We start from the raw sequence: 63,149 nt of genomic DNA, 5'->3' as shown, positions 1-63,149 counted from the left end.
GGTGATATAAGAGTACAGTGTCATCTTTAGAAGCTTCAGCTTTTCCTAGGCTTGACTAGATGGCATAAGCTACTTTCATTCTCAAAGCCATAAAGTTGAAAATGATGAGAATTTTGCAGGGCTTCAGAGTCAGAGCTGGCACAAATCTTGCTAATTGCTTTCTGGCAATTGTGGAGACTAAGCAGAGCTGAAGCTAGAGTGACCTGGTACTGCAGACGTGCAACCACTGCCCTATTTAGGCCCCATGTGCCCAACTCTCCCTTCACCCCCCACCACGACCTCCAGATCTAGTGTTTTTTCAGAATTTCATTCTTCTGATACTTGCAGACCATTGAAAGCTGTTTGTACCTATGGGATTGAGTGAGCCCAGAGCTGCTCTGTTTCACGGACGAAATATAAATGGAACCCAGGGCCTTACTATTTGTGATTAAATGAAAACGAAAGCTGCAACATCCATTTTTCCAAAAACAACCCCCCAACAAAAACCACCCTAGTAACACTCTTTGGGAGCATGAGAGTGATGAATCATGCAGCGGATGGGAAATACAAGTAGCACTGATAAGGAAATGCACCTTCCTCATAGGATGCATTTCTCTTTGGATAAAAGACTTTTTGTACTTTTAATATAAACTAAGCCATATGCGTTTCATGCTGTGGGAAGGGAATGAAAGGGATCACTTTAAGAGATTATATTGATATGTATTGTCACTTCTGCTGGGAAATGTCTATTGCTGCCAATGCTTTGGTGAATCTTTTTTAAAGAAAAAAACCATTAAATTTGAGGGGGAAGAAGAAAAGGGGAGGGGAGGGAGGGGGCTAGTTCCTGACTATATTTACTAGTTTTGTAGTAATGTTTTGCTGGCCCGTTTGTCTCTTCCTCTCCTTTTTCTACTCTGATAGTCTAATTTATGTCTTTCCTTCTACTGTCTCTGAAAATATTAGCTTGTCTGCTCAGTAGGGGTCGGTGTATGTGTGTCTTCCTTTTTACAGAAACGCACTACTGTGTTAAGTATTTGGCTGGGAAATGGGATGCTGCAGCTTTAAGAGCATTTTTTCAATTCATAACAGTATTTCCCATCCTCTTTTGCCTGCAGGCAGGGAAAGTGTATGTACAGTATTTATTTTGTTTCGATTTTACGTTAAATTTGTAAGTTTCTATAAGTAGCTCACATTGATTATTCTAGGGGAGGATAAGTGGCTTTGTTTAAATTTGTATTTGATATTCATAGTTTCCACTTTCTGTACTTTAAAATACTGAAATTAAAAACTTGTATTGCTTATGTTTTGATTTTAGCACTCGAAAGCGTTTAATTTCTTCAGACTTCTGCTCATTTGCTCCAGTGTAAATACAGAAAACAAAACAGAAAATGCTTTTCTAGGTCCAGTCTCTGTGCCCTTTACTCATTGCGTTTTTTAAGAAGATATTTTCTGCAGAAATTTGAGATGGAGTATTCTCATACTGTTCTTTTATTTTTCGAAGTGCAAACCTCATTTTGATCGAAGTATGTTATATGGCAACCAAATGCATTTTGTGAAGATGTGTATATTTCTTTTGGATCTTAATATAAAAGGGAGGTGGAAGTGTTCTGTGATCTGTCATACTAGCAAATCTAGAGACGTAGATGTGAACTGTAAGCAGGGTGTCAAAAGAAATGCTATTTTCCTGGTCTCCTTGCTCTTGTTTTTTGTTAAGTTTTGCCTCGTGCTGCTGATGATTCGTTTCTGAACTTCTTTTTCCTTTAAGTGGTATGGTGTTTCTGGAAGAGATTTCTCTTGCCCGCGTCCACGTAGTTTGTCGTACTGTTGTCCTGGATTGCTTCTCCGCTCACTTCTCCCTCCACATCATTTTGTGCTTCACAGTTGTTAGCGCTCCCTGTCTCTGCTCCATACAGCAGTACAGTGTTGGCATGTGGGTACTCTACCTGGGGGCTATGGAAGCATTACCATGCTGCACTCAGTGTAATGCATTTTCTTCCCCCTTCTCATAGTGCTCTGTGCTGCTGAACACCTGGAGTGCTGGGCATGGTCTGATGCCTAGGTTCCAGTCATGGTCATTTCATGAGACCCTTAGACAGGTGATGCAGCAATGGGCTTGGAAAGATCAGATGGCAAAAGGTGTTTGGTTTGAGCATCCTCTGCAGCTACCCAAGTGTACTTCTTAGGATGGCTTTTGGTTTGCAGAGGATTTATGATTGACTGTGATGTCTAGGAGATCTCTTCACAGGCCGGGACTGTTGCACCACGTGCTTTGCAGGCAAAGAGCAAGAACGCTGTTCTCAAAAACAGTGTCCTGCTCAAGCGTAAGGTGGAAAGAGTTTTAATACATAACACACGTCTGTGTTCTGTGGCCTGAAGTGTAAAACACTGTAGTCGTGTACATTTTGGGCACTTCCATCGGACACTCGTCTGGATTTGTGGCATACAACTCAATGCTCATACCAACGTTTTGGTCTTAAAGTGGTAGACTTGGTAGACTGGTACCTACCCAGTTAGTTTTGAGTATGCTTTGTGAAGGTCAGTTATTTCCCTAGAGGGCTTTACATCCCCCGTTCCAAGTTATGAAGCTGTTGTGTTAGTCGGTTAGAGAACATTACCAGTCCAACCCCTTCTTGGTTTTTTTCCACCTTGGGTTGTTAATGGAAATATGGGCAGTAGAATGGATATGTTGGAGTCAGTCATGCTGAGTGTTTTTTCCTTTTTGTAGACATGTTTCTTCTGGGAGCCTACAACATTATGCTTTTACTGCTGGTAAGTAGCATCAACCGTCTCAAGCCAGAAATTAATGAAGACTGAAACTGGAAAAACAGAACGTTATTACTCATTCTGATACGACCCAGTTTCAAATGTCTTTGTTTCTACAGTGACTAAAATGTTCACCTGCAGAAGAAGTACCTGGTGATGGAGGTGGTGAATAGCTTCTCATTGCCAGAGCTCGTGGTATTCCACCTAATAGGCAGGTTCATAGGTCAGCCTGCTTTGTGTACACTAAGGTCTGTTCTCCTTGGAGCCAGTTAACGCTTTGGAATAAGTACTGCAGACATCTGAAGAATTGTTTGGCCCAATAGATCTACTTATCTGTGCTGATCCTGCTGTATTCGGTCTTGGAAAAGTGTTATTTGAAACATATAAGTCAACTAAAAGAACAGTATACACAGAGCCTGCTTCTTTGTGGTGCTTTGCTTGAAAGTTTTTCTCATGAGAAATGTTTCGTTCGCTGCAATGAGTGTGAGTCAAGTTCCCACTCGTTCTCAGATAATGTTCTGCTTATCTGGAAGAAACATTTGCTCTTGAACCATATGCTTTGGTGGTAAGTCAGGAAGACCTAAGTCAGCTTTTTGTTCTGGAAGATGTAGAAGCCAACAAAACTCTAGTTGAGTGCTACATGAGTATCCTGAAATAGGACCCGTGCTGTGGAAGCGTGGTTTCACTAGGTTGCCTTTTCCATACTAGCATTCATTTGAAAATGATGCTGAATCATGTGCTTCGTTCTCAGGTTGTTGATTTCTTCTAGAGAGTTGTTGCAGTTTTACAGAGGATTTTTGGATATATAGTGTTGCAGTAAGGCTTCTTTGGTAAGGATTGCCTTGTGCTCAGCCTGCACTGTAGAAATTGTTTCACGTTCAGCTGGGTGGCAGTTGCTGGGCAGAGCCCTGTGTGGATGGTTAATGTGTTTCACCCCAAGAGACAGCTGACTGCCTCTGGGCTCTTACAGACCCATGCCTACTGGAGAAGGAAGGCATTCCAAGGGTGTATTCACCAAGTGAACTGCTGAAAGCGATGTGAGGAAGAACTAAGTGATGTGGAGGAGGTTAATGTTGAACTTTTCCCTCTTGGCTTCAGAGTCCATCCATATTCAGCCCAGATCCTCTGTGAGGAGGGAGAAAAAAATCTGTGAGCTGTGCAGTGGGGTACTGCAGGATGATTGGTTGTACTCCAAAGGCTGGTGGGCAGCTGTGGCTGTTGTCACGCTGAGTGACACATGGATGCTGAATTGGAAGGTTTAGGAGGGAGACCAAGCGTTAAATAGGACATGGCATGTAGGTGGTCACTGTCTCTGAGCTCCTGGAGAAGCTTGGGGTGAAGAGGTGTCCATGAAATGCTCTGGGTAAATGCAAAAACATATTATGTACTTCTGTGGCTAACTAAAAGCTTAGCCATTGGTTCTGTGAGACCATTTTCTAGAGCACTGAATGAATTTCGCTTAAAGGGAGAGTTGAATTCTTCCCAGTGCGGTGCCGGAGCAGTGGCACAGCTGCACAGAGAGGTGGTGGAGTCTCCTTCTCTGGAGACGTTCCAGACCCGCCTGGACGCCTACCTGTGCAACCTGGGCTAGGGAGCTGCTGTGGCAGGGGGTTGGACTCAAGGATCTCTGGAGGTCCCTTCCAACCCCTACAGTTCTGTGACTGTGTGAATTTGTACAGAAGGCAGAAAGATTTCATGCTTTATCACACAGATACCATATGAGTGAACTTTGTAGGGGAGGTGATCTTTATCCATCCAGCTGCCATACTGGGAGGGTGGGAAATACACATAGTCCAGTGCATGTTGTTCCAACGTAGGACCTTTCCTCACGAACGTTCCTGTGCACGTGTCCTCGCCCTGGGGCCTCTCTTCTGAAGCAGTAACTTACAGACTGAGTTCAGCAGCTTTCTTATTTTAAGCTACATTTTATATGGCTCTTAGTGTAGTAGAAGAGGAGGAAAATGATGTAGCTTAGATTCAACATATGATGTCTGAAATGCCCACAAAAAGATGTAGAAACAAGACAGAATTTTCTGTGGCTTATTTGGTAAATTAAAACCCAAAACAATTACAGAAAAGCCAAACTTCAGGGGGAGAACTATTCACGAGATTACAAAACTAAGGAAGTCGGGAATGTTTCAGCAAGCCACAGAATCCAGATGTGTATTTCATACTCTTCTCAAACTGTGCTCCATGTACAGTGTGTGAGTTCTCTCTTTCTGTCCCGTGTTTTCTCTTGCGTCCAGTTCCACAGGATTTTAAACAGTACACAGTATCAGTTACCAAACTCCAGTCGTAGTAGCATTTATACTGTAACTGTGAGGGAAGGATTGTCCCCACAGCTCCTTCCATCACATATTACATATTTAATGGAGAGCAAAACAGTTCTGTCAGTAGTCTTAAAATTCTTGATCATTTCCAGTTGGTTGGGACAGTTGGATTTCTAAAATAATGATTTTTTTTCCTGTATCTTTCAGTTTAATTTCTAATTTTTTTTTTCTAATGGTTGCAAGTAATAAGACACAAATAGGGTTGACTTGCTGCTAGAAGCACTAGGGTTTTATTTTAGGGAAGAATCTGCTTAGATTCGCACCACGATTTCTCACCAGTTCAGCTGCTGAACTGTGATTGATGTGCTGATTTGATGGGGTCTGAATTGATGCTGATGTGGTGATGCGTCCTTAACCATGTTGCACTGTGAGTGTTCTTTGGATGGTGCTGCAGATTGCTCCTTTCAGTGCCCTGCCGAAGACTTCTGATAACTCAGATGTGCCCGTAGTTGTCTCAGCTGCTGCCCAGCCCTGCTGCCTGGGAGCTGCCATCTCTTATGCAGGAATTCATTTAAGGGGAAGGCCTTTGTTTTGTTGATGTGATTGAGGGCCTCTGGGGTGTCATGGCTGGGGGGGAGGATGCCAGCTTCAGAGCAAATGGCCAGGCTGCAGAGGGGAGCATGCCTTTTGCTGGGAGGCCGGAGGAGCAGCCTGCACCACTGCTGAGCCCTGCAGAAGGGACATCTTTGTCCCAGCTGGTTGGCATGCTGGCCTTTCTCACTGTACTTGGCTTACAGGAAGGCTCCCATCCCCACCCAATGCCCACTGGGGGCTGCTTCCAGCAGAGGGAGGGCTCCCCTGAGCCCCTGTGGGGCAGCACAAGAATTAATAGAGAGCTATTCAAGCAGCTAGCTGGAGTGCTGCAGCCTTCCTGAGGTCAGCTTGAGTTGGGGCATTTTGAAGTAGGATTTCAGTGTTCTCCAGAATCAGTCTTTTACTTACACCACTGGCATAACGTGAAACAAACACCTCCAGTTTGCAGTTCTAGAAAAGGAGTGCTCACTTTGCTATATTTCATTCCTGCATTGTAACTTTCAGTAAACTCCTTCTCTTGCCTACGTGGTCTCACTGAGGTAATTACTGAGGATCTGTGGATCCCTTAGCAGTGTTAGGTATAATTTAGCTTCCTGTAGGGATTTTTGTCTGTTCATTTTGGGTAGAGAACAGAATTTTCTGTTCTGCCTCAATCTCAAAAAGTGGCGTGGATAACTTTCCTCTCTCCTTCCCACTCCTGCCCTGCAGACCCTGCACAGTCTTCAGCACATGAGAACAGGTAGGAAGGATTGGTCACAGGGTCACAGAGTGGCTTGGGCTCTAAGGGACCTCGAAGCCCACCCAGTCCCACCTTCCTGCCATGGGCACGGCTGCCACCACCAGCCCAGGCTGCCCAGGGCCCCATCCAACCTGGCCCTGAGCACTTCCAGGGATGGGGCACCCGCAAGATAAATACAGAAGAGTTTTCTGTTCTTCCTTTGAAACCTCAATCGAAATTATTTCTTCTGCCAATAGGAAAATGTGCAGCAGGCATGCTACGTTCTGCTGATTTTTATTGGAAAATCAAAGCGAAGGAAAAAGGATGTGCAGCTCCTTAACCACATCTGCAACCGGCAAGGAATGAAAACCTTTCCTTCACTCGCAGAATATATGCTTTGTTTTCTGTTTCCGTTTTAAAATGTGCTTCTCCGGGCCGGGAAGAAAGGAGCAGAAACGCTCCGAGAAGCGGTGCTTTCCATGCAGTCTCGGGGCTGCCCGGCAGCAGTGACCGCCAGGCGGAGCTCACGGCACGGCCGCCGGCGCGCAGCTCCGGGCCCGCAGCCGGGAGATGGTTTTAATGACCTTCATCACAACTGTGGGGTGAATTGAGAAGGACCCCCCCCTTTCTCAACCCCCCCCCCCCCCTTCGTCTGTCACTGCTCTGCGGCCGTTTCTGTGCTGGAGGTCACCGTGGGCTGCAGTCTAACCGGTTCCCGTTTCGTCAAGGAGAGAGACTGTAACATCTGTAACGCAGTGACTGTGGGCACCTTTCTTCTTCTTCCTCAAATAAATGAATACTGAACAGACAGAGTCCTTTTATCACAGCTGTGCTCTTATCAGACCATCTCCTCTTATATTCCTTCCTTCCCCCAGCCATTGTGGAAGCAGACATCCTGCCCAAGGCATCAAAACCCACAATCTGCCGCTTCTTCTGCGGAGCTTCTGGACTTTGGCCAGCAGCCCCTCGAGAGGGTCCCAGATGTGACTGCTTTCTCTGTGCTGCCCTGAAAATATCCGGTGGAAACAAAGGGCCGCACTCAGCACGGTTACCGCTTCGGAGGCCAGCACTTCCTCCGCTGTCAGGGCTGTACGGTGGGAGACGGTGGTGCTGAGGTACCCCAGTGTGAGCAGGCTGAAGTAGGGGGGTCGCAGTCAAAGGGATGCCCCTACAATGGGAAGAAGCTGATCCTTTGAGTGCGCCTCTACAGCTGCTCCGTGGGTTCACCGGCAATTCCCACGAAGCCTGGAGGTGCGTGTGGGATGCCGATGCCTCACACCCATGTCCTGTGTGAAAAGAGATTGGGTTTTGATGCTTCTTCCTGTTAGAGGGGAAAAAAACATAAATCCAAGCAGTTATTCTACTTCTCTATCAGTGTAACTTGGGGCATTGCTTCTCCTGCTCTTCATAAAACTGAAATGTTTTGACTAATACTTCTGGGAGAAGCTTTGGGGAGAGAGAAGGGGAGTGTGAGGATAGCAATTCATCCCAGATTTGTGGCTTAGGTTTGTGATGGTTTCGTGCTACTTGGGAAGGTTTGGGAATTTTTGGTTGTAAGATCAGAAACACAGCATCACAGGCTGTTACAGTATGCAGTTGGAGATGCCTGTGGGGAACCATGGGAGTGATGCGAGTGTGCATTGCTGCTGGCTTTCCCTGTGCCTCCATCTTGTAGTGCTCTCCTTGTAGCTTAGGTCTTCAGTGTCGCTTCCCTACCTTGACACACGCTGCCTAGCTGCCACACTTCCTGTAGCCTGTGTGCACTTTTCTGTCTTCTCAAGCATTTCTGTGCACCATAAAACATTCAGAAGGGTCATTACCCGTATATCAGTTTTTAGGAATCGAGAATTCAATGTGATTTCGTCTGTGAAGCTGTGTTTTGTTGGTTAAAATCTTTACTTCGGTGTCTCTCCACCGGGATCCGTCTTGCCATCTGTCTTACGCTAAAATGAAGAGACTGGAGAAGAGTGAAAGGAGAAGAAAAAAGATGGATCGCAATAAAACACAGATTGTGCTGCATCTGAAAAGAGAAGCACGTGAACCAGGTTGAGGGAGGTGATTCTGCTCCTCTACTCTGCTCTCGTGGCACCTCACCTGGAGTACTGCGTCCAGGCCTGGAGCCCCCAGCACAAGAAGGACATGGAGCTGTTGGAGCAGGTCCAGAGGAGGGCAATGAGGGTGCTCAGAGGGCTGGAGCACCTCTCCTACAAAGACAGACTGAGAGAGCTGGGGCTGTTTGGCCTGGAGAAGGGGAGGCATTGAGAAGACCTTATAGAGGCCTTCCAGTGCCTGAAAGGGGCCTACAGGAAAACTGGAGATGGATTTTCGTAAGAGCGGGGAGCAACAGGACAAGGGGAAATGGCTGTAAACTGAAAGTGGGTAGATTTAGACTAGATATCAGGAAGAAATATTTACTGTGAGGGTGATGATACACTGGCACATGTTGCTCAGTGCGGTTGTGTATGCCCCCACCTTTGAGGCATTGAAGGTCAGGCTGGATGGGGCTTGGAGCAACCTGGTCTAGAGGGAGGTGTCCCTGCCCATAGCAGAGGGGTTGGAACTAGATGATCTTAAAGGACCCTTCAAACCCAAACCATTCTATGATTCCATGCTTCTATGATCCAGGCTAGAAAACTGCTTGCTGTTGAGTTGTGCTGATCAGTTGTTACCCTTGAAGGCATTCTGTCGCTATGTTAAATTAGAAAGAAATGCTCACAAGTATTTGCCAGGCAATTCCATGTCCTGTGCACACCTTAAACTTTTTTTGATTTAGGTGACTTGAGACAGAAGTGGCTTTTGAAACAACCCTTCACACGAAGCAGGCACATTGCTTTAACAAAGCACGAGGGCTGAAACGTCATCCTTTGCATGCAAAACTGATGGAGCTGAGTGCCTTGGTCACTGGAGTCACGGGGTGTGTTGTAAATGACATTTGCTTTTTGGTTATTGCTTTCAGAAATACCCTGCCTTTGCAGATTGACTGGCAAGTTTTCCACAACAAAGCATGCTGTGTCAGCAGCAACCAGAAACTTATCTCCCTCTCTAAGCAAGTGTCCTAAAATAAAGGGCCAGAGGAGCTTCAGTCCAGATGGAGAAGGAAGAACATGACAGAAGAAGAAAATATGACAATAGGGGGGTTCTTGACAAACTGATGATAACACTTAAATAGCTGCTCCATCAAGAAGGGTGTAAGTATATTCTAGGCTTTTGCAAACACCGCGGTGCAAAGATGTAGTCCATAATAAATCCACGTGGCAGGGGCTGGACCCTTATCTTGTCAGAAAGATTCAGAAACACTCACTTGGTGTTCTGAGCAATGCTAAAATGCCACGAGGTGACCTGTTCCTACTGTGTGAGCCCATGACACGTCTCCTAAGGTGTTTTCTTGATCGGGAGCCCTGTGCTGGGGGTGTCCCGTGGCTGTTAGCTCTTGCTGGTACGGTGCTGCTGTGAGCTCTTCAATCAGTGAGCCTGGACCTGTGTAGCTCTGCGTGAGCCTGGGCGCTTACTAATGTGAGTCCTTGAGACACATAAAGGAAGCTGGAGCTGGCTGCAGAGATTTTTCTATGCACAATAAGAAAAAAATCATGCTGATATTTTGTGCAAGTTTGAGTAAATAGACTGTGAGAGGAAACACAATAGAGATATTTGGCAGTTGACTGCTTTTGCAGAAACTTTATCTTTCCAAGAGTGGGGAGAACATTTCTAGGAATGGCTGTGCTTGTACACAGCAGTTTACTGCAGCATCGTGTGTCTGAGGGTGTATCTTGCAGAAAGGAGCTGGAGCACCTTGCCCTTGGGTTTCTGCCTGCAGAACCTGGCCTGCCGTGTTGGTGCTGTGTGCAGCATTCCTGGAGCAAAAGCAGCGGGCAGTCCCTGGGCTTGGTTTATCATTTGTATCGTGGTAAGGAAGCACTGTGAGGGCAGCTTTGTCTCTGTGCTTGTCGGCAGGTGGGAGCTGCCTCCAGTGAGATCTGTGGGTGAGGGGTGTCTTCACAGGTCTGAGCTCTCACCCCATCCATACTACACTTTTATCCCCCAAACCACTGCCCAGAAGAGACTGTAGCTGTTGCTTTCTGCCACAAATAGTGCCGTGCTGCAGGCAACGAAAGGAGCTGACTGCACCCCCAGATCTCCTGCTTGGTAGCCTGGCTGCTGGCTCTGGCTGTTGCAGTTCTAGGAAAGATGCCGCAGCTATCGACCCTGAGCTGTTATTTGCCTATTGAAATGCAGGGAACTGGGGGCTGGGTGTGGGGAGCCGCAGCTTGCTGCCTTTGCCCTTCTCCATCCTGGAAGAGTTTTGCCCACTCCTGCAGTGATTTCTGAGTAGCACAGGCTCTTTTTTTTCCTGTCAGAAAACCCACCGAGATGCTGGGCAGATCGCAAGGGAAGCGCTGGCCGCCTCATTATGGAGCTGCAATCTGTTTCTTCTCCACCCCTCCCCTGCTTATATTCCTCCCCAGGGAGTTGCCGTTCCTTTTCAATAGGATCGTTTAATCTCTCACTGCTCTGTCTGTGCCCTCTTCATTTCCCTTTCCAGAGCTGCTGCTCTCGCTTTCTGCTCTTCTTGCCGCCAGAATGAGGCACTTCCATGGCACTGTGCTCAGAGATGTATTTGCCCATTGCTGCCAGAGGAACGGCCTACCAACGCATGGCAGATGTTGCCACAAGGCTGCACACCTCCTTCCCTAACACAGTGCTCTGTGAAGCTGCAGCCCGTGCCTTGGACAGGTACGCTCTGCTGGGTTCAGAACTGGCTGGAGGGCCGAGCCCAGAGGGTGGTGGTGGTGAATGGGGTAAAATCTGGCACCCGGTCATAAGTGGTGCTCCCCAGGGGTCAGTACCAGGGCCTGTTGCCTTCAGTCTCTTTACTGACTACATGCACAAGGGCACTGAGTGCCCCCTCAGTAAGTTTGCAGATGACACCAAGCTGGGAGGATGTATCAATCTGCCTGGGGGTAGGAAGGCCCTGCAGAGGGATCTGGACAGGCTGAATAGCTGGGCTGAGGTCAGTGGGATGACGCTATACAAGACCAAGTACCAGATTCTTGGCTTTGGCCACAGCAACCCCAAGCAATGCTACAGGTTTGGAGCAGAGTGGCCAGCAAACCACTGGAGGAAAATGACCTGGGCATAGCTAGCTGAACATGAGCCAGCAGTGTGCCCAGGTGTCCAAGAAGGCCACTGGCATCCTGGCTGGTGTAAGAAATAGTGCTGCCAGCAGGAGCGAGGAGGTGATTGTTCTCCTATGCTCACCTCTGGTGGGGCTGCAGCTCGCGTACTGTGTTCAGTTTTTTGGGTCCCTCATGACAAGAAAGACATGGAGGCCCTGAAGCGTGTTCAGAGAAGAGCAACAGAGCTGTGAGGGGTCTGGGGCACAGGTCTGATGGGGACTGGCTGAGGGAACTGGGGTTGTTCAGTCTGGAGAAGAGGAACTCAGGTGAGACCTTGTTCTCTCTACAACGACCTGGAAGGAGGTTGTGGTGAAGCAGGGGTCAGCCTCCTCTCCCTGATAACACTAATATGTAATATTAGTAATAAGACTAGAGGTAATGGCTTCAAGTTGCAGCTGGGGAAGTTCAGTTTGGATATTAGGAAACATTTCTTCTCACTGGCACAGGCTACCCAGGGAGGTGGTGGAGTCACCGGTGTTCCAGAACCGTGTGGATGAAGCATTGATGGATATGGACAGTGGGCACGGTGGGGGTGGGCTGATGGTTGGACTGGGTGATCTCAGTGGTCTTTTCCAACCTTAACGATTCCATTATTACAAAACTCAACACAGCACAAGCTCTCCTTGTGGGAAGATAAATGCACTAAGCCTGGCTCTGGGCTTTTAGGAGACAACAGAGCTTGGAGACCACCATATCAGTGCCTGCCCCAGGGCCTGTGCAAGACAGCATTTCACAGCTAAGCAGAGGAATGCTTTAACCCAGAGCCTTGCTAAGTGCAGAGTCCCAGTCTGTGGCTGGAGGCCTCACAACCCTGATGCCCATCTGTTCAAGGCCAGGTGGCCTACAGGGTTCACCAACACTGTGACAGGGAGTGAGGGCTTGGCCTTGGCTGCACAGCTACTCACTCTGGAAGCGTTTTTCTGTCTCTAGAAGCAGCACTCTGCTGGTGCAGATCGTGCCGGTCCCAGTGACATGTGGAGACTGTTGTGTGCTTACATCAAGCACAGCATGCTAGTTTATTTTCTTTGTTCTGAGCTGTTTTGCAATTCAATTGCTAATATTTTTCACAATTACATTTGTGCAGCTACATCAGTATGGATTTCATACAGAGGCCTGGAGTTTTGCAATGCTCTCCCTCACACAGGACACCTCTGGGAAACCACCCACACTGCAGGGAGGATGCTGCCGGCACCACTGGCAATGCCAGGGCATCTGCTGCAGGTGACCACCCTGCTCTGCCACTCCTCCTGGGTGAGCGCTGCTCTCCGTATCCTCTCTGTCCTCTGAGAATGGCTGGGGATATATTTATGTCAGTACAGTTTCTAGGCTTCCAGGGCCTCAGTTCTTCCACGTTCAGAATGGTGAATGTTGGTGGTGGCCATAGGGGCCCCAGATCACAGTGCCACTTGTGGCTATAGCCCTGTCTTGCAATGGAGGGTCCTTTCCTATCTCCATGTGTAAGCTGTACTTGTGCTGGATCACAGTGGCATTCCTTCCTTTGGGCAGCAGGCACTCAGAGCTTTGCTGGGCTGTCCCGACCCAGTGCTCAATGCTATGCACAAGGGAGGCGTCCTCCTGAGGCTCCCTGCCATACACGGTTCTGCTCCTGATGCAGGAGATGTAGTGATCTCAACTTCAACGAGGATAATTACAAATGTAGTTCCTGCCTCTTCAGTGATGCAGGTCTTTATTCAACCTGACTGGGGTCCGTAACCTCTGCTGGCTGCAAGTGCTCTCAGCCACCAGGTCTGTGTGCTGTGTGAAGTGCTATTTGTTTTTCCTTCTATTCTTGCTGATGTTACCTGCTGTGGATGATGCAACCCTGCTGACAACCTGCTGTGGATGATGCAATCAGGCTGGCAACCTGCTGGGGATGATGATGCAATCAGGCTCACGAGCAGAGATCACAAAGAGGTTCTAAGTCCAGGTGGGAAAAAGGAGGGAAAACCTAAAACAACAACAAAACCAAATACTGTACCCTAAAAACAGTTTCTGCGGCAGAAGCTTGGTTGTAGGTGAGCTCGGGAGATACGGGCAAGGCAGCACCAAGATGGGCTACCCATGCTGGTGCCTCCATGCTGGGGAGCACACACTTGGCATCTTTCTCTAGGCTGTAACCCTCTGTGTTTCAACCATTGCTTAGTCCACAGTTCTGCTGAGTCCAAGGACTTCAGGGAAATGTGAAGGAGCGAGTCGTGGGTTGGTTTGACAAGGGGTGGCACAATGCAATACCCAAGACAAGTACAAGTGTAGTTCCTGTGCAGGAAGACATGAAGCTGAGCTGCTGTAGGTGCCCATAGGGGCAGATGATGTGGCTGTGGTTGATGGGTGGATTGGAGGGTTCAGGGTGGACAATGCGAGAGGCTTCTTCCAGGAAGGTGGTGCAGCAGTGCACCTGGAACAGTCAGGGACTCTCCATCCTTGTTGTTTTTTTTTTTTTTTATCCAGCTAGCAAAATCCACAGTTGATCTGAGGTAGAGCTGGCAACAGCCCTGCTTCTCATGGGGCACAGGACCAGCGGTGTCCAGAGATCTGTTCAGCTGATGCTTCTGTGACTGTACTTACATTAAAACTGAATAAACATGGTCTGATGTTGACTTAACCTTCCCAGTAGGCATGTGAATCTATTTTTATTGACGTGCTTCTTCCTAGAATCTGATTCTCATTAAAGATGAGTGAAAATGGGAGGTTACCTACATGTTACCTGGAAAGGCACAGGAGTTGGGTTTTTGGTTCCGTCCCTCAGGCTGTTGGAAAGCTGGCCCGGGCAGCACATTCATTCCAATGATGACACAGTGCAAAATACCACCCCTTACCAAGCTCTGTAGGTGCAATTACTGGGATAAGGTTTTCCAGGGAACGACGTTTCCTTGTAGTCATGATCTGAATGGCCCTTCAGCGTGTGCTTCTGGTGTGCCTTTGCACTTCAACATCTGCTTTAGCAGGCTATGGTTAGTGAATGCTCAGGGAAGTGTGGTGCCAGATGTTCATTCCCTAAACTGTGAGATGTAATAACACATTTCTGCTTCACTGCAGGCACAGAGCAGGACCTCTGTGTGCACAGCATGGGGGACTCCTTCCAGACCTGGGGTTAAAGCTCTGCTTGAGCTGCTTCACGCTGTTCTCCTGTCCCTTCTGGTAACCACTGCCTTTAACAAATCCTCTCCCACCCCTTGATCCCTGTTACCTGGAATGGACCGTCAGGAACAAAAGATGTACATTCCTGTATTATTTCACAGGGGACGAGGAAGTCTTTCTTGTCAGAGAAACCCTTCTCATGCTCCTTCCCTCCATCAGAGGCACAGGGAATGGTGAGCAATTAATCTGAAACTCTGTGCAGTAAAACACAGATCAGATCTCCATAGCTCGAGAAATTCTGGATGAAAGCCAGAAAAGTTTAACAAGGAAATGTGTTCCCTCCAGCATAATTGTGTGCTTGGCTTCTATTTTAATAAATGAGCAACAGCTGAACAGAGGCCAAAAGGAGAGTCCCCCCATCCTGAGGTATGTTCGATGAGGAGTCTGGGCCATGCGTGTTTCAAGTACTGCAGTGGAACAGTTAGCACAAAATACTGAGAATTAACCATCAGTTAGACAGCTACATCAAAGGTGAATAGTAATTGTGAGTGAGTGGATAATGCTAGCGTGAAGGGTTTTCTTTCTTTCTTTCTTTTTTTAATGTTTAAATTTTCTTTTGAATTCCCTCAAGACAGGAAGTGAAAGAAGAAAGCCAGGCACCGTGATAGAGCCTTTGGGGAGCTGGAGGCCTGGGGTGATAAATCAGCAGCGATTCAGTGAGATTAAGGGGGAACATAGCATAATATATGAGGCAATATGGAAAGAGGCATTTTATTGCAGTCAGTCCTGGAAGGATTCAGTTCCAGATGGCTGAAGTGGGGTTAGGTCAGAAACCTCCATCAGATGGGGCTCGCCATCCAACAACATGCAGCATAGCAGGAGCAGGGGAAGATTTTCTCTGCACCAACAAAACATCTTGACTGGGGAGAGCTGTCTTCGTGGCTGGATAAAATAGCTTGCATTAATAGGGGATGTCCTCTTTGTGAGTACAGATGGTGATGAGTGGGGCCACTTTGACATTTCATAAGATGTGTCCTGTTTTTGTAGAACATTTCTAAGAAGATTTTGAGGTTGGTTTGTCATCCAAAAGGAGCTGCACTGGATGACAGGACTGTTGTCCCAGCACTAACAGGGATGTTGGCCTCGATCAACTGCCCCCGTAGCAGCTCCACAGACCGAAATCCTGGGCTGAGTGGAAGTCATAAAACAGAATCATAAAGGTTAGAGGAGACCACTAAGATCATCTAGGCCAACCGCCATGCCCACCAAACCACCTCCTTCAGTGTCAGTCAGCACCTCTAAACCTGATGGGGATCTGTTTCCCCAGGGAACAGCCTGCAGCTTGTTTCTGGCAAATCACCGAGCAGCAGTAGGAAGCAAGAGCATTTACAGCTCCCAGCTATGGCAAGAGGTAAAACAGAGACTTGGTTAATGGAGGAATTTCTCCTGCAAGAGCTAAGGCTAGCTCCACGTCGAGGGCAGAACAGAACTCAGACCAGAGCACTGATGAAGCACAGCAAATGGTTGGGAAGAGCAGGAATGTTGCTTTATTTATTTTATTTTGAACGGTTAAAAGGAATTCTCATTTTGGGAAAAATTGGCTGTACTTTGCTACAGCATCAGACTTTACTGTTGGATCTCTTCTACTAGATAGAAAAGTTTAGATTTATTTTTGTTTGTGTTCTGTCTTACGCAGCTAAGAAAATAATTTCAAATAGGACAAATTGTCTTGTTCCAGGGAGGAGGTCTGATCTGGAGAGTAAAAACAGCTTGCTACTTGGAGTGCAGTCTGCAAAAGAACAAAGCTCTAAGGACCGTTCCCTACACTGTGCCCCACAAGAGAGGTTACTGAGCCAAGATGCTGGCCTCACAAAGCACCCTGCTATGCTAGGCAGTTTCCATGTGAAATACGTTTTTTTCTGTGCCCCAGAGCCTGGTTTTCTAGGTGCTGGTCCTTTGAGAAGGATGGGCAGGGAGGCAAGCATCTGGGGTATTTTCTTCTCCTATTTGCAAGAGGGAATGTGTTTGTTCTTTTCACAGGGATGCTGGTGCATCCTTCTGATAGGCTTTAATAGCTGCTGCCATGAAGAAGAGTAGAGTCTGTTTTAATCAGCAGGTGCATGTCAGTCGCATATTTATGTTTTGCATATGTCACAGGTGACATGAAAGGAAGAAATCTTCACAAGCCAATGTTCCTGCGTGACTTTCATGGAAAATGAGTTCTGGCTGCACAGAAGCGTGTTTTTTGTGGCAGCTGAATGAAAAGTTACACTCAGCTGCTCAGAAAAGTGGGATGACATCATGTAATCTGTACATCTTGTGAAGATAAATCAACGCCGCTATTTATTAAAATATATGCACTTGCAATGGCTTCGTTGGCAGACTGATTGTAATAAATAATTTTAAGCTAAGTGCAGGTCGAAAATTCTGGTAGGAAGGAGCTCCAAGGCAACACGAATGTTGCTGCTTCAAAACCAGGCTCAGGTGGACCGATTTCTAGCAAAAGAGTGGAAGCCTGGGTTCAGCATTTTTAGGTTCTCAATTAAAAGATGATCATCACATCAGCAACATGTCAGACTCATTGTTTTTTTTTTTCCAGACAGTGTCACTCCTGTCCATAGGATGGCAGGGAGCCCCTAAATAACATAACAAATGCTGTAACTGTGACCCAGGATGAGAAGCATTGTCCTGTTGAAGCTTAAAATATTTTCATCGAGAAAGAAGCTTGAGGACATTGCAGTCTTCTCATAGGTATCTCTCAAGACTAGATCTGTGAAACTCTATAGAAAGAGGAGGCACGGGAAATTATCCTTATGCTTACACCTATAGCAATCACCCTGGATTTATTACTACAGCTCAGGCTGCAAGAATGAGCTGATTTATTAACTACCGTCCCTTTGGATTTCTTATTCAGGGTGGTAATACAGCTGTAGAAAGCTGCAGAGAAGTGGAGGCACACATCTTGTCTTTTCAGCCAGTTTCTTGTGTTCATTATGGTCTATAAACAAACATCTCTCAGGTCTCCTAAATAGATTTTCTGATCGTGTTCCCAGAACAGACCACCACCAGCCTCATTAAAGCTTAGTTATGCTACTTTCATGCATGAATTAAAAAACCTCCCATTCACTGCTGATTTTATTTAGTTAGATCCTGTGCCTTGTGGCAGACATTGAATTGGAGTGACATTTATTGGCTCCAAAAAAATAAAAAAAACAACCAACAGTGGGACCGCAGCGAGCAGTTTGACACCTCCATCGTTGGCGATGTGAAAAGGAAGGGGTTAACCTGTTCTTGGCTGTATTGTATTGATTGAGGCCCACGCAAAGAAAATACAGCTGTAAACAGTTAGGAGTATTCCCTGGTAGGGGCGTTTTTTTTTTTGGTAAGTCATTGAACTGGGACTTTGGAGGTATGAACTGTTGTTTCCCAGGGATGCCACCCGCTTCCTGCATGATAGGAGAGGAGGGAGGTCACTGCTTGCTCTAGGTCCCAGCTGGGGATGGTGCTTTCTCTCTCTGACTTTTCTAACTTGCTTGCCTGTGTGGATGGCTTTCCAGCAGAGTGACATCTCTGTGTGCTCATGGTGATGGGTCCTTCTTCCAGCTGGGGCCTCTAGGCACCGCTGCAGATTGCAAACACGGCTTCCCCTTTATGTTGGTCTCCTTCATCTCCACCCATGCTGCAATGTCTGCAAGGTAAGATTAATGGCTTGGAAAGAGAAAAATCGATAAAAAAGAAGAACAATGGAGTAGACGTGCAGCAGGTGGGAAGATGTGAGGTGGGTCTGCTTTCCTCCGGTCCCGCTGGCCGCTGATCTCCAGCAAAGGCGTTTTTGCACGAGAAGGAGGTGAGCCTGTAGTTTAAGTCAAAGGGTGAACAAAAAGCAGCTTTGTGTGCTTACTTTGGGCTAAGCACATTGTGAATATTCTTAAGCATCGCAACCAGGATTAACATCTCTGCATGTTAATGTGCCTGGAGTTCAGCGTGGAGCAGAGTAGGAGTGTGGGCTCCCTGGGCACACTGCTGGGTGTTTCTCTGAACCGCTGATAAATAGCTTTCTATTACTCTTGCTTGCTTTCCCCCCCACCTTTCCTTTCTTTCTTTTTCTTTCCTTCTACAGCTTCTGGAAGAAATCCTGATAGATCTCACCTTTCTGAAACTGACTGTGTTGTTTTATCTCCAAATACACCTGCATGGCAATAGTATATATATAAAGAAAAACGCCATGTGGACAGAAGTATGGAGTTTGTTATTTACAGTGGATCATTAACCTGGTGTGCAAATTTGACTTGATCTCTTTTTTTTTATCCTCCCCCCCCCCCCTCTGGTATTTCAGAGCCCGTGAGGAGCTGCTGCCTTTTGCCGCCCTGGGATCCCAGCAAGGAATGGGAATCTGACGGACTGCAAATGCACCCGCTTGTTTTAACCCCCAGCCAACCAGATAAGTGTCCTTTTAATTTTCTCACTGCTGTGCTTCAGCCATATCCGTGCACAAAACACCTCTCTTCACACTGATTTCAATTCGCCCTTAACAAATGAACGCTCTGCACTTCTCTCTGCTGCTCAGACATCCCAGTAGCCGACAGCGGTGTTTGGTGCGTGCTATTAATTGCTAGGAGCTGCTGCAGCCCGGGGCTCAGGGAGCTGAGGGTCGGTGCCAGCCCCATGATATCGTGGGCAGTGGTTCCATGCTGCTGCGACCCAACAGCCCATGCAGTCCTCTGGGGCTCATTAGGGGCTTAATAACCAGACTTGGCTGGCTTGATAGGGAAGATGCTCGTGCAGGCTTGGAGCGATCTCAGAGAAAGCAGATAACGCTGCTGGAAGGCTTTGTGTATTTGCTGTTCATCTGTGTGATATGGGAAAAGCGATAGCCCCTGCTTGTTCCAGCAGGGAGATGAGCAAGGATGTGGGGCAGAAGCCCTCAGTTACACTGGGTTCATATGGGACATGCAGAGCAGTGTCGTGGGTGAGGGACAGCAGGAAATGTCCCCTCAGAACTGTGGGGATAGAGAACGTGGTCTGTGAGGAAAGTAACTTCGGGCTTGACGTGTGCCTGCTCACAAGCACACCGATAGAATTATTAAGTAAGTTAAGAAATGGAGAAGATGTTGTCCTGTCTCTCTTTGCAATAGCACACAATCATGAGGCTGGGACAAATGTTGGCCATATCTGTGACTGACAGCATTAGAATGAAAAAACACAGAGGCAGTGCGTGTGAGTGGGGAAGGGGTGTGTGGCAGACAGGAGAATGGGATCCAAATCACTCTATGTCTGTCTTTTCTGCTCTAGCAGGGTTGATTAGCACCATAAAATGCCCACCTTGCTGTTAGGGTAACTACAAACGTGTTTGCTACAGCAAATTAGGCTGTGCTGTCTGACCTGAATTTGCCTTACCTACCTAAGTGGAGTTTCCTGGTGAAGGCACCAGCCCAGAACTGAAGGAAAGTGAAGAACAATTCCCCACCACAAACAGACCCTGAGCACAGGCTGTGGCCTCTGTTTCTTGTCATTAACTGCCTGGAAGTGAGGCTCGTTGACATTGCTGTCCTGGCAGCCAAAGGCCACTGAGTTGTGGAGGGACAGGGGCTGGAGTGATGGAGTGGGAGTTCACTGCAGCATAAGAGCTTGATTGATGTCAGCCGACTTGATCCCTGGAGTGTCTGAAGTTCTCTCATTTCTTGGAAAAGCTCCTTGTTTGTGCTGTTGTAACTCAGAGAGGTTTTCATATTAATAGTACAAAAACCATCTCTGGTATCAGTGACTGTCTGTCCTCTATCTTATAACTGACAGCAGTAGTTATCCTTGGCTCTTCAGTGATCTGATAATATAAGGTCTCGACATTATATTAAGAAATGCTGATGAAACAAAGCCTTTGTGATAAAGCTGCAGTCAGGGTTCTTTCATTCATCGAGGTTGGATAGGAAATTGAAACAACTTAAATCTTTTGTGTACCTCAATTAACAGGGCTGTTTGCTCCTCTGAAAAAGAAATAATAGTATAAAAAATAGCATAAGTGGTTTCCAAGGTCTTGATTACTAAGTTTGTGACTTGAAATGTCCTTTCTGCCACTGTGCCAATATGGATGCCCACCCAGATTAGGCCTCATTAAATGAACCAGTGGTTTGCTTGCTGGGTGAATCTCAAGGCAGGGGAGGACTCCACAGATCTTGATAGGTTGCTGCAAAAAATCTTGTCCTGAACAGAAGACCCCCAGATCCCTCACTCTTTCCTTGTCTTACAGGTGAACCTTGAAGACAGCTGAGGCGCCCTGTGTCTCCTAAATGCATACCTTCCTCTGGGGTTAGAAGAGGAGCCATGGGGAAAGACAGGAAAAAAGAGGAGGCTGTCTTTCTGAGGAAAAAGATAACTCTGCTGAGGGCTTTCTCGCTTCTCATTGGCAGCATGATTGGCAGTGGCATCTTCATCTCCCCTAAAGGAGTGCTGATAAACTCCGGCACCGTGGGGTTCTCCCTGGTGGTGTGGTTTTCCTGTGGGCTTCTCTCCATGTTTGGTGAGTGGGAAGTTGGGTCAGCCTTTGCTTGAGCACCCGGCAGGTGAGGGGAGCCAACAAAATTGAAAGTGTAAAATGCTGGGAGGGGAACAGAGCAAAATTTTCCCCGTTCTGAATACCATGAAAGTAAAGGATTGCTAAGGCTGGGGGTCACCAGCATCTTTGCTGGGTTAGGTGGATATCTGTCTGTCCTAAATGTTCTGGGTGAGACTGGTGCTACCCCAGAGCCAGGAGATGGAGCAGATATCAGCACTGTCTGTTTGCTCTGATGCTGGCTTTTAATGCTGGTCCTGTCTCACAGAGGACCACTTTTTGTCTCGCTTTTTGGAGACATGTTAATTTCAGTTCCTCTGAAATAATGTAACTCTTACAGTTACCATGCAAAAAAAAAGCTACAGCTTTTAGTTTTCTTCATTAACTGTATGCAAGCACCTCCTCAGCAATCCTCCAAAGGTGCCGCTGGGAGAAGTGCAGGATCTCACAGCTCTGGGGAGAAAGCTGATATTTATTTCAGTGGGTAACTTTAAAGTTCTTCCTCTTTCACCACTTGGAAAAACAAAAACAAAAGAGGAAAGAAGAAATTCTCCATGTGGACAAAACACCTTGGAATCAGACATTTCTAAATGTGGCATTTAGAAATTGAGATGTTCAATTATTTATCTGGGAGAGATTCTGCTATGCCTACCAGTATTTCAAGTTGTATGTGCTGCTGAGCATAGTCTGCCTTTACTGCACATGTGGGATACAGCTTGTGCGTGGTTGACTGGGGAAAGATCTATTTTTGCCTGAAGAAAAATCACAGATTCTCTTTTAACCGAGCAGAACAAAAAGTGATCAGGTGTGTGCTGGTCATGGAGCCCAACCCCTGCACAGGGAGGCATCCTTTGGTCTCCTTTTCTGGCCTGGCTGCCTCTTTGTCAAGTTGTTGTGTTTCGTAGCTAAATTTGTTCTGTTCTTCTAGCCAAACTTCAGCAAAGCACTTAAAACACAAGCTTGAAGCACAGGGAACCCACTGGGTTAAATGTGAGGGATCTGTCTACGCTTGAGACTTTGGACATGGATTTGGTACAGATTCACAGAGAGGCAAGAAAAACCAGGATCTTTGCCATTGGCACGACCATGAGTGATCCCTGTGCAAGAGGGAGGGCACAGCTGTACCACTCCAGGGTTCCTACAGGGCTGCCTGGGCTGGGACAAGCAGATGGGGTGATCTCACCCTGTGGGTCATACCCCCACAGCACTCAGCCCCTTCGCATGGGCATCCTGCTCAAAGACCTGAAGCATTTGTGATCTCTTGTAAAACATCTCCTGTCCACCACATAGTGTGGGAGAGAGGTGATAACTCAAACCTGTGGGACGTCTGTCAAAAGGGATCTTTCTCACACCTTTCCACATGACTTCCCTGGACAAGTTGTATCATTAACCAAAACAGTAGAAATTTTCCTTCCTTCTGCCAGAAGAGTGAACTGACTTCTAAACACCATAACACACAAAAATTTGGAATGGAATGATTCTGCTAAAAACTTCTTCTTCCTCTGCTTTACTACTTATTTTAAGCAGACTCCTTCAGGCTCTGAAAGTCATAAAGAGGAAATCCAAAGGATGATTTACTCAGCTCATTTATACTCTAACTTTGCCAGGTGCCTTGTGTTATGCAGAGCTTGGAACAAGGATCACCAAGTCTGGAGGACATTACATCTATATTTTGGAGACCCTGGGGCCTCTGCCAAGTTTCTTGTTTCTGTGGGCAGAGTTTTTTGCTATCAGGTAGGAGATTTTGTTTATTTGACTTTTTCTGGGTGCTCTGCAGTTTGCTGGCTGTGGCTTGGTGGGTTTTTTTGTTATTTAGTTATGGTGCCAGGTAACAGAATGAAGTAGTGTGTAAAGGAAATGGGCGAAAAAAACCAAAGCACATGGATAACTTTCAAAGACTGTCAGTGATAAAAGGAAGAAGACAGAGCGAGCAAATAGCTGCATGTGTTCATTGTGATGTGTGCCTGAGGAATCTCCGTCTTCTACCTTGACAGCTGGTATCCTTCAAGAGCTGTGGTATTTTTTGGCAACTGAAAGCAAATGACAAGTTAGTTTCTGATTTTTCTTCCATTGTGAAGCTTCTCACATTCTTTTGCGGAAAAAAAGACTTTCTGGCTTAGTCCCAAATTAAACAATAAGTTAGAAATTTGTAAAGTACTTTTTTTTTTTCCACCTGAAAAAGCAAACCCTTCCCTCCCAATGGCCTGTCCTCCATGTTCTGAGATGAAGCAGGACACACGAACCACACAGCAGTGCCGTGTGTGATTCATCTCAACTTTTGTTTTTGAGTTAAGAATTAATCTTCTTGAATCACGTGCCTCTTAACCCATTTACTGAGAAAACCTGTGAAAAAGAAGGGCCCGCATGCTAGAGTGGGGCTAAGCATAGTGAGGAAGATTTGTTCCCTCTGTCCCACCATGTTGAGGCCATCCACAAGAGCCAAGTGTGACCCTGCCTGGTTCCCCTCCCCAGGCCCGCCAACAGTGCTGTGGTCTCTCTGGCATTTGGCCGCTACCTGCTGGAGCCTTTTTTTGCCCCCTGTGCGGCCCCTGTCCCTGCTGTGAAGCTCGTCTCTCTCCTGGGCTACTGTAAGTACAACCCTCCACGCCATATCTCGAGGCCTCTCTGCCTCAGGCAGTGTTATCTTCTGAGATTGGGGCCAAAGACCTGAATGCATCCTGTCTGCTGCTCGTGCTCTGAACACCCTCTCTGGGAGGGCGCACCCTTGTCCCCACCACCCTCAAAGCAGGGGCATTTCTTCCTGCGTGTGCCAGGCGTGGGCTGCAGCATGGTCTCCTCTCCAGATGCAGTCCTCACCCTCAATTCCTGGAGCGTCACCTGGAGCGCACGGCTGCAGACAGCCCTCTCTGTTGTCAAGCTGCTGGCCCTCGCGCTCATCATCGTGCCGGGGATGATGCTGCTGGCCCAGGGTAGGTGGTAGCTGGATGTAGCTCAGGATCGAGTGTGGGGTAGTTGGCTTCAAGCTGTGTCACCTTTGTGGGGCTGCTGTTCCCAGCTTTTTGGGAATGAATGGGGCTGTATGAGCCCATTTGGGCACACTCCTCTGCTGACCCCTTCCTTTGGGGGTAGCCACTGTCAGCACGGCTCAAAGCCCTTCCAAAGCAGTGCCATGGACATCGGGGACATGTGACCAGCATTCCTTGGTGTCCTGACCCTATCACAGCCCTGTAAGGAGTTACCAGTCCCCAACTGCATCTCTATCCTCCCTATGGCTTCAGCTTACGCTTTTTATCCCCTAATGGAAATAGGCAGTAATGTAGTAAACGTACAGTGGACTCATGCAAGATTGCATGCTCACATCCAGAAGAAAAAAAAAAAAAAAGATAAAACCTACCAGTGATATCTTCTGGGATTGATACAAGAGCACTGGCTTTAATCCAAGCCTCAGTTTATAGACAAGCCCATGGCATTCACACTCAGGGGATGAAGCCCACTCTGTCTTCACGCTATTTCCTTCCTCTGCAGAGGAAACAACAAAGGCAGGAGGATCAACATTCATGTTTCTTTCTGATGTCAGGAGCTGGCTCCTTTGAATGCGCAAAAACCCCCTCAGGCAGGCAGCACTTCTGAACCGAAGGACTGCCCCGCAGCTAGAAATCCGGAGCCATCATTGTTAGGGATGCCTTCAAATGGCAATCTGGAGCCCTGGCACCCGCCTTCCAGCGAGGAGGATAAGTGCCAGTGACATCTGGAGAGAGAATCCACCAAGAGACCCCGGGATGACAGGTTGCATTTAATGTGACTCATGGGGGACTCTAAATCACTCATTAATATATTGCAGACAATAAATCCTTTTTATGTGCCATCACTTATAAGCCATCACTTTATTGTATAAAAAGACTACCCCAATAGGCCCATTCCATTTTCTAGTTTAGTTTTCTTCAAATCCTTTTTTTTTTTTTTAGACTTCATTTTTTGTGCTTGTTTTTAAATGAGTCTGCCTCGCTCCTCAGCCTCTCCCTGCTCCATTTGATTCTTCCCTCCCTGCTGTTGCCTTTCCCTTGGCTGGGATTTGTTTCAGAGCCTTGCTAGACCAGTGCTCCACACCCCACACCCAATTGAGATGCCTCAATGGGAGGAACAACCGCCCAAAGTCTGTGCCTCTTTCTTTTAAAGATATTTTGAAATGGAAAACCAAATATAGATGTGGAACCCTAACTTTGGGCCACTTGGATTTGAAAATGTTGGAAATACAATTCCCTTTGACTGTGCTCTTGTTGCTCTTCCTTCAGATAAGAGGCTGCCCCGTGCTCCTGCCTGCCTCTCCTTGTTGTTCTGAGGTCTGATAAAATGTGCCCCATAACCAAAATTCTGCCTTTGATCTCTGCATTTTTGTTTTGTTTTGAAGAATGGCTTTGTAAAACTGACCATTTCTCTTCCACTTCTCGGTGCTGGCCTAGATTTATTTCAAGCAGAGCACTTTTAAGAAAACTGGAGGAGCTGGTAAAATGCACTTTGATCCAATCACCTCTACTTTTTATTACTGTGTTTGCTTTGCCCCCTGTGTCCCCACTTCCCCTCCTGCGGGGCTGTTCCCACGCCAGTAGCCCCTCCACCCGGTTCCCATGCTCTGCTCAGCATGGGGCCGGAGGAGCTGCATTAGCTGCCTTGCTGGCTGCACAGCATCAAACAGAGCCAGCATCCGGCTGTCGGCGGATGGGGAGAGGGCTCAGCCCAGGGAATCGCAGTTGGGCTGCAAGAAAGGACAGGAGAACTCAGGTCTTCTCCTCTCTGTGGTCTCCCACATCCAGACAGTGCTCTTCCTGACATTTCTCTTGTGCCAGACTGGAGATGATGAATTTCTTCTGTCACTGTTTATGCAGCTTGCATGCCAATGCAGCACTGCAAATTAAAGCAACCAAAAATCTGAATACCTGGCTCCTGGGAAGTCACAAATGCTTCTCCCAGGTTTGGGCCCACAGGAAGGACGCCCATCTCTGATATGTCATCTCTGATATGCCCATCTCTGATATTGTTTGTCTCCTCTGTAGGCCACACCAAAAACTTCCAGGATGCTTTTGACAGGCAGTCACTGGTTCCAGATAAGCTGCCCTTGGCTTTTTACGCAGGCATGTTCGCGTATTCAGGCTGGTAGGTGTGATGGGAGGGCAACTCACTCGTAGTGCATTGCTGTCTGAGAGCTGCTTCAGAGCCTCTCCTTGTGTCTGCACAGGTTCCAGACTGGCTTTGTGCGGGAGGAATTGGTCAGACCCGAACGGTAAGGATGGAGACACAGAGGCTTTTGTGCCTCAGCCCTGGGCTACCACTGCTTCCCCAAGCACTAGCAAACAGAACAGGAGGAAATAAGTCTGTGGGTTCACCTAACCAAGAGCAGCTGCAGTCTGCAGTAAGTGGTGAAAAACAAGGAGATAACAGCTTGTTCACTGCATGTCTCTCTTCCCCTTTCTTACAGAAACATTCCACTGGCTGTCATTGTGTCTGTGATCACTGTCATTGTGGGGTATATGCTCACCAACATCTCCTATTACACCGCCTTGGGAACACAAGAAGTTCTGGCTTCTCCAGCTGTAGCTGTGGTGAGTTGTCACCCTTCTGATAGCAGTCTTTATTGTGGTGGGCTCATACTGCAGGGTGTGGTCTTGACAAAGGTCTAGGAGACAGTTTTCCTCATAAAAGTTGTTGGTTTTTTGTTGTTGTTGTTTTTTTGTGTTGTTTTTTTTCTTCGTTGTTTCTCTGGATTATTGGACAACATTAATTTCTAGTCTTTCCTAAAAGGTAATGAAAAAGAACCTGCATATATAGGGCAGGAGGGATGGAGCACCTCTCTTAGGAAGAAAGGTTGAGGGGGTTGGGCTTGTTCAGCCTGGAGAAGAGAAAGCTCCAGGAGACCTCACTGATTCCTTCCAGTAATTGAAAGTAGCTTATAAGTGAGAGGAGCATGACTTCTTACATAGTCTAATAGTGATAGAACAAGGGAGAATGGCTTTAAACTGACAGAAGGGAGATTTAGGTTAGATGTTAGGAAGAAATTCTTTACTCAGAGCGTGGTGAGGCACAGGCTGCCCAGAGATGCTGTGGGTACTCCACTCCTCGAGGTGCCTAAGGCCAGGCTGGATGGGGCCCTGGGCAGCCTGAGCTGGTGGGTGGCAGCCCTACTCATGGCGCAAGGATGGGGATGAGGGCTTTGAGGTCCCTTCCAACCAAAGCCATTCTATGAAGAGATGACAGTAGAAAAGTCAAGGTTTTGAGTTGTATTTTACTCCTTCATTGGAGGAAGTTGTTTTTTTTTCTTGATTCTGATGTTATCTAGAGATCACTACATGTTCCTGCAGTCACAATTGCTCTTCTTCCAGAGTTTTGTGCAGCAAGCCTGCACAAACCTTATCTCAGTGGTCCCTGTCCTCGTTGCGTTGTCCTGCTTTGGCACCATGAATGGAGGAATCCTCACATTTTCAAGGTCAGATCCCTCAAAATGTATTCCATTTTGGCTTAATGTATTGGAGGGAAGCACCAATGACCTGTGCACCTGACAATCATTTGGATGGCATTTTGTGGGAAAATCGAGGCCTTTGACTCCCAATATGTAGGCTGCAGGACACTGTTGGCTATCTAAAGGTATCTTCCTCCCTTTCCTGGCCAAGTCTAAACTCTCCTCTGGTTGGGCAGAAAACCAAGGTTTTTACCTGCCCTCTCAGTTTATAGTCTAGCTTGAAGTAAAACATCAACATTTCTGATGAACTACATGCTTTGTTGACATGGCAGCTGCTTGGTGAAGCAGAGCCACTGTCTGCTGACTTCACCCAGGGCCTCTGCTGCAGGGCACAAGTCCCTGTGTTTTGAGGATCTCTGGCTAAAACAAGCGCTCTCTGGAGGACTTTGCTTCAAGTTTGGTGAAACATTATCAGGGCTGGGTCATTCCCAAAGCAATGGCTGAGGCTCAACAAAGCCTTGTTGGAACAATAATAAGAACTTTGTTCCATGGAAAAGTTATCTTGCCAACTCCACTGGTGACTATACTGTGTCCTTGGGGGAGCCTTGGAATTGGAGAAGAGGGCAGAGCTCATGGAAAAGTGCGTCCTCCTGGTCCTGAGGAGCTGAGCAAACTCTCTGGAGCCAGCTCCGTTTCACAGCTTTGATTGCAAAAGGAAAGATCGTTTGATATGAAAGGGATGTTTCAAAGCACAAGAGCTAATGAGTTATTTGATCTGCTACCCTCAAGTCCTGTATTAAATGTGGTGGGGAGAATTCCCCGGCTTAACTTCCCTAGCTAGTGATTTTCTTTGAGGACGGTAAGTCCCTGGAGAGCACATAGGCTCTACATGTCTCTGTCATCCTTCTCTCCCCCCTCCTGGAATCATTAACATAATCACTGCAGAAGGGCCATATAAACAGTGCTGGGGCCTCCCTGGCTGCTGGCCAGCCACACCCCAGCAAAACCACAGAGACAGCAATAAAACAGTTACACACTCGTGCCCCAGCTGCTTTGGGCTCTGCTCCAGCCCAGCTGATGCTCTGGCACGGTGTGTTTGTGGATATTAAGTTTATAAAATTGGATGCAGTGCCTTCTCCGTAATTACCCTTTCACAGTTCAGAGGAGGAATGGAGGCAAGGAGCTCTCTGCTGTTGTTTCGTGGCTGGCCCTGTGTGTAGCTGTCATCTCTGTAATACACAAAACTACTTTCCAACAACTGGCAAGAGACTTCCTCTGCTCTTTGAGGAACTTGCACTTTATTTATATCCCTGTATAGTTTGTGTATATCTCTATTAAGATTATATTTATAGACAGAGACGTATATTATCCCTGGTGTGTAGCTGCTGCGGTGGCACAGCCTAGCAGGCTTACCTTGATCCTAAGCCCAGTCTCCTGTTGGGATGGGCATCAGGACTGACAACCCCTCTTCACCAACTTTCCAACCTCTCTTCTAAAGACTTGAAGTTTGTGACCCCTCCACTTCCTACTGCCTTGTTTCTGCTTCCAGCCTCAACAACTTCATGTTCATGTGGCACTCAACTAGCGGTCACTTCTAACTAGTTAACCATGGGGACACTACCAGTGAATGGTAGGCTTTGCACCATGCAGATATAACTGGTCCTTGAACAACTCTGCAAATCTTTGGAGATTTTTTTCCCTCCCAAGTCCACTTAAAACTGATGTTAAAAGCAGAACTTGTGGCCTTAAATAGAAGACCTGTGCTGATGGGATTAGACAAAGCACTGATCTTTTCATTTCTAGTGCAGATGAGGGATGCTGATGCGTAGAGCTCCCTGTCTTTTCCTAGGACACTGTTTGTGGCCTCCAGGGAAGGGCAGTGGCCTCCTCTCTTCTCCATGATCCACATCCGAAGACATACACCCCTTCCTGCTGTCATGCTGATGGTAAGGAGATCTGCCCATGTGACAATCCCTCTTCTTGCAGCCTTGGATTTCTTGTTTTAGGTGGCAATCCACAGAGCCTGGAGATGTTGAGAAGTTTTAAAGGGTGTTGGGACACTGTCAGCTTGCAAAAAAACAAATCCCCTCATGTCAGTAATGGAAATTCAAACCCACTGTCTCAAAGTTCCCACCTTGTTGCCTTGAACGTATTGTTTCAAAGCACTGTCCCTGCCATCTGCTGTAGTTGCTGCTTGATATTTCCTATGGAAACTTCTCTATCACCCTTCGGATACTTGAAAAACTGAAACTCCAAGGTTCAGTGGGAATGCAAGAAGTGGGCTTCTGTGGAAAAGCTCTCAGATTTGGGTTGTTCCTCCCTGCCCTTCATCATTTTTCCCAGCAATGGTCCATCATAACACTGTTACGGTGCATTTGGGTCACGCTTGTTTTAATTGCCTTGCCTATGACATAGAGCATTAACCATGCTGTTGCTCTCCATCCTTTCTGTAGCTTTGTAATTTTGTATTTAGGTCTTTGACCAGCACTCTTCAACCTGTGAGAATGCTTTGCACCATGTTTGTCGGCCTCTGAAATGTTGGGCCTGTGAAGTAGCTACCTGTGATTGCAGGGGGGCTGGGTGAGATGATCCTCGTTACTCTTCCCTGTCTGAGGACCACAGCAAGGTTTAATTAACTAACTGTATTTCATCTTCTCAATGCTCAGCTCCCTTTGGTTACTGCCATGGTGTGTGTTGGAGATATCTATCATCTACTAAACTTCTTCAGCTTTTCTCGATGGCTCTTCATAGGATTAGCCACCCTTGGGCTCATTGTCCATCGCTACCGTCACCCGGAGCTGCAAAGCCCATTCAAGGTAATCCACGGCTTGTATCTAACAGCCTGGAAAATGTGCCTGTCATTTTTCTTTCTCTTTATGTATTCTTCTCAAAGAATTATAGCATTATGTGGCCGTGATTGCCTTTAGGCTCTGAGGGCTCTAAATCCCTATTTCTCTGTAAGGCATGTGGGGCAATGCCAAGGTTGACTGGTGTGCCCAAACAACCAGATGTGGTAAATTCTATTAAAACCAGTTCTACACGGGGTCACCAGCTGCAGGAAGGGACCTTTGCCTGGACATGATGTCAGTGTCAGGTATGTTTTAGCCCCAGCGAGGAGCAGAAGGATGTCATGGGGAAAAAAACATTGCCAGATGGAACCTGGGATAAACCTGACTTATGAGAAATCATGGCCTGGCACAGAAGTATCATACAGTGTTAAACAGCTTGAGCACAGCTCTCTGACCCTCGGCCACACCCGACGTCCATGGGTTGTTGAATGAACTACAAGTACAGGCAGCCCAAGGGGTTTGAGGAGCTGCCTCATGCATGGTACATTCATGCGCACAGCTCCAACATGTTTCAAATGCGTGAGACCTGTGGCCTTAAGCAATGAAAAGCATTAGAAGTGGACAGAGGGAAGAGAGCAGCCAAGGGAGTTCAGCTCCCCACTCCTCCAAGGATTTGGTGCTGGAGGACACTCTGTCCCCTTTTTCCATTCCAGGAACTCTTTACTGGTGTCTTTCTCGTGGGGAGCGCTCAGTCCCCAAAGCTGGCATGGCTTTTAGAGCCCCTGCTCGAGGCATCTCTCCCACTGTCAGATCATCTGCAGGCGGCATTTGGCTGGGGCCATGCACAATGTGTTCCCCTCTCCAGTCACGCCTGCGTGCTGCCTGCAGCCAGTTCCTGCAGAGGAGAGGAGACCTCTGGGGCCACAGGCACTGGGCAGCTGATCAGCCAGAAACTCAGGAGAAAGAAGCACTTTCCACCACTCCCAGGGCTCCTCCTCGAGCTGAGTGAGGCCTGATGCAGAATTTGGGGTAATTTTTCTTCTTGGTGTTTGCTGGAGACAGCATATTTAGCAGAGAGCTTGAGGCTTCCCAGCTTGCTGACTGGCAGGCTCACGCAGTCACCCAGACTCAGATTTTTAATGAGTTTGATTTTTTTCTTTTAAATCGGTATTCTGGGGAGAAATGTATTACTGGTCTCTTCCTCTCTCTCCCCATTTTTTAGACCTCCCCTCAAACCTGAAGTACGGTTATCTGTAAGAGGGAAGAACAGCGAGAACGTGATGTGTGCGAGTGCTGCTCTCCAGTGGTCAGAAATATTTATTCCTCCAACAGCAGTTCGCTTACAGAGAACAAATAATGTGATAAGAGACTGTGCTGGTACTTTTCTCCTGTAGCATTTTTAGCTGAAAACTGTAAGAAAACACCAGTAAGGGGAGAGAGCAGTCCCCTCACACATCGCTCAGACAGATGTGCTGCCTGAATACCCGCACGTAGGAGATGCTGGCAAAGGATGCTCCGGCTCGAAAGGCAGGGAGAGCATGCAAGTTTGGTGGCTGGACAGCTGCCATCACTACGGCAACTGATCTCCCCCAGCTCGGTATGGTCAGCATCCAAAATGTGATCTCTGTTACCAGAAAAGAGATTGTCAACCAAGGTGAGGTCAGCAGCTCCTTCGCTCTAACAGTTGTGGTGAGGAGTAATTTGGCCGAGGTTGGATCTAAAGAAGAAGGAAAGCTTTTTACTTATTCGGTTTTACCCTCCAAATAGCACAGATGAATTGACTCACCCAAAAGAATGAGGCTGAACTGCTGAGTGCTGTTTTGGTCCTTCAGCAGGGTGTCACTGAAAGCCGCATTCTTGGCGCAGGTGCTGCAGAGCTGGGTGTCTGGTTTATCCTGTTTTGGTTGCAGTAGGTCTCAGGCAGGCTGGAGGCAGCTCAAAGTGAGTCACAAGTGCTACAACCAAAGATCAGTTTGTTCAAAGGAATTTTGCTCTTGGCTTCAGATTTTCCACCAGCAGCTGCCACAGGTGACAAGTTTAGGGGTGTACCTGTGTGCACATGCATGCGTACTGTACACAGAGTGAGCTGCTGTGGTTGACTTCTCTCCAGCATGGTATCTGGTTGCAAACGAGATGAGGTTTCTGTTTGTGTGCATGGAAGGAGGCACACCCCTTGCAGGACACTGTGGGCTTCAAGCCTGGCATGAGAATGTTTTTGTTCTCTGCATCCTACTCATTCACAACAGACTGTACAGAAGTAGTGTGCAGGGCAGATTTTTCTTCTCTTCTTTAGAATGGATACGTGACTATAGCTTGTGCTGGCTGTTATGACCAGTTCTGCCTGTGCTCCTTTCCCCAGGTCCCCCTGTTTGTTCCAGTCTCTTTTACCGTCATCTGCCTCTTCACAGTGGCAATGTCTATCTACTCAGACCCTGTAAACATTAGCATTGGATGCACCATGGTTTTAAGTGGCTTTCCAGTCTACTACCTCGTAATCCACAGGAAAATGTTAAACCGCTGCCACAGACTGCTCTGTAAGTATGCTCTTGGGTTTCAGTGTCCCGGACCTAAGCACACTCAGGGTTGCTGTTTGTGAACGTACTCATAATCCAGCCTAATCATTTTAGGAAAGATGGGGTTGAGGTCCACTAACAGGAGGAACCAAGCAGATTGCTTCCACTGTCATATCTGTGAGATCAGTATCTCTGTCAAATTTGGACGAAACTGAACAAAAGATCAAAAACTGGTCTGGAGAGAGCGAGGGGCAGGCACTGTAACCCCATGCACAAACGTTTGCTGAAAGGCTGGAGAGTGGAGTGGTAGGAAAGGATGGCGCAGGCTGCCTGGTGGAGGGGCCATGTGTTTAACAGCATGGGTTTGGGTGTAGTTGTGGGTGTGGAAATGAAGTACATTTCCTCCCCATGCAATGCATGGCACAGATTTACCTTACGTGTAGCTGTGGTAGCACCAGTACAGTGATTTATTCTAAAACAAGAGCCTGGTTTTGATTTTAACTTCTAATTTCAATTACGAATCCTGAATTCTTTTGATATGGTGCTGGGCTGAGATATATTGGTAGCCAGTGAACAGGAAAAAGCATACAGCAAGAAAGAAAACAGATTCAGTGATCTGCTAACATAAAATCTGCTCCATGCATCCCGGGCCAACATTCTGATTTTCATCCACAGCATAGGATATTGTCCAGATTAAACTTTCCTTGTTTTTTCACCCTTCAGATTATCTTACACACAAACTGCAACTACTGTTGGAAGTAGTCCAACAAGAAATCAAGACGTACTGAGGAAACCATCAGAACTTACAGGAGAAGATATAACCTACTTGCTACACGCCTGATGCCTTTGATCCTTCCAAACACAAGCCATGCTCTTATTCTTTTAATCGCTGCAAATGAAGATGAACCTGAGCCAAAACCTTGCTGCAAGCAGCCCTAAGCTTGCCAACTGGGGTCTGGATGAGCATGTCACAGCTGCTTCTGCCCTTTTCTTTTTTTAGCAGAGCAATCAACTTCTCTGAAATCTTTCTTTGCCTGCAGAGCATCGTTCAAATGAAATCTAGATTTTGCAGTCCAGCCTAGTCCCCAGCAAATTATATATTCTTTTTTTTATTGCCTAACTTAGCAAATAGAGGAAGATGGATTACAGCAGAACTAGGATCTGACTATGTGGAAGTCGAGCACAGGATTCAAATTGAAGTCCAAGTCAGGCTGGACGGGGCTCTGAGCAACCTGATCTCACTGTAGGTGTCCCTATTCACTGCAGGGGAGTTGGACTAGATGACCTTTAAGGATCCCTTCCAGCTCAAACCACTCTGCAGTTTCTATGATTCTATAAAATCTGTAGCGGCCATGTAAAATGATCCTGTGGAGAAACATTATAGAGGGAAATGGGCAGGGAATGCAAACTGGAGATGAAGTACGTGAAGAGGAAAGCAGGGGGCGGGGGAGATAAAACTGCACTCACCAGGAAGCGAAGATTTGGGTAGTGGGAAGATATTTGAAAGTCATTTGAAATCCAAATCATGAACAAAGAAAACTACTCAGAATGTTTTATTATTATTGTATAAGCAAAATAACTGTATTTTTCTTTGAAATAATACGTCAATTTTGAATTTTATTGCTTTGAAATGATATTTCAAAACGTACTGACACAGTAAATATATATATATATTTATATATTTAAAAAATGGCTAAATACCCCAAAGAAGAGTTCAGAATAGGTTCTGATTCTTCCCCAGGCCCCCGTCTTACCTGGTACCACCAGTGAAGCTGGAGATTCAAATTTTGTCCCAACAGCAGTGAAATATGATTCTTCCTTTTTTGGATAAGAGCAGTAATGAGTCGTGGGCAGATTCCTTCTGCAGTGTACCTTTAGGTGCTGTAGGAAGACATGAAAGACTTCAGGTCTGAGCTTTAACTTTAAATCTGTGGTCAAAACGCTGAATCAGTACAGAAATGCTCATTTGAACTACTGACATCAAAAAGGTTTCTGTTGTTGGATTACTTTGGTTTACATTATTAATGTTGCCATGTTAAAAAGATGAAAGAGCTATTAGCTATTTCCAATCACTTAAGCATTAATCTTTTGCTAAAATATTGGAAGCAGCATCCTGAGCCTTGTCTGATGGCCCTGGAGAGAGGAAGAGCAGCATGTGAGGCATTTGTAATCTTGTGTATCAAGCATTTGTGCACTTAGAGTAAAGCCAAAGTAGCATTTATAAAATGTAGTCTACTGAAACATGTAAAATGCACAGTCAAGGACTGGAAATAAAGGCTTTGGTTGTTTTTCCTCCTTTTCTTCTTTTTCTTCTTCTTTTTTTTTTCCTTTTTTTTTTTTCTTTTTTCTCTCTCCCCCCCCTTTTTTTTCTTTCTTTCTTTCTTTCTCTTTTTCTCCAAAGCAACTTAGAATTACTACTCTTGTTAAGACCATTTCCTGTTATTGTATGAAATGAAGCCCAGAGAGCAACACCATGGTTACGGGGCTCATCCTCCCCTTCTGACAAGTTAATGTACAACAGGAAATACTGGGGAAACCATCACAGCTAGGGAAGAGGGTGCTGCCTTCAAGAGGCGGTGTGGTTTGCAGTGAGAGTTGAAGGATTTTCCTGCATCATGAGGTGCTGTCAGACTGTTCCCATGCTGTAAGCTTTCACTGTGGCATCAGTACTTGTGCACCAAAGCTTGGAGTGGTCTGAAACTTTCACTTAGAAAGCATGAAACATCACTTTTTTTTTTTTTTTTTTTTTGTCCTCTGAAGGAAAAGAAACAATGAGACTTGAAACTTGTGGGGAGAAAATGAGGACTGTGGTTTTTTCATGTGAGTGAGAGATAATTTCACAAATGCTGAGAAACCACACGTGGGTGCCTCTGCTGAGTGTGCAGGAAAAGACCTTATCTTGCAGGGACGTGGAATGTCTGTTCAGGGACCTGTCAGACCCTGGACACGTGGACACTGTTCTGGTGTCACTATTACAGAGGCAGCAGGAAGCAGAAATTCAACAGCCCCACAGCCGTCACTACAATTAAAAGTGATAAAAAGAAAGAAAATATGATGTCAGAATGTATCAGTTTACCGTGAATTTAAGTCTCCAGCTTGTGGCACATTGTTTTAGGGAGGTTGCTATCCCCAGAAAGCTATGTAAACATTTTGTACCAAGCCAGAATGTTTTTCCTAAAGCTGGTATCTCTGTCTGCTGAAACTCTTGGCTTCGGTTCAGAAGAGTATTTTAGCACAGAATTCCCATATGCAGAAAGCAACCTGCAGGATCTGAGCCAATAAATCTCATCAGACAAAGAGAACATAAAAGTTGCACAACTATGGAGATGGGAGGCAGATACAATACGAGAGGTCAAAAGGCAGTCAGGAAGGGCTGGTTGGGGAAGAAGCAAGGTTCAACTTCACACTCACAGCTCTGTTTCTTTTTTTATCCTGTGTTTATAAAGAGCATTCAGGGTGCAGCCTTTCCAGAAACCAGAACCGAGCTGTGGTTCTGCCACCGCCTATCTGATCTGACCAGATCATCAGAGGATAAAACCGTTCTGGCCATTTCAACTGAACATAATCTGTGTAACTAAAAGAAACCTACTCTGATGCAAGTGTTTTATGTGGTTAATACTGCTCGACCTATCGTTAAGTTTCACGCTTCACAGCTCTGCTGGGAAACCCTGTCAGTCTTCTGCAGGGCTGGAACTCAGAGAGAAAAGCTCATCCCACTCTGATTTCAGCAGAGAAAAGCAGAGAGCGGCTCAGATTTGAAGTTAAAGGAGTAAAAAGGAGAGCAGGGTGCTCAGTGTGGGCTGATTCAGCCCTGCACTGCAGAGTTCCATGCTTGCTCTGCACTGTTATGGGTCTGTGCAACGCTGCTTACTGGATTAACCGGCCCAGACGCAGGCGGAGGGGTGCGTCCACTTTATGCATTGTGATGGGGATTTCAGGTTGCAAGGCAATGGCAGCTTCAGGCTTTCAAAGAACGACGATCTGCAGAAGCTGAATGGCAGGTGAAGATCTGAAGCATCCCCGGCCACGTGAGGGACGGGAGGAAAAGGTACAAGTTAGGTGTTGGTGCCCAGTGTCGGAAGTTAAGCAACAAGGACAAGCTACGCTGGCTCGCAGGGATGTTGATTTTACCGATACGCCTGCCAGAACCATTAGCTCCGCCTGGCCGCTCTGCTCGTGCCTGGCAGATGCGCGTGCGTATGGCGCAATAGCCAGAAGGAAACGCTGCTCAGCTTCACTCCTTATGGGCCAGTGGCTAGTGGGAAGGCACCTCCGACGTCCAGCAGCGGGGCTCTCACTGGCACTCATATTTTCTTTCTGAAGATCTAACTGTGTGCTAGGGCCCTCTCCCACGTGGAGCAAGGGTTCAGAGGGCTGCAGTGACGCACAGGCATGTGACTTACACCCATTCTCTGCAGGAGGTGGCTGGGCAGCCCGCTGGCAGCACTGTGAGTAGGGGACCCTGGGGAGGCAGTACCCGTGGGGCTCCAACACCTCTCCTGGGGTGCAGTTGAGCTGGGGAGGGAGGTGGAGGAAGTTGGGGATTTTCACAGGTTCAGGGTTTTGCTTTTGGCTCTGCTGGGAGGACACCTGCTTGCTGTTAGTCAGGCCATAAACCATAGTTGTCTTCATTAATTCCTCCATTCTGAGAGCGGAGGCAATATGCAAGGTGGTGTGAGGTTGCTTTTTATCTGTACAGGCTATTACTGCATGGAAGTGAAGGCAAATTTATGGGGTTACACTAGACTAGATAGTGACATCTTTGGCAAAAGGTGAACGACACTACGTGTCCTGACAGTGAAATATGTCCGTCTGCTATAGTAAGAGCATCATCTTCATTTCTTTCTCCTTAGGGTTAGCTGCTGAGTGGAAAAAAATACTCTTGGAGCACAAGCGTTAGGAAGTGAAAGTGAAAGCAAGGCTGAAGTGTACGGTTCTGGAGAACGGGTGTGGTTAGAGCAGAACCGGGGTCTTGGATCTGCACAGGGGTAGCAGTGGTCTGTGGAGTGGGGGGGGGAGGGAACAGGGATGGGGGAGAGCAGGGGGAAGAGCTGCTGGAAACTTCATCTGATTCTTCCCAGCCTCCTTGCCCATTTTCCTTCTCCACCCCCTCCAAATCCCACACTCTATCCAAGAACTCACAGTTCTCCTGCCACGGCAGCAGTGTACTGCTGTGCAGTGGGAAAAGAAGGGGTGAAGGCATCCAAAAAAAGCTCCCGGGAGTGTTGGATCTCATGAATGTCCTGCGATGGGGTTTGAAAGAAAATGAATCGGGAATGCTTTTCTAGGAAAAGCCTGGCCAGCGTTACTCTGTATAAAGAGCACAACAGTCTGAAGACAGCAGTGGAACAAGCTAAGGCTGGGAAGGAGAGCCGTGTCCTTCCTTGCTATTTGTTCTGACAGGGCACGGGGCTGCCAGGCCTTTGTTCATGGGCCTTTGTACTGCAACCAACCCTAGAAGGGAACTCCTTGTTTGTTTTCCCCTGATTAGTCTGGTTTGAATACCCCTGATCCCTGCCAAAGCATGAAGGCTGTCAGAGCCAGATGAATGATTGTTTCCCACTTCCCCTTGCACACCCTGTTCATATTCCTTGGGTTGTTGTGAGCACCTCTACCACAGACCCTTGCAAACTCCACAGCAGGCAGGTGTGTGCGCCCTGCAATGAGGCAATGCCGCAGGGGAAGTGAAATGATGTGGCGTGTAGAAAAATGTTAGCCGGGCTGCGTTCCAAAGCTGGGACAACCGAAGAAGGAGGAAGGAGAGTAGCAAGGAAAGGGAAATCTGCATTCGAATTGCTGGTGGCCACCTGTCCTGTCCTAGAAAGTGGCATATCTTCAAATTGACTTGGGGAAATTGTGGGAAGAAATTCTTCACTGAGTGATAGGGGAGCACTGGCACAGGCTGCGCAGAGAAACTGTGAACGTCCCATCCTGCAGCAGACTGTGTCTGGCGTGGTGCAGCCTGGCTTCTCCTCGCTGGGACCCCTGTCCTCATGCAGCCCCTTTTCTTTCCTCATCGGTGGTGCTCAGAGGAGCGGTGCTGCTGGTGCTTCTTGAAGGCAGTGGGATTTCTGCTTAAAAACTGTCTTACTGTTGTTATCCAGGTGGTACCACTCACCTTAATCTAATAAGCCAAGTTCATTTTGTCTGTTGCATTACATTTTAGAGAAAAAATGATGACCCAAGCCACAGAACTCAGGGTTGTTCCTCTGACAATGTGACATGTCAAACAAATGTATTAATATCAGTTCCTTGGTTCTGCACTTCGCAGCCCAAGATGTCTCCTTTTCTGAGATGCCGTTAGACTTCTGAGATCACCAGGGATATTGTATAGGTTGAAAGCTTTGGGAAAAACTGTCTCTGGATTTCTCTTTCTCCTAGGGGTGAGGACACAGCCAAGCACTGACCAGTTCTGCTTGTGGTGCCTTCAGATTGTTCCGTGCACCCTCCGAATGGCGTATACCTGGTATTGGCTTGATGACCGGGGCCAGTGGATTGAGTACGGGAAAGAGGTGAGATCCATAGTTTGATGCTGAAAGTTCCTGTTCAGCCATCTTTGGAGAGTAACTTAGGACATATTGCTCTGCGACTGATGTGTTTTACATCTCCTGCTGGTGCCCTTGCAATGCCTTGGTGGATTTGTCTTACTAAGTGTTCATCAAAGCAGCACTGATTCTCTGCGAAAGCTTCCAAAAGATTGCCTTTGAAAATAGGTGCATTTTCCAGAGATGATGCAGGATGTAGCACTGGTATGTCCCCACAGTGCCACTTACATCACAGGCTCATTTCTAACACGTATAATTTCCTTGTTCTATCTGTAGCACCCAGTTCACCCCAGTGCCACGGTAAATTCTGCAAATCTGGAGAAGGCATTTCTAGCTGACCAGAGAGGCACTCTGTTATTTTGGGCTGGTTATCAGATGTATGAGCTAAACTTCAAAGGTAAAGTATTTCTTTGCTTAAGGTTCCCTACGCAGCATAGCTCACTCTAAGGTAGCCATTTCCATTCAGAGAATTGTCAGCCTATATCTGGATTTCTTTGAACATGTCTGTTTTTCCCCTATCAGTTCTCTCCAAGGAGAACTTGAACATTATGTACTTCTCTGTAGTTCTGAGATACGTCATGCTTCTAGACTTCTGCATCTGTAGTCAGTGCTGTATACTAAGAACTGGAAAAAAAATACTTTATGGTATTTGACATATGCATTTGGGTTTATATAACTAGAGAGGAAATGAGAAAGGAAAAAAAAAAAGATCTGAAGAGTCAAATGGTGAAGCAAGCTCTGGTAGGCATCTTACAAGCTAGTTCTGAGGAGAGAAAACACGCAGCGCAGCAAGGGGAAATTATGGGCAAGTTACACAGAGAGAGAATTGGAAAAATAAGAAATGCTTATCTGTTTCTAATTTATTTGTATTTTTTTAACCATTTTAAGGTCTCTGTTAGGTTTTGAAAATTAAAATCTGTTCCCTGGCATGAATAGAAAGTGTGGCGTTTAAAGGAGGAAACAGTGGATGGTTAGCAATGTCACACTGTGTGTGCCCTGTGATATTGTTACAGGATGAAAAAGGGAAGACAGACTTCCCTCTTAACCCCAAGTAACAATCCTGTACTGCCAGGAAAGTTAGACTTAGGGACTCCATCATATTGAAAACCCTTCTCTGCTGCAGGCCAGACATCAGATGTGGTTTTCTCTGGCCAGCAGCCTGGATGTGAGTACATCTGCAGGTGCAGTAGTTGGTGGTTGCCTTTGAGCTTCACAGCCTGAGCTAGCAGGTTGTTGACCTCGGTGATCTCCAAGCAAAAGCTGCCCAAGTGCGAATAGACTCAACCTATGAAGCAGGGAGTGGGGTAGACATGACAGCAGAAACATCACTCTGCAGCATCCTGGGCTACCTGCTTTTAATTTTTTTTTCTAAGCATGTTCCCTGGGTAATAAATTGCGTAATATTGAGTCACTGTGTTTTTCTTTCAAGACATGGTCCAAAGAAATGTGATCTTTGCAACTCAAAGAAAAGTTATACGGCAGCCAAAATATCTGTTTTCTCAGTGTGAGCAAGACAAAAGGTACTATACTTCCATTATTTAATAACGTAGAGACATTAGATGATGGCACCTTTTTACTAAGAAATTCTTCTTTCCTCTCTGGAATTCAATTTTAGATTTCTTAAATTCATTTTTAGAAATGTTTTGCTGACAGATTTAACAGCAAATTTTGCTGTGACATTATTTGTAAATTATGTAATACTTCTGTGAAGTGTGCCTGAGAGATGTTTGGTGGCAGTCCTGGTAGCCATGGGAGGCTGGAGACCTCTAGGGTAGATTTGTTCCTTCTGTGAGAGCAAGATCATATAGGGCTGACACAATTGTGCCAGGAAATTTTGTTCCTTGATTTGTGGCTCAACAGTGATAAACCATACACAGAGCAGGAACAGGGGAGTGCCAGTCACAAGACTGTGAAGCAGATAGATGCCATTTCCTTGAAAGCTGAAACATTAAATAAAATAGAAGCAAATTCCTGTAAATGAAGTGACCTGGATGCAGTCATTTTTAGTTTGTATTTTTAAAGAAGTTTGGTTCAACAGCATTTGGGTATGTTTGCTTTAAAAGCTAGTTGTGCTATTGCTTTGTTTCAAAAAGGGCCATCTTGACTTTAGAAACTTACTGCTTACACAAGCAGTGTATATAAGGCCAGAGGTTCAGTGTAAGAGCTGCTTCAACCAAAGGCTGGCTGATTTAAAAATAAAGCAAACTAAAATTCCTCAATCGATGGTAATGCTCCAGTGTTCTGGACACGAGTTTTACCTGGGGCAAAATATTGATGCCAGGTGGATGATTGAGGACTTGTGTTGAAAGTCATTAAAGACTAATTAATGGAGCAGTGCACGGGGACATTACTGTCCACACACGTCCTCCTGCCAGGCTCATCCTGGGGACAGGGAAGGCTGGTGACTTAGACACGAGCAGGCAAGTGGAGGGAGAGGGCTCTTGGCTCGCTAGAGGTTCAAGTACACATGGAGGGCTATCGGAGAGCAGTTGTATAAATCAAGTGGGCTGTGTTAATTCTTGACCAAAGGTCTTGTACCAGTGCCTGCCAAGAAATTCATTAATGTTGCTAGGATGTGTATGGAAATTTAAATTGGAGGAAGAGGTAACTGTTTTTTGGAAAGTTAAAAAAATAATCCAGAGATGCCTGAAAGCTGCCGTAGAGCTAGGTGAATTCTCCAGAAAGGGAATTTGGTGGTGAGAAGTGTTGTGGATTGACTTGCTCTTTCTCCTTTTTCACAGCCTGTATCCCCCAGAATGGGACCAGTCGGCACTGCCTGAAATTGGGTACAAGGTGCGTGTTTTCACATCTCCAGTAGAGTGGGTGAATTGTGTCCTGAACTAATTTTTCTAAGCAGTATGCTGTATAAGACACAATCCTCAGCTCCAAAGAGCAAGGTGCATGAGGTGGTGCCAGCTTTTAAATATGTCTCATAAAAAACTACGAAGTGAAACAAGACTGACAGTTTCACTTTCTGAATAGACCTGCATCTGGGAGACTGGGAGACTCTCAGAATCCCTCAGGTACACTTTGCAGGTTAAGGAGGGCTCTTTTGACCATTACTAATTGAATCTGTCCTTTTCCAAGGCACCTGTTCCTTTGCTAAACTGCAATTTAAAGGGGATTTGTAGTATTTTCTTAGTCTATTTGAAGTAAAATGTTATTTTCTGTGGTAAAACTAGCACTTGGACCTGTAAGGAAGTATTTAGAAGGACCTCAGGTATCAAATTAAGGTGAAGTTGATACTCACTCTTCTCCACTTTGAATACTGCTATGCATTTCAGCTCTAGGTTACTTTGAAGGAGAAATAATCTAGATGCATAAGAAGTGTGTACACTGAGGAAGCTTGTGTTAGATGTCATTAATTTCCCTGTGCAGCAGCACCTCAGTGCCTGGGCTTCCAGCCTGGTAAAAGAGAGTGGAAGTGGTGAGAGAGTGGTTAATTGGGAAGACAAGAGAAGTTAATGATTTTAATGGTAGGGTTTTTCTTTTAATGCAAGTAAGTTCTTAAGTCCTTTGGAAGGACTGGGAGCTGTTAGTGTCAGAAACACCTTATTTTTGGTCTTTTTAAATGTTTCAGTTGGTAGACGTTGGTAACACTTCCAGTGAATACATAAAAATTGAGAGTCTGTTTCAGAAGACGATGAAAGATTACAGCATCTGCCGCCTGCAGAGGATCCAGAACCCAACACTGTGGCAAATTTTTCAGTGGTTTGTTTCTATTTTATTTCATTATTCCAATGGTTGCAGAGCATGGGTGTTTCCTGATCTGCTGTCCTCCACAGTCCGTGTTAGGAGTTGCCAAAGGCAGTAGCCCAACAGAGGTTAGATTGCCACGTTTTTGTGTGCATAGATCCAGCTGCTAATGAATTCCACAACAGATGCATATACATGAAGACACGCATACACACAAAATGAGATTTTATATATGTTCATGTAGTCGACCAAAGAATCAACACAGACAGCACAGCACTCATACACTGATAAATAATGCCAACAGTGTTATCCTGTTACCTTCTCTGGCTAATCAGGATGAAAGCCTGTTGGTGGAAAACAGACACACACACACACACACATATGTCTCTTCAGGAGTTGGACTTAGACACTCAGCCTACACACATCCTGGCCCTGTGATCCTCCCATCTCCAGCTGCATTCTGCACAGATATATGTATGTACAAATGGATCTCACAGTTGACCTCTATACTTTGTGGTGCCATCAAGTAGTTGTCCTGAGCCTAATGGTCCCTCTGGTAGGCAAGCTAAAAACTGTTATTTCTAGCATCTGGGCCAGAGATGTGACTGCTCTGATACCTGTGTCCCAGGTCACTTACTCCCCCACTGGCTTTCCCGCTTGACATTCACTAGTGACCAAGCATCCTTGCTTCAATTGCTATTGCCCTAGTCTCTAGTCCAATTGCTTCACTGAGATCCCCCATTTGCACTCCTGCACACTGGCTGTAGAGTTCATCACCCAGCATGTGAGCTAGAAATGAAGACAAATAAAAGAGATATGTCAGACTGCATGGATCAAGCACAGGGCATGGCTAGACAAGCCTATGGACAAGTCAGTCACCTGTTCATATATGATAAGGGACCTTCTTTCTCTCCTTTTCCATCTGTCTTCCTATGTGTGTAATCCCCAAATGTTCTTTTCCTGCATCCCATGAGTCACATACCCCTGTAGGGAGGACCCACCTCAGTCCAAGAGTGATACCCCAGAGCCTTTCCATTGCCTGTGGTGCTAGGTGTCACACCAGCCCATGATGGCCCCGTGAGAGGCGCTGGGGCTCCATGCTGTCTGAGCAAATAGTTGAGGTTCTCTCACCTGTCACTGCCTCCACGCTCCTGTGTGTGTGGTAAAGCAGGCTTTTACCACATAACCCAACAGGATGTACACGTGGATGTTATTCAAAAATGATATTCAAATCATGTTATTCAAAAAGAAATTTATTTTCCTTAACTGTGACTGAGTTGTGGAATCTCAAATTTATTCTTCCCATGGGATTTATAAAGGAAGACTTTTGTTTATGTGATAAGGCTAGAGGTAGAGATTGTACAGTTTTTACTGTGTCTTTTTACTGTTCATTTCATACCATACTTACTCATTCAGGATTATACAACCTGGGAACTGGGAACAATTCTGTCTTGAGAGATGTTTTTCTCTTTACTCTCTAATGAGATACGTGAGTGTGTGCGAGGTCCATGATGATGTGAGAACTTCTTGTTTTGCTGTAAGGAGCCAGCTGTGCTGCGAAGTACCAACAGAAGAGCACAGCAGGCAGTACCCCCACTGACAGTGGCTGGTGTCACTCTTCCTCCACAACTCCAAAGTAGGAGGAGTTGGGTTGGGAAGCTGTCCTCATTTGAATCAGGACAACACATCATTGATTTTTTTTGTCACTAGGCAGAAGGAGCAGATGAAGAAGCTCCATAAATCAAATTGGGTGGATGAACGGCTTCTGTTCCATGGGACAAATCCAACCCATGAGTCAGCCATCTGCGAGCAGAATTTTGACTGGAGGATCTGTGGCACTCATGGGACAATGTATGGAAAAGGTACAAGCACATGGGTTGGACTTGCATCAAAATTCTTAGAGTGTTCCCTAGAACTCAGGGAAGAGCTCAGCACAAGCTGTGTTTTCTACTCATCCTATTTCCTTAGACTTCCTTTTATTTATGAAGCAGCATAAAACAGTGGTGAGAGCAGCCAGGTCAGCCCATGTGGTCCTAGCATGGGCCCAGCCCCAGCTGCGGTGGGGACTCCATAGGCAATGGCAGGCCTGGCGGGACAGAGTTCATGGCACAGCATGGAGGGCTGCAAAAACAGCCAGAGTCTGTGTGAGGTGACTGCCCTGTCACCCACACGCCTGCCCCTAGTGCAACCTCATCTGTTTGTGTCTTATCACTGCAAGCAGTGTCAGCAGTCTTCAGGAGGGGCGGAAAACATTCCTCTTTGCCTCAGGTGTTTGCCATTTAGCAAAGCTTTTAAACAGGTGAGACAGAGAGGTTGATGGAGAAATACGGCTAGCATCTGTCTGCTTTAAAAAAAAGCCTGCATGAAAACACTTGGCAAGGATAGGTTCAGAGCTGTTTGGGATCTGTTGGATCACTGGCTGACAAAGAGCTGATAGCAGATATTTGTTCCCTGGTGAACGCATTCTCTTACCTGTGGCTGTTCCTGGTCCTAGGGAGCTACTTCGCCAGAGATGCCAGTTATTCTCATCGATACTGTTCCTCTGGGTCCAGCCGCTACAGAATGTTTGTAGCTCAAGTTCTTGTTGGAAAATTTGTTCGGGGGGACTCTGAATACCTTCGTCCTCCACCCACACCAAACAATCGCAACAGACTTTATGACAGCTGTGTGGATGACCCGAAAAACCCTTCCATCTTTGTCATCTTTGAAAAGCTCCAGATTTACCCTGCCTACATCTTGGAGTACAGCACTAGTTCTCTATGTGTGATCCTTTAATGAATGGCTGAATATTCTTTGTATTTACACTGAAACACTTTAATAAATATTTTTTTTCATGTTTGTACAGTTTTAGAACTTGCTAATGCCAGAATTTCCTTTAAGATACTAAAGAACATTTTGTTATGCAGCAAAACAGTATCAGTCTCCCACAGGACTTGTGAGCATAGCTTTTGTCACAGGACCTATTCCAACAAAAAGGTGCTAAAATTCCTCTTGCCTGGGGTGGGGTCATATGTACATACTGTGGTGGCTCTGCATACTCTAATGCAGTGATGTGTTCTGACACTGGAAGCAGCACTGCTGAGTGTATGCTTAAGTTGGCTTTGTTTCCTGATCAAGTCACTGTTGGTACTTCTCACCTTACTCTTCCACATGCAGTCTGTCCATCCATCTGGGGACACCATATCTTGAATGTCCTTGTTTTGTTCCCATCATGCTGATAATGTCATACTTTGGGCATCCTCATCCAGTCCCCATGGGAAGAGTCCCTGCCTCATAGCAGCATCTCCCTGGATTTAGGCCAGGAGAACCAGGGGTATGGCAGCTATGAGAGTCAGATCACCAGTGTGCTATGACATTCACAGTGAGGAAATTTGTGGTGAGCTGAATAATGGTATGTGGTAGCATTCCACTGAGTCTGCAGAGCAATGCTTGCAGCAGCAACCAGTGAGGCAAAAGGGCTTTGCCAGAGGTGGCTGCTGCTACAGCTACCAGACACTCTTTTCTGTTTGGGAAGAGATTTGTATTGGAGAAAGTAGGCTATGGAATGATGGACTTGCACAAACCACTTTCTCTCATTCCTCCCTGCCATGATAGAAGAAACCATTCTGTATGGGTGAAATCTGATTCCAGCAAGGTGGGTTTCAGGGGGTGATTACCAGTCTCCTTGGGGATTAGGAAAAGGTAGACAAGTCCATGATGAGGGGCAGCCCAGTCACTGAAATAAGACGTTGGTATGAAGAAGAGGAAATGGCAAGGAGGAGAGGATGGCTGCAAACATGCAGAGGGGAGTTTGGAAGAAAAGGAGTTTTCTTAATAAGTAGAAACTCTTTCTCACTGCAGGGAGTGTTCATACAGTCTCTAGAAATTAGGTGCTAGGAACTGCACTCAGAATCAGGCAAGAGTTTGCTGGGTGCAGCCGTATGGTGCACTTTGAGTTGTGACTGCTGCTTTTAACTTTGCATGGGCTGGGTTACCAGATCCAAAGCTGAAGTGCTCTTTGACGAGCTCACACTATTCCAGGATCATTGTGAGCAACCCTAAGTTTACATCATTCCTAGGAACTGTCCCACCTCCAGTTTGCTGCTCTTCTCCCTGTGCCAGTGCTGGTGACTACTACGGTGAGCAGGATCAAATGCAGTGCATTCATCTACTTGCAAACTGTCTTAAGCAAAGAAAAAAAATCCACTTGAAATAAACAATCATAAAGTATCAGCAAGAACAGTTCCCAGTTTAGCTTGTGCCAAGACTGATAAAAAAGGTGAAGCTGCAGCACTGACTGGCAAAGGATGATACTGAACCTACAGTCCAGGCAGGACTTTGTATGGTAAAAGATTTGGGAATACTTGGGTCAGTAAGGTGATGAGAGCTGAAACCACTATAAAAATAAAAAGCAATGCAATCTGCAAATACTTCTTCATTGGGGTTTTTCCTTGATAATATGAATCTGCTAGAACTTCGTGCAGACCTGAAATTCCTGCTGCCTCTGAAGCACCTGCACACCACCCGAGTTCTGCAGCTGTGAATGAAAGCATTCCTCAGCACCCTTTCAGGTAAGAAATGCTTGCAGATAGGCAGCAACACTTGCAGTTGTCAGCAGGCACTGAACATGGATCTGACAAGTTTGTGGGCTTTTTTTTTTCCCCTGGGTAAAACAAAACCAAAAGCATGAGAATTTATTCTGTTGAGAGCACGTTAAATGACTTCTGACTCAGACACTGGGAATGACAGCTGCAGAGTCATTGAGATAGTGGTGGAGAAGGTCTGATTGGGAAACACAGCGAGTAGGCAGGCTGCTTTCTGTGGAGTTTACTGCTTTCTGTGCCAGCTGTGTTGGTGCTGGGTGGGCAGGTGTCAAGGTGGACTTCTCCATGGTTTGTGGAGCTCATTCTGTTGATGGGTATGGAGGAAAGCTGCTCTCAGCATGAGATTAAATAATTGGTCGAGATCTTGACTAATTATTTCTCTATGTTTCCAAAACATTGCCTGTTTGCAGGGTGCTGTGGGAGCACTTAACCTGTGCATGATGGAGAGGTTTATGGAGCATGGCAGCTGCAGGAGAGGAAAGGGAGAGGGCTCTGCTGAGAGGTCAGCCCATCTCATCAGGAGGCTCCAAATAGGAGCTTTTGGTTTGTTTAAGGGAAAAATAATAAATAAATCCAAACACTCACAAAACTTATATTCTACTTGTGAGCAAGAAGGAGAAAGCAGAGAAAAGAGAGCTGGAAGTGCAGAGCTGCTCCTGGAGCAGATGGCACCAGCTGCAGAGGAGGATTTGAGAAAGTGATGCCTGGGGCTGGGAGCAAGTCAGCGTCCTGCAGGACAGTCTGCTGACTCCTCCACCAGGAATGGGGCAAAGGGAGGCAGTTCTGAGAGGAGAGGTTGGTTTTGGCACAGGTGGTTTCCCTGCTCCACCTGGGAAATCTGTTGGATCCAGCTGGGAGTGGGATGGCTCAAGCTGGCCTGGGGTCCATCAGGAAGGGTTCTGGTTGGTGAACTGTAGTCACAGCTCCTACCTCAGGCTCCATGGGGATACTCCATCTTCTTCCTCTGTACTCCATCTCCTGGAGAGCTCCTATCTCTGTGAGTATTGGCAGCTTCTTCAGTTGTTCCTTCAACAGTTGCCTCATGGGGACCAGCAACAAATTCAGAAGAATCAATTGTTTAACGCCCACATAAATGCAGTTCTTATACATACAGAGATGCACCTACTTTTCTCTGCCTGCGAAGATGCTTGCTCATTGTTTGACTATTGCTATTGTTTGACTATTCCATCACAATTTATTTCTATTATTCCCTGGTGGTGGTGCTCTAAGGCCTTCACAGTGTCTCTGGTTTTAACACTGTTGATTACATATTTATGCACCTGTTCCAGGCTTTCTATTACATGACACCTCAGCAAGTTTTCAGGCTTTCCTTTAATTTAGTGATGCCAAGTTTCACTTTTCAGCATTTTTTAAAGAATTCTTTTAACAGTTCCAAGAGGATTTATTACAGGGTGATTAAACTATAGAAACCTAATGCTTGATTGAACATGCTGAACAGCATGTTGTTTTCCAAAGCACTTAAACTCCTAAAAGTCAATCTGAGCCCCATAACCTGGTACTACCACTGTATGGGGGCCAGGTAGAGAAAACACAGATATTGTTCTTGGCGTGACATGCTCAACTGATTGCTTTATTTAACAAGGCTCTTTCTGGACTGAGGGAATAACAGTCCACAACTGATGTGTGGTTGAGGTAATGATGTGGGACCAAGGGTTTGTAGGATTGTAGGAGGCATTACTGGCTGGAACCAGACTTTCAGAGCTCAGGGAATAACTTCTAATTGCTCCTGTTGTTTTGCAGTCCTGGGTTTTTTGCCTTTTTTTTTTTTTTTTTTTAAATGAAGTCTGTTGTCTGATGTATTGAGTCCTAGACACAGTTTCCATTCAAACTATCTTTCCAAAATTACTTTTATATCTAGCTTACAAATACATGCACTAGAGAAGGCTGACCTGGATCGTATCCATCTGTTCTTAATCAGCTTTGATTTTCTTTCCAGATGCTTTACTGCAGTGTCAAAGGACCCATTAATCAGTGTGCCAGGGCTCAACCTGTAAATACTTGGCAAGTGTCTGCGTACAATATTCTAACCACTGGAGGAAGCTATGTCTTTACTAATTCCCAAAGAGAAGCATTATTTCACTGTGTGTTCTCTGAATCATTTTTCTTGGTCTGTATTTTCAGCTCTGGACTCCTTAAAATTCAATTTCAAAATTATTTTCCCTTTACTAATTCCAAATGAGATGTTAGAAGTCACGTTGTTCTCTGTTTTCTTTAACATTTTGTGCACTCTTCCACTCTTGCTTCCTGTAAATCATAGAGTCATAGAATGGTTTGGGTTGGAAGGGACCTTAAAGCCCACCCAGCCCCAACCTCCTGCCACAGGCAGGGCTGCCCCCCACCAGCTCAGGCTGCCCAGGACCCCGACCAACCCAGGGATGGGGCATCCACAGCTTCTCTGTGCAGCCTGTGCCAGTACCTAATCCCTAGGACAGGTGATCTTCATTATTTTTATCAATGATCTAGATAATGTGATCAAGGGCACCCTCAGAAAGTTTGTAGATGACCTCAAGCAGAGTGGTGCAGTTGATAGGACAGAAGGAAGAAATGTCATCCAATAGAATATGGAAAAGCTCGAAAAGTGGGCCCATGTGAACCGAATTAGGTTCACAAGGGCAAGGTCTTGCACTCAGGTCAGAGCAATCTCAGACATAAGTACAAACTGGGAGAACTCAATGAGAGCAGCCTTATGGAGAAGACCTTGAGGGTTCTGGTGGACAAAAATCCTGACATGAACCAGCAGTGTGTGCTTGCAGCCTGGAAAGCCACCTGAATCCTGGGCTGCATCAAAAGATGTGTAGCCAGCAGGGCAAGAGACATTACTTATTTGACTTATAAATTCCCACATCTATGAAAATGGAGATAGATTTCCCCCTCCATTTGGGGGGGACTTTGCACTGAGCAACTTGAGCTCCTTTAAAATACAATGCTCTTCTCATTTCTTTAGTATATTCAGATATGTGATTTGTTTCAATGCATAAAACTGTAGGCTACTAATCAAACCTAAACTTTTTGACAGTGCTATCAAAAATGTATTTTTTTTTCCACCAGGATCTCCTCCAGTCACTGCTGTTTCTGTGTTGTTTGAGTATGTTCATCATAAGATCTTTTCACCAGTTGTGTTTATTTATTTTTTTAACTTCCCAGATTAATCTTTGAAATTGTTTTCCTTGTTTTTCCCACAGCTTCTATTTCTTATTGCTCCTGTTAACATGTAGCATCTGAGCAGTTTCCTGAATTTAGAGCATAGCTATCAGGACTCATAGGTACAGAAAAACCCTCATAACATAGCAGCTGGGAAGGTGATTAGCAGGTCTCTTCTCTATCTAAATGCTATCACCTGAGATTAAAACAAACAAACAAACAGAATTCTGTAATGATACTGTGAATTGACGGTGATTGTGAAACTGCTCCTTATCATAGAATGGCTTGGATTGGAAGAGACCTCAAAGATCATCTAATTCCAATCCCTCTACTGCAGGCAGGGTTGTCAACCACTAGATGAGGCTGAAAGGTCCCTCTATAAAGTATTTTTTGGAAAACATCTCCTTTCAGTGGATAACATAGGAACACATTTGTAAATGAGTGATTCCCACATTTGCAAAGGTTTTGCAGATGAACTCTGGAAGAATCGGGAATATGACTTTTACAGTTGAAACACTGATAAGAAACAAATAATACTATTGCCAACTACCTGGTGTCAGGCATCTGTTCATGTACAAGGAGCTGGCACGCGCACAGTAGAAAATGGCACGTTTGGGTTCTAGCATAGAACTGTTGAAGAAAAAAACTTTTCGGACTTGTTCATTTCTATGAGGACTTGGAAACCAGACTGTTTTCTGAGCTATGAAGTGATGACAATAATCCAGGAATTCCTGCTGAGTCTGGACTTCTCCCTCAAGACTACTTTTAAGCAACCTGCCAGAAGCTGATCCTTTCCTTCTCCTTTGTGTGATTTTTTTTAAATTAATTGTTTGTTATTATTTTAAATCAGTTCTGCACTTTTAGTCATTCCCGACTCTCATTCACTCATGCTGGTTGGTTCTGGCTAGTTGATTTTCTACAGTGCATCATGTATGGGAAGCAGGTAAAATCCATGGCAGCCTTGACACCCAACTCCAAGTCCTAACCCCTAGTAGAGGAAAAACTGCTTTGACTGTGCTTCATTTCTGATTCTGTGCTGAAAATTTACAAAGACTCTTTGGGCATCTATTAAAATGATAGTTTCAGATCAAAACCTGGGTCATGGAGCTCATCACACCATGAGCAAAGGAGGAGTTGTGAAAGAGCAAAAGCTAGGAAGGAGACCTGGACCGGCTGAGGCTGCTGTGGGAGGATTGCTGCATGAGAGATTCTTGCGGTTCTCCATTGCTCTATGGGGGCTGTTCAACTATGGGGTGATAATTTGAAGAAGAGAAGACCTAATCGTGAATAGGCAACATGTAAAGCACACACATTTGTACTGAGGACACCGCGGCACCCCTCGGTCTCTGCGAGGAAACGGCCCCGCGCCGGATCCCTAGGTGGCGGTGGCCGCCCGCGCTCGGCGGTAGCACCGGGGCTCTGAGGGGCCGGGGAGGGCGGGAAGCTGTCAGGAGCTGCTCTGCCTCCTTTGCGGCTTCATCTGCCGCCTTTGCTGTGTACGTAAACAAGCCAGGATGCATTCTTCCCTCAGTCGTTATTATTCCATCGGTTTATAAACCTGTATGAACTTCTGGTATCTTCCGACGTCTTGTGTATTCACAGCTGAACTGCGAGCCACTTGAAGGGGGTCTCCTTTTCGTCGCTTTGAACTCATTACCTGCTGGCTTTGTTTAACAAGCCGGCTCAGGTATTCTCCCCGTGCTTTCTCGATCTCCTCACACGTTCTTGACGGTGTTGTTGATTTTCCTCAGTGCTCTGCAGAAACAGGCTGCCCTTACAGGTGGTTGAGTGTGTGAGAAGAGTGTGCTCTCTGCATACTTTGAGTTAAAAAAATAAAAATAAAAAAATAGCAGGTGAAAGCCACCTGCTTTTCCCATCAAGACCCCTGGGAACCATCCCCTCCCATAAGCTTTCTGGGAAATAACTCAGGAGCCTGGCATCGCACCTTCTTCCAGTGAGCTGTTGTGCCCTTTCCCCGGGGCAGAGGGAGCGGAGATGCCAGGAGTGAGGTGGGCAGCACCGCACCATGGCAGTGTGTGCAAGTGATGGCCACCTGTGCCCGCGGTGCACTGCAGGCACCATGGAGGTGGGAATGCAGGGTGGAGAGGGGCAGGAGAGACCTCCTCCAGTGTGCTTGGTGCAGGGGATGGCAAAGACAAGGAGAGCCTGTGGGGGCACAGCAATGGGTCTGTGATCCTACAGGTTTGTGTCACTTGCTCTTCCTCATGACATGCACAGGTGCTAAATCTAGGTCTGTTAAGCGTCCTGTACCACTGTGGCCCCAAATCCCATGCTAACAAATATCCCTCTCTGCAAAATCCAGGTTGGGGTGCTGCGACTACAACTTCTGCAGATGTGGAGCAGGGCTTTCAAACTTACCAGGAAGGCCTGTTTGAATTTCAGCATGATTCACAGAAATAGGAGAGAGATGTCAAAGGTAAAAGATCTGTGTGCGTAACTCTTGACATACTTAGAGTGGATCCAATTGTCATGCAGCTTCATTTCCAAAATGTCACTATAAGTACTTTGGTGCTTGAGCACAAAGAGCAATGAGGGCATATTTTGTGCAGTTCTAAGCAGGCGCTCTTAGTGCAATAAGAAGGGGAAAGAAGTCAAACATAAAACAGATAAAACTGAAGAGAGTTTGGATAATAATTGAAACTGGAGGTGGCTCTGGTTTAAACAGAGCTATTTTTGAATAACCTCTCTGTCTATATGCTATACTGTATTAAGATTGCTAATACAGAAGTTGGTTTTTTTTGTTTGTTTGTTTGTTTCAATGTATATACCATCAGCAAATAAGGGGCTGAAATAAAGATGTAAGCACAGCCAGGGCTTTTCCAATTAGAAGCAACAACAACAACAAAGCAACACAAGCTTTTGTGCCCACCATCTTGGGAAGGAAAACAGGGAAGAGGAAAGTTCAGAGGTACTACAACTCAAGCTGATTGCGCATTGTGTATGAGTTGCTGTGGCGTAAGTATGTGCAGAGGCTTGATGGCAGGCAGTGCATTACAATAGTAGAAAGCAGAAATGGTGAAGGTGGGTTAAGCAGAGCCCAGATCCCCAGAGGAGGACTGCATAATTTGGTGAAGCCTTTTTTGCAGTTAAGATCATGGTATAGATTCAATGAAGAGCATGATGTGTATTGCTTAAACTACTTTGAGTGAGGCACAGTCAAAAAGGTCTCTGCAAACCTCCCAAAACTTCAATAGCCAACAATTAAGTACCTTTGAGTATTTACCCTATGCTGTTACAGGAGGTCAGAGAGGAGTGGGGCCCTTTCTTCAGCACCACAAGATGACCCAGATGAGTGACCCCCAGGTCTTGGTGGTTTTGGAGACAGAGCCTATAAGAAGGGGAGAAAAGGTGAAACTGGATGATGACGATAATCAGCTTCTTAGCCAGTTGCTACAACGTGAAACTTCTTTGCAGCTGCCTTCTGAGGGACAGTGAAATTCCTGAAGTAGAAATGACAGGGAGTAGAGCATGATTGATTCAGGGGAGCACGAGCAAGGCTAATTCTACTGCACTGCACAATGACGTGGGCTCTGCTGGGCAATGTTCCCAGATGGTAAAGGTCTCCTCACTCATTCTTTGTGTGTTTGTCTTCTCTTTCAAGAAATTGCCCAGAGAAATTTGAATAATCACACTGAAAGAAAAATGTGCAGAAGTGTGAGTGCTGCAGCCAGTAACAGTGAGGAAGAGGACAAGAGAAAGCATGCAGTGGTAGCTCATTATTTCCCTTCCCATGGATATTGTCTGCTCATTGAGTCCTCTCCCGCTTCAGGAGCTCATTTATTCAGTGATGCGGCCCCGATGTGGTTAGGCTAGGTGATGGGTTTGGCAGTGCTTACTGGTGAAGGAAGGCACACTGCATGGAGAATGCACTGAGGAGAAATCCCAGTGTCCTGGAGACTATAAAGCAGCTTTCCATTTTCTGCTGATGTGAAGTTACACTGATGTTAGAGGAAACCTGGTGGAGTCAGAAAGACCTTACTATGATGGTGTTTCTCGTGCTGCGGTTATCTACACTGTTCTGTTAAGACTGATGACTATGAAACAGAGTGTTCCACTCAAGCCTGCATAGCTGTATAGCCTGGGGAAAACGCTTTTGGTTTTCCAGGCTGACTGATAGTGAACTGAGAAGCTCAGGGAAGATGTGTTCAGTTTTGGACCCCTCACTACATGAAGGACATTGAGATGCTTGAATGTGTGTAGAGAAGACAAGAGAAGCTTGTGATGGGACTAGAAAACAAGTTATGAAGAGTAGTGAAGAAACAGGGGCTGTTTAATCTGGAAAGGAGGCTTAGAAGGGATCTCATTGCTCTACAGCTACCTGAAAGGAGCTTGTATTGAAGTGGAAGTCAGCCTCTTTTCCCAGGTAACAGTGATGGAATGTAAGAAAATGATCCCAAGTTGCACCAGATAAGGTTTAGGTAGGATATTTGGAATGATTTCTTCATGAACAGAGTGGGTAGGCACTGAAACAGTCTGCCCAGGGAAATCCCCATCCCTGGAAGTATTTAAGAGATGTGTGGATGTGGCATTAAGAGACATGGTTCAGTGGTGCTACCTGGTAGGTCAGGTTGATGGTTGAACTTGATGACCTTAAAGGTCTTTTCCAGTCTAAGTATTTATCTGTTTCTCTGAAAAGGAAGACAGTCTGATTCCTTCTCTGATTTCCTTTCCAATGGGTTGAATTTTCCAGGGTCTGCCCAAGACACCTAGGCAAAATCAGGAAAAGGAGAGTGCCCGTGGTTTCTTAAGATCTCAATAGTTACAGTGTGAACTGTTTGTGCCATTTCATGTTGGGTTTTGTTGTTTTTCATTTGTAGCTTATTGGCAGAAAAGGCCATTATAGCCAGGAAGTTGTAAGGAGAGATGATGCAGGGATTTTGCTTGAAAACCTGTCCCTCAGTTAGGACTATGTTAGGATTCTGTTAGACGTCTTAATAATCATGTAGCCAAGTGAAGAAGGAAAAGGTTTGTTGAATGCTTTTTGTGATACATCTTTCTGCAGTGCATCACTATAGCATAGATGGAACATCTCCACTTGTAGCTTGTATTAGTAAGGAAGAAGAGTTGTTGTAAATTAAAGAGAGACTTTTTTTCTAAGGTATCCTGAAAGGAGGTTTACATCTCATGACCAGGAAACTGTTTCATAGTAGTCCCTTAATTCTGGTAATCTTTTTAAGACTTGTTTTAAACTGGCAATCAGATGTTGCAGACACGTGTCATGTTTCCTTCGGACTGGGATCATTCATTGCTGCCTGAAATAGGATATGAGGTATATAAGTTTTCACATCTGTTCACTCCTTTGGGAAAACTAATAGTTTTCATGTGCCTGTGTTTAGCAAATCTAAAAGACATGCCCAAGTCCAGGTGCTGGTTTTGTTAGTTTTCAGCCTGTGAATGTGTCACTTCAAAATGTGTGATGAGAAGAGGGACAAGGAAGGAGTGCAGCAAATTTTCCCAAAGGATGCAGGTTTCAGTAAGACTGTCAATTTATCATGGGTCAGTGCACAGAAATGTTGCTTTATCCATTATGCTTTTGGTTTGACCTAGATGACTGCTGATGGTCTGCAGTTTGAGCTTCAGTGCTCCCTATTCATGGAGCTGTTTCTCCTTTAAAACTCAGTCACGCTCTAGAATTTCAAATCAAGGCATGCACTTTAAGAGGATCATCAACTCATTTAGCTTTGCTACCATGAGATTTAGGTCCTGTTTATTTTTGAAATGTCAGGCAGTGTGATTATAAGTAAAGCATCTTTGATGGCTCACTGCAGTAACATTAGGGCTGCTCTGTACAGAGGAGTTAGTGCACAGGCAAGATAAATGTGCACTTCATACTGAGCCACTTCATGTTCACTTTTCCACATGGGCACCTATTCTAAAGCTCCCAGTGTTTTTGCACAGCCTTGCTTTGGCTTGCTTAGGACTGCAAATGCTCTCTGGGCAAGAATAAACATGCACTATGGAGAGCAGTAACTCCTTTGTGTTACGGACAAGTCTTTAGAGTGCACTCGGACAGGAGTAAGAGTGAGGGAAGGATACTAAGAGAATGCTTCAGAAAATCCCAATCTGTGATTTCACCTGTGTTTGGTTGTGGCTGGATCCTCTGGGAGAGGTTGGGGAGGTTTAGCTGAAAGAGTTGTAACGCGCTGGTCTCTGTTGCCTTAATATTTTTCAGCTGGTAGAAGTGAACCATGCTGATGGCAAATACAGGGAAATCAAGGGCTTATTTCAGCAGACAGTAATAATTATTGCATCTTCAGACTGTAGAGGATTCAGAATCTCAGAGGTTTGAACTGTTATGAGAATATTCCTTATGAGTGATCCTGTTCTCTGTTTTATGACAGAGAAATAACCCAATGCACAAATAGGGAGGGAGGGTACCAAAAAGGTTGAGGTCCTCTGGAGTTAGAATTTATATGATTTTGTAAAAATTATTACCTGAAAAACCATTAAAATTGTTTGATTATTGACATGGCTTTCGTAAATCTGGGTTCTAGATTTGGGGTTCATATAAATCTTGTTTTGTGAGCTATTCTAAATCCATTCCATTCTATTACCCTTCTTTGGTAATAACAATCCAAGGAATTATAATCTTGGGTTATATGTAACCTCCCTTCTGGGAGAACAACATGGGAAAATGTTTTCTTTTCTCTTCGGCTTCTCACAATGACAGCATTCCCATTCAAAATGGAGAAGGCCAGAGTTTTATTTTCACATGAAATCTGAGAAGTTGATTGACCGCAGCCAGAGAAGTGGGTGGACTGTTTCCCCAGGATATGGGAAGCCTACGCTTTATCCTAAACTTGAACTGAACCTGAGGCTCCCTGTTTTGGGTACCTGCCCTTATCATTTCACAAATGGAGCATGAGGATAGGGTCACTAGGGCTTGAATATATTAACCAGAGATGCCCCCTCTGATAAAAGAGGAACTGAAAAATTTTCAATGTAACTGAAGAAGTGATCGCTTCAGTTGTTCTCTTAGGATAGATATACTGAATTTCTAGGCAGTATGATCTGCTTAAAAGCTGGTGTTTTATTAGAAAAATTGAAACCTGAGACCAAAACTTAGTGTTCACTCTCTCAGGAATTAGAGTTCAAGGGTGCAGGGGAAGAGAGAGAGAGCGTGCTGTTTGGCTTGTGATCTTTTGTCTTTATTCCTGTATGAGGTGTGGAGCAGCTATTTGCTAAATATCAGAAACTCAGTTTTCTTGTTTTGTTCCTCTTCACCCTCATCAAGACAACCTTGTATTTCTAAAATACCTTGTGTTATTCTAGAGGAGTTTGTTTTAAAAATATCTGAAATTTACTGGGAATATTTCTGTTTGTACACGGTGCATGGATTCCTCTTAGCTACAGCTCAGAATCCTCATGGTTCTTCTACTGGTGCAAGAAAGTCTTAGACAATTTTCTTAGGGTGGAAACCAGAGAAGGAAAAAGCATGACTGGCCATAATCTGCTCAGATCAGATCTAATACCACAAAAGAAATAATGTTCTCCTTTCCATCCCCCAATCTGCATACCTTCTTCCCATTTATAGCAGAGCTTTGCAAAAACAATGCTGAACAGACAGTGCTGTGGGCATTTGTCTTACCTTCCTTCCCTTGGTATGTTGAAAGCTACCATCCAGTTTTATTTCAAGTAAAAGGCTCTGTGATGTGTTTCACTGTGCAGTGGAGGACAGGCCATATAGTTATACAATTCTTTTTATTCCATCCTCCGTATTATTTGGATTTGGGTGGTAAAGGCAGCAGGCCCATGAAAACAGGAAGTGCTTGTCCATGGCACACACGTATGCTAAACATCTGATATGTTTTGCTGTTGGCAAAAGAGCATATGTAAAAAGAAGCCTGAGACAGGGTGGATGAGTGGTTCCTGTTTCATGGGATGAGTCCATCGCACGTGACAGACATCTGCATGCAGAATTTCAACTGAAGGATTTGTGGCATTCATGAGACAATGTATGGCAAAGGTACAAGCACATGGGCTGGACTTGCATCAAAACTCTTGGAGAGTTTCTAGAGCTCAAGAAAGAGCACAGCACAAGCTGCACTTCCTACTGTGTGGGCCTGATCCTATTTCCTTAGACCTTTTGTAACCAGGGAACCAGCGAAATGCAGCAGTCAAAGCAGCCAGATCAGCCTTATCTGTTGATGCATTAAAATAAACCAATGTGGAAACACCTGGCAAGGATTTTTTTAGAGCTACTTGGGGGGAAGAAAGAGAACAAGGCACCTGTGGAGTTGTTGGCTGCCAAAGTACCAACTGCAGATGTTTGTTCCTCTGGTTTGAGTGTTTTCTAATATATGGCTTTTTATGATCCGTAGGAAGATACTTTGTCAGAGATGTCAGTTACTGTCATCAGTACAGCCACTCCATCGCAGGCTGCTGTGCCATGTTCGTGGCTCTTGTGGGAGGCTTTGCTTGGGGAAAAGTTTACCTTGCTTTTCACCTGAACTTGGGGCTTCAAACAGACTTTTGAATGGCTGCGTAGCAGATCAAAATAAACCCTTCCATCTTTGTCTTCTTCAAGAAGCACTAATTCTTGCTCACCCCAGTAAGGATCCTGCAAGAGGTAACAATACCTTATACCTTGTCTAAAAATGACTCTTGAACCTCATAATTCATTTATTTTTTAAACCTCTATGTTGCTTGTAAGTACCTCACAGCTGACTTCCAGTTACACTGCAGTTTTGTTTCAAGTTGCAAGAGTGAAACTACAAGGGTGGTAACTTATGGAAAGGCTGGGTCTTCTGTGAGTCTCCTAAACAGTCTGGTGGCAGTTAAAGTGTAGTAAATAACATAATTATGACAATTTGATGATGATTTGGATCTAGATGTGATGTAGATTTAAGTGTGTGTAATGATTAATTTATAGAACAAGTTGCTTCCATGTACAATATGGTACACAACTGGATATTGTTTAGGACATGGTTGGGGAAATGAATACAGAAAATGAGGGAAATCGAGTATTAAAAAGCATGTTTGAGGAGTGACTCTTTGGAGTTGTTTTTCCACAGAGTGAAGATCATCAGCATCGTGTCAGTGTAGGAAAAGTAGACAATGGGCTCTGAGCTGTTTTTGTCCTGTGGTTTGGCTGCTTTGAATTTTGTGGCAAGAAAAGGCTTTTAGATCATATCCTAAAGGAGAGTTACATCATGTTTCCTAATTTCTTTACTGGCCCCATTTGGTTATCTTGCATTAAGAGTCAGAAGGGCTCTAATTCAAATAGAAGAAAAATGACCTAGGTAACAGCAAAGCATGTGTTTCATTGGTCTTCCTCAGCTCACCTTGACCATTGCTAAAGCTGGCGTAGGCAATGTGGTGAACAGCTGGTGAAGGGACGTGTCTTCATGTAACACCTTTCAGAGAATGGATAGCTGCTAGAGGCTATACTGAACTTCAATCATACCACAAATCAAAACAAGTGTAATTTCATGATCCCCTAGAAAGAGCTGAGTTGTTATTTTGAGCTGTTTGTGCCCTCCCGGTCTGTGGGCTGGGCTATTCTCTCTGAGGGGATTACACAACCTCCAAAAATTTGGAGGAGGCCTCTAAAAGGTGCCTTGGATTCACACCAGAATGTCATAGTGGATTTCTACTAGCTGTTTCCATATGGGTGTATGGGAGCATGCTCTGTGCCTGGCCCTCACGTGTTGATGGCAGCACCTTTGGATGTTACATTTGGACTGGGAGGAGGTGGTGTAGTGATGCCATTTCAGACAGCTGCTGCTTGGTTTTTGCTCTTGGAAAGGGAAGAGCAGGCTCTCACTTGCTCACATGAGGACTGGTGTTTCCCACAGGCCAGCTGGAAGCAGCCCCCTTGAGCTCTGACATGGTGCCAGCCCTTTCTCTCAGATGTCCTTGGTGGGCCCCTGTGGGATGGGATGAGGGTCCCACAGCAGGCCTGTAAGTGGGCTGAGGGTTCTTTGGATGATCTTCTCTTGTGGGAATTCTGTCTTCTGTCCTTGCCCAGAACTGCATTTGGGGTCACAATGTTGGAAATGCCTGAGAGCTGGTGGTGGCATCCCAGCTGTCTATGGGGAGATAGCACGAGGAGGAGTCCTGCAGCTTCTGCCAGTGTGAGATCCCTCCCTGGGGGCTGTGGGAAATCATTGGGAACCCCATAATGAACGCTGGGGATGCGGTTTGCTTTGTTTTCCAATCAAGTCACTGTCAGCACTTCTTACTCCATTCTTCCACATTGAGTCTGCTGGTGACACCATACCTTGAATATTGTTCTCCTGTCACTCTGTGGGGAAACTTCCTGCACTGCTGCAGAGCTTCCCTGGGTTTAGGTTGGGAGAATCTGGAGCCAGTTCTCCATGCCATGACATTCCCAGTGAGGAAGTCTACAGTGAGCTAAGTCAATGGGGTGTGTCAGTGCAGGGCTTGCAGTGGTGACTGGTGTGGCAAAGGTGCGTTCCGCAGACACCCTCTTTTCACCCTGCAGATTGAACTTGGTGGTGGCTGCATGGGGTTGTATTTTCCTGCCTGACACGTCTCCAGGCCACTGGTAAGTCCCCAGTGACGTGTATTCTGACTGGGATGGACAGGGATGGTTCTGATGTCCCAACTTGCAGCTTACATCTGCAGGAAATCCCATAAACAAATTAACCTCTGGAGTGAGCTGCTGCATTTGATTTATTTCCTCTTTCTTACCCTTTTGTGAGCAATTGGAGGATTTTACCAAAAACTGAAGGCTTTTGTAAGCAAACTAGTAATATCAGGAGCTTCATGAACTCAGTGGATGTGGATATAGTTAGCTATGGATGATGAGCACAGGTGAACAAAACCAGAAGGTAAAAGATGCCCTAAAAGGAGTGACACAGCCAGTTAGCACTAAGACTTTTTTTTTAACTCTCTTTCTCTCTCTTTCTCAAATCCAGATCAGTTCTCGCTCCCTCAGAACACTAGTGCTGCTAGGTGTCGTTGGGATTTGCTGGGATGTATGTGCTTTTTTGTTGAGTGTTTATCAAATCTTGCATTCCTTAACCTTGAACTGTTTCTGTCTGGTTAGTGAAATCTATTTAAATTAATTCTACTGCTAAGACTGGGGTATGAATTTCCTCTCTGCGTAACAATCTGAGGGTCTCATTTTATTGAATCACAAGTTTCTGACACGGGAATGGAGGTGCACATGTGTGGGGGCGTCTGAGATGGACTCTTGCCATCACTGGGCACAAATATTTCCTCTGTAATGCAGAATACCCCCAGGGGTTTCAAATGTACTGCATCCTGTCTCCATCTACACACAGACACGGGGGCCTGCCACTATACTTTTTGTGGAAACCACATTTGCTATTTGCTGTTTAAAAATTACCCAGCACATTAACCAGTGTATAGCAGAGCAAACACTGTTAAATCATATGCAGGTAAACAGCTCATTTCCTTCCTGCTGTATTGTTAAGCCTCATAACTCAAAATCCAGTCGTCTTATTTAACATTTTCTGGAGGTTGAAGGCAGATGGCTATCCTTTAAACAAACAAATAAATAAATAAATAAAGCTATTGCTTAGAGCATTTTATATTTTTGAATGCTTGCAGACTTCTTTGCTAATAAACACCGATAAACTAAATGTAATGTATTTTTTTTTGCTGTTTGCAGTGCATCTTCCTCAGCTGTCCAGCAAGCTTTCATGTCAGAGGTGCCACAAAATGAAGGCGCTCTGTCCCATTGAATAGTAAAGGTCAGAGGGAAAATCACCCTAGAACACTGCTATAAAGTCATCCTTGTATTTTGATTCTATTATCATACAGTAAAGGACAGACCACTGTCCATTGAGATGCAGTGGGAAATGAAGGAGATGATGGACATTGAACTGTACAGAGAAATTCCTACTGGCCATAGTCAGCACAGCTGGCTACAGTGTATGTACTGAAAGAGGTTTTGGTGTCTGCCAAGTAGATGAAGTTGATGTCTAGGCATCCAGAAAGCCCCATGTGGCTTAAACCGAATATCTATTTACTCACCCCACAAATAAACAAATGGTATCCCTATATACAGGGAGAAGACTCTGATAAATGCAGCTATTTTCACTGTTTGAGATTTGTAACTTTTATGGGAAGTAATGGCTTTTGATTCCTGCAGGTCTAGATAAGGGTTCATAGGAAGCAGTTCAATATAGTATTGGTAATTACAGTCTGTCCTGACAGTAGGAAGCAGCAGCTAATTAATACTGAAATAAAAGATGGTTATGGAGGGGCTTCTGACAATCACATAGTTTTCTCATGCATCAGTGTCTGTTTTCTCTGCTTGGGCCAAGCCTTCCCATTTCTGTATTAACTCTTGGGTTGATGCAGTCTGAGTG

General features: G+C 45.6%; 2 protein-coding genes across 6 annotated transcripts; both read left to right on the top strand.

Annotated features, from left to right (window-relative positions):
- The first annotated feature begins 19,693 nt into the window (after positions 1-19,693).
- On the top strand, positions 19,694-34,154 carry LOC136052780 (cystine/glutamate transporter-like). Of its 3 annotated transcripts, none has more exons than XM_065743150.1 (12): positions 19,694-21,090; positions 22,731-22,857; positions 23,596-23,711; positions 23,928-24,053; positions 26,136-26,235; positions 26,318-26,362; positions 26,558-26,681; positions 27,459-27,562; positions 29,385-29,481; positions 30,202-30,351; positions 32,684-32,858; positions 33,561-34,154. In XM_065743150.1, the coding sequence occupies exons 1-12, from the start codon at positions 20,895-20,897 to the stop codon at positions 33,623-33,625; spliced, it is 1,425 nt and encodes a 474-aa protein (XP_065599222.1). In that variant the 5' UTR covers positions 19,694-20,894; the 3' UTR covers positions 33,626-34,154. The 3 variants fall into 3 exon arrangements, with proteins under 3 accessions (XP_065599222.1, XP_065599221.1, XP_065599223.1); XM_065743149.1 differs by having other exon boundaries at positions 27,438-27,562; XM_065743151.1 differs by lacking the exons at positions 19,694-21,090; positions 26,136-26,235; positions 26,318-26,362 and having other exon boundaries at positions 22,467-22,857; positions 27,438-27,562.
- Positions 34,155-37,019: 2,865 nt separating this feature from the next.
- Positions 37,020-46,963, top strand: PARP12 (poly(ADP-ribose) polymerase family member 12). Of its 3 annotated transcripts, none has more exons than XM_065743146.1 (8): positions 37,020-37,285; positions 39,219-39,349; positions 39,659-39,779; positions 40,812-40,902; positions 42,124-42,175; positions 42,963-43,093; positions 44,789-44,940; positions 45,573-46,963. In XM_065743146.1, the coding sequence occupies exons 2-8, from the start codon at positions 39,290-39,292 to the stop codon at positions 45,851-45,853; spliced, it is 888 nt and encodes a 295-aa protein (XP_065599218.1). In that variant the 5' UTR covers positions 37,020-37,285; positions 39,219-39,289; the 3' UTR covers positions 45,854-46,963. The 3 variants fall into 3 exon arrangements, with proteins under 3 accessions (XP_065599218.1, XP_065599219.1, XP_065599220.1); XM_065743147.1 differs by lacking the exon at positions 37,020-37,285 and adding an exon at positions 38,644-38,661; XM_065743148.1 differs by lacking the exon at positions 37,020-37,285 and having other exon boundaries at positions 39,332-39,349; positions 39,490-39,779.
- The last annotated feature ends 16,186 nt before the right edge of the window (positions 46,964-63,149 follow it).

Source organism: Cyrtonyx montezumae, unplaced genomic scaffold (genome assembly GCF_038088225.1).
Source record: "Cyrtonyx montezumae isolate F1298 unplaced genomic scaffold, pur_monq_1.0 scaffold_3, whole genome shotgun sequence".
Taxonomy (NCBI): domain Eukaryota; kingdom Metazoa; phylum Chordata; class Aves; order Galliformes; family Odontophoridae; genus Cyrtonyx; species Cyrtonyx montezumae.
This window is presented reverse-complemented; position numbering and strand designations above follow the sequence as displayed.

Excerpts from the sequence above, each read along its gene's own strand:
- LOC136052780 (XM_065743149.1), top strand. The coding sequence starts at position 20,895 with ATGGGGAAAGACAGGAAAAAAGAGGAGGCTGTCTTTCTGAGGAAAAAG. Across the intron at positions 26,682-27,437 it reads CTTCTCCAGCTGTAGCTGTG|TCACAATTGCTCTTCTTCCA; the intron begins GTGAGTTGTCAC and ends ATGTTCCTGCAG. Across the intron at positions 32,859-33,560 it reads CCGCTGCCACAGACTGCTCT|ATTATCTTACACACAAACTG; the intron begins GTAAGTATGCTC and ends TTCACCCTTCAG.
- PARP12 (XM_065743146.1), top strand. The coding sequence starts at position 39,290 with ATGGCGTATACCTGGTATTGGCTTGATGACCGGGGCCAGTGGATTGAG. Across the intron at positions 39,780-40,811 it reads GTATGAGCTAAACTTCAAAG|ACATGGTCCAAAGAAATGTG; the intron begins GTAAAGTATTTC and ends TTTTCTTTCAAG. Across the intron at positions 43,094-44,788 it reads CTGTGGCAAATTTTTCAGTG|GCAGAAGGAGCAGATGAAGA; the intron begins GTTTGTTTCTAT and ends TTTTGTCACTAG.